Below are 71665 nucleotides of genomic sequence, written 5' to 3'. Positions count from 1 at the left end.
CTTTGTTTCTCCTGGCTTGGGTGGGAGCCTACATACACACACACACACACACACACACACACACACACACACACACACACACACACACACACACACACACACACACACACACACACACACACACACATCCTCTCCCTTCCCTTCCCTCTCCCCCTCTTCCCCTCCCTTTCTCTCTAAGCTATGAGGCCCCTTTGGAGCCCCTTTGTAAGGTAATTGGATTTCTCCCCTTGTTAGTTTGCAATGAAAATGTCATCTATTCTGGGCCACCGCCAGGGAGGGGCGAGCTCCATTCAGCGAGCCAGCCCAGAGCTGTGAAGCTATTCAGGCCTCCCAGCCTCCAGCCGGGCAGCTGCGGTTCCCTGACAATGCACCCCTTCGCCTCTGCCCCACCAGCGTGCCCAGCTCAGAAGCGGCCTCAACAGGGCCAGGGCTGGGGGACTGGATTCTGAGGCTCCAAGATCACCACCACCCGCCCCCAGCAAGTAGGCACTGCAGGAATTTGATGTCAAGAGTATTCCCCTCGGGCTTCCCTGGTGGCGCAGCGGTTGAGAATCTGCCTGCCGATGCAGGGGACGTGGGTTCGAGCCCTGGTCTGGGAAGATCCCACATGCCGCGGAGCAACTGGGCCCGTGAGCCACAATTACTGAGCCTGCGCGTCTGGAGCCTGTGCTCCGCAACAAGAGAGGCCGCGATAGTGAGAGGCCCGCGCACGGCGATGAAGAGTGGCCCCCGCCTGCCACAACTGGAGAGAGCCCTCGCACAGAAACGAAGACCCAACACAGCCATAAATAAATAAATAAATAAATTTAAAAAAAAAAGAAAGGAAGGGATCATCTCTTAAAAAAAAAAAAAAAGAGTATTCCCCTCACCTTGGCGGAGAGGTTCTGTAAGTTCTAAGGCTTTAGGGCCCTTACAAAGCAAACTGAGTGAGACTGCCAAGGGCAGATACTGGGACAGAAGGATGGGTACCTTGACCTTCCCTAGGAGATCACTGTATGTGGTGGAGCCCACCAAACCGGAAGCCATGGTGGAGTCTCGGAGCTACCCGACCTCAGCTGGAACCACGGACAAGCACAAACTGCTCATCCTCACGGCTCCTAGTTAGAAAGATGAGACGGGGCGGGGGGGGGGGGGAATGGATCACAATGTATTCGGAGATCCAGCAGAATACTCCCCTGGGACCATGCGAGCAAAGTGAAAGGTGGGGGGAAATGAGATGGAAAGGCAGTCACGTGAATCTATAGCCTTGAAAGGCTTTCCCCAAAGGGAGAGAGATAAATCCCCCCATCCTTACCCTCACTATTCAAATGTGGACACTGAACTCCAGACCGCGTTGAGTACTTGCTCAAAATTACACAGCTGACAAGTGGCCAAGAGGGGATTCTTGTGTGTCTGGATTGTTATGCTTACTGCTTCAAAGAGCAAACGCAACTCTGAATGGCATTAACATTCACACGAGGCCCAGGAGAGTGCCACAGCTGGTGCTCTGGTCACAGCCCAGCTGAACAGCAAGGATGCAAATCCCGTGCCTGCAGAACGGAGGGCTCTAGGGCACCTCCTCTCCATCTGGGGACACTGAGGGGCCACACTGGGCAGCTGGAGTCCAGTCCCCCAGGGCCTCAAGGAATAGCACAGAAGTTACCAGGAGACAGGTGAGGACTCGGATCAAGGAAGTACCTTCTGAGAAAAGACGGAACGGGTTGTTTTAGTGGGGAGCAGGGCTTGTGAATGGAGGCTGGACTACTACCAGCTGGGATTCAAAACCACTTTCGTCCAAAGTGCCATTTGGAACTCTGGAGCCAGGTAATCCCCCCTCCTGGTCCTCTCATCACCAGACACAACTGCAAGCTTCTCCATCCACTTGGCCTCTCCCATGATCTCCCTGCACGATTTACCCTCCTCCCTCCAAAGCCTTCCTGGATAGCCTCTCCACCCTGAACTGCCCCCAGTGAGGAGTCTGCCGGGTGGAAGGGGGCACTGGCTCCTCTGGGCCCTCAGGAGATTTCCAACCATCATTGCCCTTCCCCCTTTGTACGAAACCTTATCTTCCTTTGAGGCACACGGTCAGCGTCATGTCCATCATGGAATGTTCTGATGACCCCATAATTTCAAGGACATCGGCATCTGGATCACACTTCCTCCCCCAACTCAAGGTCTGCCATTATTCTGGGGAACTTCAGCACCCCTTGGAATCTTCACCTGGCACCTCTGTTCCTCAGCCCAGGATGGTCACCTTTGAATCACTTTGGCCGCCCACACCCTGGAGCTTGGCATCTCCAGAGCCATCCGACTCTGAAGTTGGAGACTCACTGGCTGTAGGCTCCTGGCCTCCCAGTGCTCCCCCTGAACTTGGGACACATTCCGGTTGACCTCCTCTCATCTTCTCCAAGACCCACCCCACTCCCTCCCTCCCTCCCAGTCACAGGGCAGAAAGCAGGGAAACTGCAGATCCCAGATCCCAAGGTCCATCACTTAACATCTTTTGCCACGTGCCTAGATCCCCAGACACTTGTCCTCAGCCCACCTCAGAGAGCCCTGACCTTGAGCCAGCCATGCCCTCCAGCATGTGAACGCTATAGGGGTAGACTCTCCACAGGCAGAGTGCTGCCCCTGTGGATACACGGAGCGCAGTCTCAGCCAGGCCTCCAGTGCCCCTTGGTAAGCCTCTCTCTGTCTCAAAGCAGCCTTGCTTCCCATTCCTCTTAGAAAAGTTTAAAACCTCAAGTCCCTTGTTCAACTCTCCCACCACGTTACATAACTGGGGACCTTGCCTCGTAATTCACGGAGAGAGAAGCCATCTGATTGAAATCTCCTCACTTTTATGCCCCCATGCCTATAACCAGTGGCAAAGATGACTAGCTATCCTCCCCCAAATCCATTCTCCTTTTTTCCATCTTAGGAGGATTATGAGCTATATATGTGGCCACCAGAATAAAGACTGCATTTTCTAGTCTCCCATGCAAGTAAGTGTGGCTGTATGCTAAGTTCTGGCCAATGGGAGATAAGTGAAAGTAATCCGTATGTTTCTGGGTCTCTTCCCTGGGGGTTTGACCTCTGATCCCTTCCCCTTTTTCTTACTAGCCAGAATGTGAACATGACGGCTGGAACAGAAGCAGCCATATTGGTCACGAGGTAAACTTGGGCCTGGAGGTCAGGTCATGCTGTAGATAGAAGAAATCTGGGTACCTGACCTCATTGAATCAGCCCAAAATTGATTCCCCCAGACTTCTTCAGCATGAGAGAGAGACTGTTTTGTTGAGCCCTGTTGCTTTGGATTTTTTATTATTTGATCCTGCAGTAGTGGCTGTGCCCTTCCTCTCCTTCACAGCTGTGTGCTCTGGGACATTTTCCTCCTCAAGGGTCCTCTTCTGCTGCTCATTTCTTCTCTCTCCTGTATCTTACACCCAGCTCCTTCTGGGAACAGATGCCCTTGTCTCATCCATCTTACAGGGGCTTTCAAGCTCTCCAGCCCGTGTCCCATTCTACCACCTGCCCTTCAGCTCCCTTCCTTTCAGAGCCTAGATTCAAAGAGCATCGTGCATCTTCTCCCCCCCATGCCCTCTTCAATCCACAGTGACAAGAATTTCTTGCTCACAACTCCTCCAGAAGGCTGAATTCACCAAGGTCACCAAGAACCTCTATTGGCTAAATTCGGGGGCCATGTTTCCGTCCTCATTTTCCTCCAAGTCTCTTCAATATTGGATGCTGTTACCCACTCCCTTCACTGGGAGTCTCTCCCCTTCTTTGTTCTTCTACTTTCTCAGACGAGTCGGCCTCAATCTTCTCACCGTGACTCATTTCTCTTTTCCTCCCACTGCACACTCCTGCTGGTGAGTTCATCTACTGCTGCGGCTTTAACTCTCAGGCTGACCATTCTCTCCAGAAGCAGAATTCCTTTCCTCCCAGCTGCCCATGGAGCCTCTCTTGCTGCATCATCGTAATGATGATGATGATTGACGCGACTGAGTGCTTCCCGTGGTCCAGGATGTCCTGGCCCTCTGCATGGGCGCTTGCCCTCCATGGAATCTCCACTCCTGTGACTGAGGTACCGTCACTTCCCAGGAGGCACCGACGAGTTAAGGGACCTGCCCAAGGTCACCACAGCTGGTAAGTGGGGGAGTCAGGATTCACACCCAGGCAGTCTGGCTGCACAGCCTGTGGCCAAAACCACTCAACGGCTTCAAAACAGACCTCCTGCTCCGCTGTCAGCCCTGAGCCTATTAAAGAGGCCACTATTCACCCCCTCAGAAAAGCCGGGGTCCTGGGAGTCATCCTCACCTCCCACTTCCTCCTCCTGCCCACATCCAGCCATCACCAACCCTGTCAAGCCCCCCCCCACCCCAGTACCTTTCAGATCCATTCTTGTTATGGACTGAATGTTCATGTCCCTCTGAAATTCATGTTGAAGTCCTAACCCCCAATAGGATGGTATTAGGAGCTGGGGCCTTTGGGAGGTAATCAGGTTTAGATGCGGTCAAGAGGGTGAGCCCTCATGATGGGATTAATGTCCTTTTAAGAAAAGGAAGGGACACCAGTGCTTCCTCTCTCAGCCATGTGAGGACACAGGGAAAAGGTGGCTTGCACTGGTGGTAGCAAGCCAGGAGGAGGGTTCCCACCAGACCTGGACCATGCTGACACCCTGCTCTCAGAGGTCCAGCCTCCAGAAATGTGAAAAATAAATCTCTATTGTTCAAGCCACCAGGTGTGAGACTTTGTTATGGCAGCCTGAGCTAAGACAATTTGCTTCCTCCACTCCCAGGGTCCACACACCACTTTCGTAGCCTGGGCCCTCATCAGGTCATGCCAGGATTACTGCCAGAGTTTCCTCTAGTGGGTTGAATCGTAACACCAACCCACAAAAAGAAATTCATATGTTGAAGTCCTAACCCCTCAGTACCTCAAAATGTGACTTTATTTGGAAATAGGGTTGTTGCAGATGCAATTAATTAAGATGAGGTTATACCGGAGCAGAGTGGGCCCCTAATCCAATATGAGTGGTATCCTTATAAAAAGGGCAGGCACGCGGGGAGGATGCATTGTGAAGATTAGAATTCTGTTGCCACAAGCCAGCGACTACTAGAAGCTGGGAGCGAGGCCTGGAATAGATCCTCTCCTAATGCCTTCAGAGGCAGCATGACTCCTGGATCTCAGACTTCTAGCCTCCATAACAGTGAGACAATAAACTTCTAATGTTCTAAGCCACCCATATTTGGCACTTTGTTACAGCAGCCCTGCCAAACTAATACACTTCCTAACTGGTTCCCCTGCCCACGCCTTGCTCCTACAGTCCACCTCCTCACAGCTGCCAGAGGGATGGGCAGCGACATAGACAACCCGGCATTGTCACCCTCCTGCTTGGAAACTCATCGGTGTTCCCATCACCCTCGAGTCCCAGTTCCGCAGTGTGACTTAGCCCGGCTTACTGCTCCAGCGCCATCCACTGCTGGCCCCTTCCTCGCATGCTGAGCCTCAGCCACCAGCTACGTCCTGCATGTGCTGTGGTGCTCTTCATACATCAGTGTCTGCAAGGCTACAGAGCTCCCCCACTGCTGCTGGCCACTTGTTCTCCTGAAAGACACCTGCTCCTTGGTCTAGTGGCCCTCCTTTGTGAAACTTGCCAAGACTTCCCTCTCTGGACCCCACAGCAGCGTGTCTGTGCCTTTATTCCATTTATTCTACTTTTCTCTATGTCTGTTTCCTTGTCTGTAAAGTGGGCTAATAGTCGCAATCACCGCCAAGGCATTGTTGGAGGAGCCAATGGATTGGTGGTAGCTGGTCTCCGAAGACGGCTGCCAACAATCCACAGTTCTGGACAGTCCCTCCGCAGTGCTGAACCTGGGCAGGCCTGGGACTAAGAGGATGTGGAAGGAGGGTTGCTGTGCTGGTCCCAATCCCAGTCTTTAAGAGGACCAGCAGCTTCTGCTTTCCCCTCTTGGAAGGCATGGCCCTGAGCTGCCATGGAAGAAGTCCTGCTGTCCTGCTGGAGGAGAGGCCACCTGCACAGGTCACTTGAAGAGAGGCCCTGAGACAACATGGAGAGGGAACGAGGACCAGCCATCCCAACATCTGAGTGTCCCAGTTGAGCCACCAATTGACCCCAGGTCCACCTGTTATTTGATTGCAACCGCACAAGACACTCCAAGGAAGACCAGAAGAACTGCCTAGCTGAACCCAGTCATCCTATGGAAGTGTATTAGGTAATTAAGCTACTAAATTTCCAGATGGTCTGTTATACAGCAAAGAATAATTAAAGCAGAGTTAAACAAGTAATATGCTTAGGACTGTACCACAGTAAACACTGAATTGCTGATTCATTGTCAATTGTCCTGGAATCCTTCTGGCTCCCACGTATGCCCAGCTCTCTGGGGTAGGGGCAGGAAGCCAGAGAGGAGAAATCTGGAATCAGGAAAGGCTCCCTGGTGGAAGCAGTTCTTGAATAGGCTTGATTGGTGGGTTGATGCCTTGGTACTGCATACCGTGCAGCTGGGGTTTACCCTCTTCTGAAGTGGGGTTGAGGCTGGTCTCAAGGTCTCTCCCAACCTCATTGGCCACCATGATGCCCCAATCCCCCCTCCCCAGTTGCATGCTCCTTTACTGACCCCAGCCCACCTTATCCACCAGATTTGAGACTTTCTCTCCTGGGGGCCATATTCTGGGTATCTCCAGGCCTGTGGATTCTGCAGGGCATGTGCCAGCCTCCCTCAAATGCTCTGGTACCTTGGACCCAGGGCTGGTTTCTGATGGAGGCATTTTGGTTACTGAGCAAGCTAATGGGAAAAATGTTTTGTGGGGAGGAGGCCCTCAAATCGCACCAGATATTCCATTTTATCAGCTGGAATAATTTTATAAAGCAATAACTCCTTTCATTTATTATTTGGTTACTCCATAGTACGAGTTATATAAGAAAAGCAGTATAAATGCTTATTTCCCTTTATTTATCAGGTTTTAAGATTGTTTCTCTGTCATCCAAAAGAGACAAATTAGTTGTGTGGAGTTTTTTCTTTTATTATCCTTATGAACTCATGCATTAAACACTTGATAGATTTGAATTCATTATCATTATTATCCTCATTGAAGCTCAAATTGTCCCACTTTGGCCAGTGGAAGCCTCTTTAAGTTGGCTCCTGGGTCCATATGACACAACTTTAGTAGCTTGATAACTTCCTCTCTATCTGGTATGAGAAGATATTCCAGATTAATCTTAGATGTTTCCTGTCCCAAACTGGAATCTTCTATTTTTCCAAAGCCCTGTTTTCCTTTCATGGGAAATGGCACTACAACATTTTAATAATCTGGGATTTTCTTAGCATTTCTCCTAGGAATACCCATTGCTGCTGGATCAGTCGTTGTTTCTAGGTCTTTTCAGTGGGCAGGGATAGAAAATATAAATAAAAATATATAAATATTTTAAGATGGAATACCTCAACAGTTCATTCTGGGTCTTCCAATTCAAGTCCAATATTACAGAGGGTTTTTTTTTAAAATTCTTTTTCTTCTTTTTTTGGCTGCACCACACGGCATGGGGGATCCTAGGCATGCGGGATCCTAGTTCCCTGACCAGGGATAGAACCTGTGCCCCCTGCAGTGGAAGCGCAGATTCTTAACGACTGGACGGCCAGGGAAGCCCCTACAGAGTTTTTATGTAACCTCTAGTATATTACATCTATACCTCCTTTCTTTCAAAATCGAGATTCCTGGTTACCAATACCAGGCTATGAAAAGATTAGAATACCCCATAAACACTCATTTGCTTTACCCCACTTTGTACACAAACAGTATCAGAATAACAATACTAATGCTACCACAACTGAGATAATTATTGAAAATGGTTACACTCTCCCATTCTCCTCCAGTCCCTGTTATTTTGGGGACTGCACTATAATTACCCTGTCAGATTATATAGCCATTGCATTCTACAGATAACTATGTATTTAACATTCACCATCAGTCCTAATGCTGATCTGATGCCTCTCTGGTCATTCTGCTTGTCTGAAGCTCATTCTCTAGCAGATTCCCAGGAAGAGGTCATGGGAACAATACTCTCTGAGTTCTTGCATGTTGTTAACAGTTTGTCTCTGCTTTAATGCTCTAAAGTCAACTTTGCTGGATATAAATCCTTGGCTCACATTTTCTTTCCTTGAGTATCTTAAATATGGTACGGAATTTTCTTCTGTCCTAAAGTTTTGCTGTCTAAAGATCTGACCATAATCTAATTTTCTTTCCCTTCTAACGCACTTGATTTTTTTGCCTAGTTGACCAGATCATTTTTCTTTTTCTGTAAATCCAGTCATTTTTTTAGAGTATGTTTTGGTATAGTTCATTCTGGGTTGACACTCAGATATGTGGTGTACTCTTTCCCACACATAGCTTCTAATCTTTTTTTATTTCAAGAAAGTTTTCTTGAGTAATCGTTTTAAGTATTCTGTACCCTTATTTTGGTTTTCTTCTTCAGGGATATGTTGGATCTTCTTTTTCTGTTTCAATATTTGTCATTTCTGTTTCTCTTAACACATTATCTGTTGTGTTTATTCATTATGTTCCTTCTGTTTTAGTCTTAATTTATGAAGTGATGTTTTTCCTTTTATTTCTAATTCTTTCCTGGAGTTCTGCCATCACATTTCAGATTTTCCTAATTCTTAAGTTACTCTTTCATGTTTTATATCAGTTTCTTAATGTATTTTTTACCACTGAGATAATAGGTTACAGTTTTATACTTTTGGTATAGGTTTGTCTTTCTGCTATGCTTTCATTGATGTAGCAACAGTATTCTGCTCCTTATTCTCTCTTTTTTTCTTAAAATAAATTTGAGTAAGATTTGACCTCAATATTTCTTGATTGTTTTTATGTGAACTTAGTTTTCCTGAACCTTATGAAGAAGGTATGGTTCAAGATGTTTTTTACTACTGCACAAATCTCTCTTCTATTGTTTTTACACAGTGTTAAAAATATGGTGGGTTGCTTACTCAGATTTCCTAGCTCTGTTTCCCTCACCCCATTTTCCCCTGGATCAGCTCTTTACTTCATCTCTATTGTTCCTGTCCTGAACAATTTTTATTCCACTCCAGGCCTTTATCATGTCTAGTGATAGTCTCTAACAAATGTTAGAGTTGTTATTAGGGATCACTATGGAATTTATCAGTAGTGTTTTTAGCAATTATTGATCAAATTATGTGATCTTTGTCTTTTAAATTATTCTTCACTTAAGTTGATAAATTTCCTAATTTTAAATTTTGTATACTCAGAATTTTTGCATCTATATTCTTAAGTGAAATTGGTCTATAGTTATTTGGTACCATATTCATCAAGTTTCATGATTAAGATCATGCTTGCTTACAAAGTGGATTGGAGGGGCTTTCGATCTTTTTCAATAATCTGGAATAGCTTGAGTAACAGAAACCTTCATTGTTTAAAAATTTGGTTAGCAAGACGGGAATAAAGACACAGACCTACTAGAGAATGGACTTGAGGATATGGGGAGGGGGAAGGGTAAGATGTGACAAAGAGAGAGAGTGGCATGGACATATATACACTACCAAACGTAAAATAGATAGCTAGTGGGAAGCAACCGCATAGCACAGGGAGATCAGCTCTGTGCTTTGTGACCACCTAGAGGTGTGGGATAGGGAGGGCGGGAGGGAGGGAGATGCAAGAGGGAAGAGATATGGGAACATATGTATATGTATAAGTGATTCATTTTGTTATAAAGCAGAAACTAACACACCACTGTAAAGCAATTATACTCCAATAAAGATGTTAAAAAAAAATACCGGTACTAAAATATCAAAAACAATACATTTGCTGAGTGAGGTTTAAGAGTTCTTTAAAGTTCTTTTTGTCCTTAGATTATGTCACATTAAGAAAAAAAAAAAAAATTTGGTTAGAACTCAACATTTCTTCCTCCTGGGCCCACACTAGACCACATTTCTCAGCTTCTCTTGTTGTTAGGGTACCATGTGACTAAGTTCTGGCTAATGGAATGGGGCAAAAGCAGACCCCTTCCAGTCCTGGGCCAGAAAAACCTCCAATTTTCCATCCTCCTTGTACCATCTTCTTTTGCAATGACCTCAGAAGCTATCTGTTGAAGATGGTGGAGACACAGGATGGAAGAAACATGGATTCCTGAATTACCACTGGGAAACAGCCAACAACCAATGAGGAACGCCTGTTTTGGTCTCTATGTGAGTAAAAGATAAACTTTTGTTGTGTTAAGCCCCTAAGATTTAAGGAGGGAAGTTATAGCAGTTAGTAATGCCTACTGATCAACTGTAAAATCATCTAGACCTGATGCGTTTGTAAGTCATAGTTTTTTGTTTGTTTGTTTTTTAATTAATTAATTTATTTATTTATTTTGGGCTGCAATGGGTCTTTGTTGCTGCGCGCAAGCTCTCTCTAGTTGTGGCGAGCGGGGGCTACTCTTCGTTGCGGTGCGTGGGCTTCTCCTTGCGGTGGCTTCTCTTGTTGTGGAGCACGGGCTCTAGGCGCGTGGGCTTCAGTAGTTGTGGCTCGCGGGCTCTAGAGCGCAGGCTCAGTAGTGGTGGCACACGGGCCTAGTTGCTCAGCGGCATGTGGGATCTTCCCGGACCAGGGCTCGAACCCGTGTCCCCTGCATTGGCAGGCGGATTCTTCACCACTGTGCCACCAGGGAAGTCCAGAGTCATAGTTTTTTAACAACTTTATTGAGATATAATTCATGGACCATACGAGTCATCCATTTAAAGTGCATGATTCAATGGTTTTTAGTATATTTACAGATATGTGCAACCATCATCACAGTCACTTTAAAACATTTTTGACACCCCAAAAAGAAACCCTGTACCCTTTAGCTATCACCCCCTAACTCAAGTACCACTACCCTTAATCTTATGCAATCACTTATCTGCTTTCTGTCTCTGTAGATTTTCCTATCCTGGACATTCCATATTAATCAAATCACATAATTGCATGGTCTTCTGGGACTGGCTTCTTTCATTTAACATACTGTTTTAAAGGTTTATCCATGCTGTAGCATGTATCAGAATTTATTACTTTTTTTGACCAAATAACATCCTATTGTATGAATATAATACGTTTTGTTTCTCCATTCATCTATTGATGGACATTTGGGTTGTTTCCACCTATTGGCTATTATGAATAATGCTGCCATAAATATTCATGTACAAGTTTTTGTATGGACATATGTTTTCATTTCTTCTGGGTATATACCTAGGAGTAAAATTACTGGGTCATATGGTAACTCTCTGTTCAATCATTTGAGGAATTGCCAAACTGTCTTCCAAACTGGCTGCACCATTTTACATTCCCACCAGCAGTGAATGAGGGTTCCATTCTCCATATCCTCACCAACGCTTGTTATTTTCTGACTTTTTGATTCTAGCCATCCTAGTGAGTGTGAAGTGGCATCTCATTGTGGTTTTGATTTGTATTTCCCTGATGACTAATGACATCGAGCATCTTTTCATATGCTTATTGGCCATTTATATATCTTCCCTTTGGATAAATGTCTGTTCAGATTCTTTGGTCATTTTTAAATTGGGTTGTCTTTGTATTATTGAGTTGTACTAAGTCATAGACTTTTTTTAAACATTTTTATTGGAGTATAATTGCTTTACAATGTTGTGTTAGTTTCTGATGTATAACAAAGTGAATCAGCTATCACACTTTAATCTTCACATGGTTATGGGTCTATCCAAGTTTTCTTTTCTTTTTGGATGAGTTGTGGTAATTTATACTCTTCTGAAAAATCATTCATTTCTCTAGTTCTTTAAATGTATTGCCATACAGCTACACATCATATTCATTTATAATTCTTTTCATCTCTTTCATATCTGTGGTTATATCATGTTTCTTGTTTAATGTACATTTCAGCTTCTTCTCGTCTACTCTCCCAATCTTATTCAGGCTTGTCAGAGGTTAACTCTTTTATCTTTTATAAAAGCTAAAGTTTGGTTTTGTTAATCTTTTTTTATCATTTTTTCTCTGTATTTATTTCAACTTTTGACTTCTTAGAAATTCCCTATGCTATCTTTTCTATTTTATTTCCTTTATTGTTCTTTATCCTAATGTAAGTTTTGATTCTGAAAAATAAAAACTTTAAGTCTATATGTTTTCTCTTGTGAAGAGTTTTAAATGTATCTGGTACGTTTTATATAATTTGTTCCCCTAGTGTTAATAACTTTAAATTTCCATTTTGATTTCCTCTTTGACTCAGTGGTTATTTTAAAAGTGTTTATTATTTTTTCAATTAGTTACAATCTTTTTAAAATAATCTTTTCACCATTCAATTATCATTCCAATGACTTATGATAAGTGAATATGGCCTATAAAATCTCTACTTTTTGAAATTTATTAAGTTTGTCTTTTGACCAAGTGAACAATAAATTTTTGTTAGTGTTTAATATAGTTTTATATAAGACAAAATAATGTGAGATGAATATATATGTACATATAAGATGCATTTACATATATAAGATACATCTATATATGATGTTATTATTTTAATTATTCAAATCCTCCACTTCTTTGCCTATTTTTGCCTATTGAATTGTCAAAACCTGAAAGCTTTCTATTTAGATCAACCATATGATTGTGGGAGGATTTTTTAGTTCTTTATTTTTTAAGTTTTGTTTGTATTTTTGGAAGTTTTTGCTGCTGTGTAGTTTGGCAAATAAAAGTTTATGACTGTTTTATGTTCTTTGTGAGGAAGAAGTTTTTCTTCTAGAGATGGGTATTGGATTTGATCTATTGACACAATATAACTAAATCTCCTAATACTGAACCATCAAGTGAAGCCACCCTGGCTTTGTTAATTTGTGGATAACCTTTATTTTTTACTTCTATTCTTAGAGAATTCTTTATGACTTGCTCTTAAAACCTCCACCAGGCTGTGGATTTCCTTCTTAAATTTTTGCCTAGTAAGGAGTAAATTCTGAGTCTACCCATCAGCCCTGCCCCTTTTCTTTTTTTTTTTTTTGGCCATGCTGGCATGTGGAATCATAGTTCCCAGTCCAGAGATCAAACCCGCATCCCTTGCAGTGGAAGCGTTAAGTCTTAACCACTGGACTGCCAGGGAAGTTCCCCTGTCCCTTTTCTTTTCATTCTTTCTTTCTTTTTTTTTTTTTAACATCTTTATTGGAGTATAATTGCTTTACAATGGTGTGTTAGTTTTTGCTGTGTAACAAAGCGAATCAGTTATACGTATACATATATCCCCATATCTCCTCCCTCTTGCGTCTCCCTCCCACCCTCCCTATCCCACCCCTCTAGGTGGTCACAAAGCACAGAGCTGATCTCCCTGGGCTATGCGGCTGCTTCCCACTAGCTATCTATTTTACATTTGGTAGTGTATATATGTCCGTGCCACTCTCTCACTTCGTCCCAGCTTACCCTTCCCCCCGCACACCGTGTCCTCAAGTCCATTCTCTACGTCTGAGTCTTTATTCCTGTCCTGTCCCTAGGTTCTTCAGAACCTTTTTTTTTTTTTTAGATTCCATATATATGTGTTAGCATACGGTATTTGTTTTTCTCTTTCTGACTTACTTCACTCTGTATGATAGTCTCTAGGTCCATCACCTCACTACAAATAACTCAATTTTGTTTCTTTTTATGGCTGAGTAATATTCCATTGTATACGTGTGCCACATCTTCTTTATCCATTTATCTTTCGATGGACACTTAGGTCACCTTATCTTTGATAAAGGAGGCAAGAATATACAATGGAGAAAAGACAGCCTCTTCAATAAGTGGTGCTGGGAAAACGGGACAGCTACATGTAAAGGAATGATATTAGAACACTCCCTAACACCATACACAAAAATAAACTCAAAATGGATTAAAGACCTAAATGTAAGGCCAGACACCATCAAACTCTTAGAGGAAAACATAGGCAGAACACTCTATGACATAAATCACAGCAAGATCCTTTTTGACCCACCTCCTAGAGAAATGGAAATAAAAACAAAAATAAACAAATGGGACCTAAGGAAACTTCAAAGCTTTTGCACAGCAAAGGAAACCATAAACAAGACGAAAAGACAACCCTCAGAATGGGAGAAAATATTTGCAAACGAATCAACGGACAAAGGATTAATCTCCAAAATATATAAACAGCTCATGCAGCTCAATATTAAAGAAACAAACAACCCAATCCAAAAATGGGCAGAAGACCTAAATAGACATTTCTCCAAAGAAGACATACAGATGGCCAAGAAGCACATGAAAAGCTGCTCAACATCACTAATTATTAGAGAAATGTAAATCAAAACTACAATGAGGTATCACCTCACACCAGTTAGAATGGGCATCATCAGAAAATCTACAAACAACAAATGCTGGAGAGGGTGTGGAGAAAAGGGAACCCTCTTGCACTGTTGGTGGGAATGTAAATTGATACAGCCACTATGGAGAACAGTATGGAGGTTCCTTACAAAACTAAAAATAGAATTACCATATGATCCAGCAATCCCACTACTGGGCATATACCCAGAGAAAACCATAATTCAAAAAGACACGTGCACCCCCATGATCATTGTAGCACTATTTACAACAGCCAGGTCATGGAAGCAACAACGTAAATGCCCATCAACAGACGAATGGATAAAGAAGAGGTGGTACATATATACAATGGAATATTACTCAGCCATAAAAAGGAACGAAATTGGGCCATTTGTTGAGACGTGGATGGATCTAGAGACTGTCATACAGAGTGAAGTAAGTCAGAAAGAGAAAAACAAATATCGTATATTAACACATGTGTGTGGAACCTAGAAAAATGGTACAGATGAACCAGTTTGCAGGGCAGAAGTTGAGACACAGATGTAGAGAACAAACGTATGGACACCAAGGGGGGAAAGCCGTGGTGTGGTGGGGTGGGGATGGTGGTGTGATGAATTGGGCGATTGGGATTGACATGTATACACTGAAGTGTATAAAATTGATGACTAATAAGAACCTACTGTATAAAAAAGTAAATTAAAAAAATACAATGACATCGTATTCTATGTATCATTATGCAGCTAGCTTTTCCATTCAACATTGCATTCTTAAGTTCTGATACGTAGAGCTTTGGTTCCTTCACTTGAAGTGCTGTATAATATTCCACTGGAAGAACATACCACCTGGTAGGGATTCGCTTCCTTTTGGCAAACACTCAGGCGGTTTCCCATTTTTCACTATTACAAACAGCACTGCAATGGACATCCTGGTCACCATTCCCAGCGCACCTACGTGCATGTCTAGGGCTCACCCATGTGCCATGGGTGGGCCACGGGCAGCGGAGATTCTGGTCTCCGAAGCCCAGGGCCTGGGTGCCTCCTCCCTTTACCTAGAGAACTCATAAATATTATCACTTTCTCTATAAGCACTGGAGAAAGTGAAAGAAGCACCATAATTGCACATTTTTAACTTTACTGCGTCTTTTTCTTTTTTCATCAAGAATTTACTTCCTTTATAACTTTACTGCCTCTTTCCTTGTGTGTGTGTGTCTGTCTGTCTGTCTGGTGCGAGGCAGAGAATGCCTGTCCCTCGGATGAGGCTTCTGTGGCCCTTGTCCCTGTTTGTTCTCATAATGCTTTGCCCTTACCCTTTTCCTTTGCATTCTGGGAATGCCTCTCCATCTGGTCCTTTGTACCTCTCATTTGATTTTTGCACTTTCAGGTCTACTATTTATTGCAACCAATGCAAATTGTAACTCAGCTCCTGTATTTTTTTGTTTACCATTGTCTCCTCCCATGAATTGCCCTCATTTAATAGAAGCTGTATTCTCTTGTACCTTATATAGAGCCTAAAGTACAAATATTCTAACTTTGCTGGTAAAATCTATTGCTGAGGAAGGTTATACTCTGAGTCACATATTCATTTGACATATTTATTGGCATCTGCGTGTGTTTTGTGAGGTGCTAGAGCTACAGTGATTATAAGATACAGCCCCTGTCCTCTCGTCCTCCTTTCCCCTTGGCTGCATCTTTTTCCATAGGCCCATTTTTTTTTCCCGGTGACTCTTCCTCTAATGAAGAGTTCTTTCTATGGGCCTTTGTTGGATGCATGGATTGTCCCAGATCCCACTTAGGGTCCCCAGACCCAGAAGGAATATTCCTCACAGATCTAAGGTGGAAGACGTTGGGCTAGGTGGTACCCAGCCAAGCCCTGGCCAATATTCTCCACGTGCTGGTGGCCCTTCTGGGTGTGAGACCCTGCTCTAGTTCTCCAGGCAACATGGCGCAGGAGGCTTCGGGTGGCTCTTCTCAAGCGAGTCAGTTTCTGAGACCCATCTTTGCTGCCAGCAGGGTCCAAATGATTCTAAAGGGGCCTCCACTGCCAGAGGCTCTCCAGCATCACCTTGGAGGCAGGACAGCAAAGGCTAGCCATAAAAACCCCATCCGGGCCCTCACTACTGGCGTCTTAGTCTGGGTCCTTGCTAGAAGCTGCTACAAGAGCTGCCTCAAGTACAGGCTTAGTTTCTTAAGTTGATGCAGACATTTTTCTATTTGCAGCGATTTCACTGGGGTTTTCCACTAGATACTGGAAGGGGGAGGGGCAGCCATGGCATGTTCACTTTGGCAGACGGAGGAAAGGAGCAGGGAGAAGGAGGGGGCGGTACAGCTATGACAGGGCAACAGGTGGCATTGCATGGCCACCCCCTGAGCCACCACACCTGGAAACCCTTAGATGCTCCTCTGGAGAGGAGGCGAGAGAGGCCCTTTGGGGGACAAAGACTTGACCAGGCTGACAGCCTGCAGAGCAGGGCAACACGCCAAGCCTGGCCCTCTGGGGTCCACATGTGGGTTACAAGGGGCCCACTGAATCCCGGAGCCCCGCCCAGCGCAGGCGCCCCGTGCTCCGGGCCACTTCCGTTCCCTCCGCCAGCACCTGCTCCCTGAGCACCCACCGCGCTCCCCCACCAGCGCCAAGTGCTGGGGAGACAGCAGTGCGCGGAGCAGGCAAAGTCCCGCCTGTCAGTGGGTCGGTGGGCGAGACTGGTAACAGCAAAACCAATCAGGAAAATATTATAGATAATACGTGAGGTGGCCACTATGTTACGGTGGTTGCTCGTCCACACGGCCTGCTCAGGCCTGCTCAGGGCCGGGGCAAGGGCTTGGGGCAGGGCTGGCTGCGGAGCCCTCACAGAGCAACAAGTGGACCTGCGTGGCTTCCTGTCAGCCCACAGCGACCCGCCGGGCAGAGGTGCTTAGCCTCCTTTCAGAGACAGACACTGCCCTCCAGGGCCCAGCTGCCCCCCTGCTCCGCCACCCTCCCAGCCTCATTCGAGGCCCCTCTGCGGCTGTCCGAAGGCCGAGGCCTCCCTCTGGTGGTCGCATGATGCCGGGGGCTGAGGCTGTGCTGGCTGAGCAGGGTAGGGGGGTTTCACCCCGGGCTCCCGCTTGAGGTGGGCGAGGAGGCGGCACTGGACCAACGGGTGATCCCGATAGGATGTGGGCAGAGCGCTTCAAATCCGGGTTCTTCCCTCTGTTCCACGAACCCACCTAAGCCCCAGTTTCCTCACCCGCAAAACGGGAATAAAGCACCTGCCTCACTGCTGTGACGACTAAAGAGGATGAAGACCAGAATGTGCTAAGCATGGTGTACCTCCGCCCCCCCCCCCCCACACGCACACGTAAACGCACACGCACACCACATAGCCACCTAGGGACAGTCAATAATAGTAACCTACTGTTAGTATCCAGCCTCCGTTTCCCAGTTAACGATCACTTATTGAGTGCCTACTATATGCAGATACCTATAGTATTTTAGACTCACCTTTTGGCCCGCTCCTTGGGGTACAGTCTGAAGGGCGCACTGCGGCGGCAGCCACAGCGCGAGCCCGGGCTCTGGTCGGGGTGGGGCGGGGCGGGGTGGAGTTTGCGTTCTGGGCGCCAAGCCGCGGGCCAGCAGCGCCACCTAGTGGCAATATGCAGCCATGCCGGGAGACGTGCTTTTTGCCTTCCTGGGCTCTCAGGATTGCAAATCAGGCTCCCTCCAAGGGCTCAGACTGTGGGAAGCCAGCGCTGGAACCAGCAGCCCCATATTACTGTGCACGTCCCAGGCCCCAGGCGGATGGTAGGCAGGGCAGGGGCTTGGAAAGAACCAGGTTCTGGGGTTGCTGGTGGAGCCACTTGCTATACAATTTACTAGTCTGGCCTCAGTTTTCTCCATCTGCAAAATAGGTAATCATAAAAATAAGTCTTTCCACACACAGAATTGAAGTGAAACTCAAAGGAGATGGGGAAAGGGAATGTGGAAGAGTTGAGAGCTGGATCTTTCTCATGAGATGCTAGGTAGAACCGTGCGAGCTAAGAATGAACTGGGTAAGCCCTGCTGACAGGAGCGAGGGTCACGGATGAGGCCAGAATGGTAGGTAGGACCTCCAATGCCAGGCTAGCACGTGGGGGAGCAAGGGCCTTGGAGTCAGACATGTTCTCAAATCCTGGCAGTACCACTTACTAGATGGGGGACCCTAGGCACGTTCCTCAACCCTTCTGATTCCAGTTCCCTTTTCTATAACATGGTCATTATGGACCATCATTATAGGTGAAAATAGATGAGCATGGAGCTGGTGGTGCACAACAAGCATGAAAAACGGGGGCAGCTGTTACCTGATTGACTCTGTGGAACAGTGGAGAGAGGTCACCCAAAGAAGGGGTCACCTTCTCAAAGACAGGGGTGGGGGAGGGATAAATTAGGAGGTTACGATTCACATACACACACTACTATATATAAAATAGATAACCAACAAGGAGCTACTGTACTGCACAGGAAACTCTACCCAATATTTTGTAATAACTTATAAGGGAAAAGAATCTGAAAAGAATATATTTATATTATATTATATTATATTACCAATATATTATCAGTTATAGATATGTAACTGTGGTGTATACCTGAAACACAACATTGTAAATCAACTATACTTCAATAAATAAATATATAGAGAGATATATAGATAGATATATACACACATAGGAAAAAAAGGAAATGCAAAGTAAAACCACAACGATTTATCACCACACACCCATTAGAATGACCAAAATTTAAGAGACTGGCCATACCAAATACTGGCAAGGATGTAGAGGAACAGGGACTCTACACTACTGGTCAGGATATAAAATCATGCAACCACTTTGGAAAATACTTTGGCAGTTTCTTATCATACAAACCTAAACATACACTTACCATATGACCCAGCTATTCCACTCCTAGATATTTACCCAAGGGAAATGAAACTATGTATCTATACAAAGACAGGTACATGGATGGTCATAGCAACTTTATTTGTATTAACAACAACCAAAAACCTGGAAGCAACACAAATGTCCATCAGTAGGTGAATGGATAAACTATGGCAAAGCCATACAAAGGAATACTACTCAGCAATACAAAAGAATGGACTACCGATCTGTGCTAGGAAATGAATGAAACTCAAAATAATTATGTTAAGCAAAAAACGGCAGACAAAAAGAAGAGTCCATGCTGTATGAATCCACTTACATAAAATTTTGGAAAATATAATATATATAGAAAGCAGATCCATGGTCACCTGGAGATGGGTTAGCGGGTGGTGAGAAGGGCTATAAAGAAGGAATCCCCGGGCTTCCCTGGTGGCGCAGTGGTTGAGAGTCTGCCTGCCAATGCAGGGGACACGGGTTCGAGCCCTGGTCTGGGAAGATCCCACATGCCGCAGAGCAGCTGGGCCCGTAAGCCACAGTTACTGAGCCTGCGCGTCTGGAGCCTGTGCTCCGCAACAAGTGAGGCCGCGGTGGTGAGAGGCCCGCGCACCGCGATGAAGAGTGGCCCCCGCTTGCCACAACTAGAGAAAGCCCTCACACAGAAACGAGGACCCAACACAGCCATAAATAAATAAGTAAAATTTAAAAAAAAAAACAACTTTAAAAAAAAAAAAAAGAAGGAATCCCCAAGGGGCAAGAGGAAATTTCTTTAGCATGGTGGGGTTGTTCATTGTCTCAATCGTGATGACGGTTTGACTAGTGATATATTTGTCACGTTAAATACGTGTGGTTTATTTTAGGTTGAATATACCTCAATATACTGTTAAAAAGAAGTCTGGAGAATACTATTTGGAACTTTTATACTAACCCAGTCTTCCTTAATGCATTTTATTGTTTTGTTTTTCTTATAATTAGAACCAAAAAAGTCCAAAATCAAAACCTACAAATCTCCCCCAGCTTCACAAATATTGTGGGCTGCACTGATATCATCATTTTCTGTGTGTGCCACGGTGAGGGAAAATGACTCACTTTGAGGGTCATTCTTCCATCCTTGTGTGACAAGGGGTCAGGATGATGTAACTGCTTTTGAAGCACAAAGGGTGCAAAGCAGGGGCATCCCAACCGCAGGACTGAGAAAGGCCTCTCCATGGGTTCCGTTTGTTTTCCGGAGAGGTGAGTGGCTGAGGTTTGGAAAAAAAAAAAAAAGAAGAGCTAAGTGTCCACGGCACTCAGCCACCTGTGGGCACCAACCTGTGATCCCTGGTGCACAGAAGCAGCAGTGGGAGGTAGAGGGGTGTTGGTGAGTGATGGTGAGAAGAGGGAGGACAAGGTGACCAGAGGTTTCCAGTTTCCAGGGTAATGTGACTTTGGATAAGCAGACTCAGTGCAGTCCCAACCCCTTCGGTGCCTCTGCCATCTTGCTGTCCCAAAGGCAGCTGCCACACCCTCTGAGCACAGAGAGAATCCTCAGAGAACAGCCAGAGCCAGAGTGCCACGAGGCCACCAGCCAGACACAGAGTTTGACCTGGCCTTGAATGCATTGGTCAAAATGGGGACCAGGCAGAGGCTCCAGCAGCGGCTTCAATGGCCACCCCATGGGGACAGCTACAGTAACAGCCATCCCAGGTTTTCACGCTTAGTATCATGTGTCCATACGAGGCAACAGAATCAGTAGAGCAGAGGGGCTGCATGCCAGGGAGATTCTACCCAGGTTCACATCATGGCTTTGTCACTTACCAGCCGTGTGCTTTGGGCAAGTTACTCAACCACAGTATGCCTCAGTTTCTCCATCAATAACATGGAGATAACAGGATTTACCACATACAGTTGTAAGGATTAAAGGAGTTAATATCTATGTTTAGACAAGTTCCTGAGACAGAGTGTGCTCACTGATGTGCCTGCTATTGTTGCATTATTCTATCCTTTAAAAAAAAAAAAAAAAATCCCTCTTCTGCCCTTTCCTACACATCAGACAATGCAGGCTTGTACATATGGCCAACCAGGCATCCTACCTCTTGTGGGTGTGATGGGCAGTTCCTTTAACACTCTTAAATTGAATTCTTCAGGTTTGGGGCTCATGCTGTTTATTTCTATTGCCCTGGCTACTAAGAACCTCACAGCAAATCTAGAACTCAAGTCTTGGGGCAGGAAGGCTTGGGTGGACTGATCCACGCAGGTCCTGCCGTCTCCAGCAGGGGGCGACCAGCACCAACCTTTGCTATGCAGTGAGCACCGTCCAGCCCCACCCCAGGCCCTGGAACAATGGGCTGTTTACAGTCCGAGAGTCACTCCAGTTCTATAGCCCAAAGGTCGAGGGTGGATCTGTGGGCACTGCTCCTTCCCGGACCCCTGACTTTCCTAGTTCCCATCTGCCCCACTTCCCCGAAGAGAAGACTCATGCCACTGTGGCTTGGCCTCAGTTTCCCAGTCTGTAAAACAGGTTGTCATCTCTGCCTCTTTCCCTGAGGTTTCCCGCAAGTGAATTCCTGGCAGGAAGGATGGGCACAGGAGGCTCCAGGCCCAGCCCACAAACCAAAGGATGAGAGAGGCCATTCCAAGCCGGGAACAGGCAGCCTCGGTTGATCCTCCTGGGCCTCAAGTGTCCCAAACTGTCCCAAATCTTGGCCTCAGGGTGCCTCCCCTTCGATCTTTGCACCAACAAGGGGTTTCCAAGCCCAACTGGAGGGCTTCCTCACTCTCAACCCAAACAGCACAAACAAAAAACCAGAAAAAAAAAAAAATCATGTCTTTATTGTCTGATTAATAAACTGGCTTGGTAGGGGAAGAGGAATGGGGGGAACAGCTAGCTTTGATTAGTCGGAAACTCCTGTTAACTGTGTACAAAATGAATGTTATAAAAATCAGGTACAAAACAGGATCAACAAAGCAGCAGCCCTGTGGAGGGCTCAAGGTACCCGGGAGGCTGAGAAACGGGCCCAACGTGGCCTCAGGGGTGAGGCCGAAGGACTGGGGCCTGGGGGCTGCACCCCTCCCCTCTGCTCCTTCACCTCGGGACACACAGGCTCTCCTCCCTCCCTGATTACAAATCACTACAAAACTGCCCTCAAAAGGGCACAAACACCAAGGCCAAGGCACTACCAGAAATGAAATGGGTCCGGAGCCCCGCGCCAAGCTCCCCCTTCCCCAGCAGCCGGAGCCTGGAGGAGGGGTGCCCTGTTCCCCACGCCCAGCAGGGTGGGCACGCACAGAATTCCGCCGCTGGGGAGGGGCTCCGCCCACCAGACAGGCGGCGGCCTGGGAGCCCTGAGCAAACACAGCCGGGGCTTTGGTCAGTGCCGAATGTGGAGAGAGGGGCCACAGTCCTATCCGGCCCGCACGACGTGGCCTGGGCAGAGCTGTCCTGTCACGGTCCTTCTGGAGCTGCCGCCCCAGGCCACGGCCCTAATTGGGGTAGCACATGCAGCACCCCGTGCCTGCTGCCTCCACGCTGGGTTTGGTGCCGGGGCCCAGGAGTCCATCGGTGACAGAGTGCTCCATGATGATGTCCTCCACCCGGGTGATGTACAGGAATGTCAGCAGCACCCCCAGGAACTGAGGAGAAAGGGCAGGGCGGGTGAGAGCCCGCTGGCCATCTGGGTGGCCCTCTCCGGCAGTCCCTAGCCCCCACTACCCCAATGGCCCCAGCCCGGGCCCTCCTCTGCCCCCGCCAGGAAATCCCAGGGACCCTCCATTCTGTGATTCCTATTTCCCCCCCCAGCGATGCCACTCACTTTCTAGGCCATTCACCCCCTCCTTCCAGCCCTCCAGCCATCCCAGGGTGAGCCCAGGTGGCTGGTCCAAGAGCCCTCTTCACCGCAGCCCTTTGTGCCTACTCTGCACTCTGCAATCACCAAGCCACACATCATCTGAAGCCACAGCCTGCCCACCCCATCCCCACCTCTAGCTCCCCTCCCTGGTGGAGGGGGGACCAGCACACCTGAGGCAGCAGGATGCCTAGCAGGAGGCCCGCCATGATGGTGTAGTTGTCCATGAACCAGATGAGCACGGCGTTGGTGCAGCCCCGCACGTAGATGACATTCTGCACGCTGAGGCGCTGCCGGGGAGGAGTCTGGCTGAGCACTCGCCTGGCAGCCCTGGTCCCAACTCTGCCACTCACCCCAGGTCCAGGCGAGTCCCTCAGCCTCTCTGGGCCTCAGTTTCTCGTACACAATGTGATGAGAAGGTGGCTCTAGATCACTGGGTCTCAGCAGGCGGTACCGTTCCCTAGAGAGCACTGCGGACGTTGTGGTGGCACTTCTGGGTATCACTGCGATTGGGGTTGGGGGCTGAGGGGCTGTAGAGCTCAGGGCAATCCTACTCCGTGGACAACTTCCCAGACTACCTGCCTCTTAGATGTCCCCTGGGCATCTGGATGGGTGAAAACCCATCCATAATTATCTGAGCCCGAAGCCTAACTCCAGGGACATAAAAACCAAAGTGTTTTCTGCATGTTTTTACTACGCACTGAATTCTGTAGAAAGAATATTAGATAAACTAAGGAATTATTATACTTTATTTTGTTTGCGACTTCATCAAGCATTGTTCACCGTTTTGAAAAACCATGTCAATGGCAAAAATACGCCCATGGTAATGCAAGTGGTCCACACAACACCCCTCCCAAGTATCAGAAGCCCCTGGCAGTGTAAACACCCAACCACTTCGCTTTTTCTGTCTAGTGCCTGAGCATGTACATGTTGAAACATGGTATATGGTTGTAAATTGTTTTATCTTACTTCTCCTTTTATCTCAAATCATTATGTTACTTGTTTTGGAATTACGTGTGTAGGTAGGTTATATTATCTGTGAATTTCATTTTGGAATAATAAATAGGGCATTACCAAGTGTTTAATATAAAAACTGGCCATTGGGTTTGATGGCTGGAGAACCACTGCTGGTCTGTGGCTCTGCATGTTAAACGTGTGTCAGAATCACCTGCTGGCGCCACCCCAAGAATGCCCGTTTCTAACGGGTTCCCGGGGCGGGGGGCTGGGGGGAAGGCGCTGCTGTTGCTGCTGGTCTGGGGACCTCACTTTGAGAACCACTGCTCAGAGGCATCTCAAGTCGCCATTATTTTTAGCTCCCTTCTCGGCACCACCCCAGCTTGTCTCCAAGTCCAGGAGAAATGCCCAGGAAGCTGAGCCAGGAGGGACCTTCCAGAGGCTCTCTTCCTCAAGGGACCCCTGGGTCCCAGGCTGAGGAAGCCAGTGTGTGTCGCCTGCAAAGGGGCAGCTCCAAGGGCAGAGGCAGGCTGCTGCTGAGCGCGGCCAGGCACAGGGACATGCTGGGGGCACTGGCAAGGGCACGGTGGCCTCGGTGGCCTCACACTTTAGGTGCTCGGCACACCCTGGCAGCCAGCCTTTCCCAGCCTGGGGGGATTCTTGGCTCCCCGAGTCCTCCTATTCTGGGTAGGGCAGAAAACCTGGGCACTCCCTGGCTCCTTTTCACAGCCAGGAATGTTGGGAAATCTCAGCAGCGAGGAGCCTCACCCCTGGTAGCCCCTCTGATCACCCTGGAGATGGGACAAGAAGGGCAACCTTTCTGGAGGAAAGAGATTTCAAAGACGTTACCTCCTTGTCAATAGTTCTGTAGCCACACATGGTGTTGACAACTTCTGTCTGAAACAGAAATGTGTATTAGCTAACACTTACATAGTGTTTACTGTAGAAGACATGTATTCCCCCGACCCCCATTTTATAGTGCGCAGAGAGTTGCACTGTCCAGTATGGATGGAGCTGAGATTCCCAGCCCGGCAGCCTGGCTCAAGTCTGCATCTTAACCTCCCGCCTCCAAGAAATGCACAGGGAGGACAGGCGGGGAGGCCAGTTCCGCGGCGCTTCGGTGGGAGGCTCACTGCCCCACCCGCGGCAGCCTAGGAACCCAGAGGAAAGGGCACTGCCCCAGGCTCCCCCACTGCAGCCGCCCCGGAGCTCAAGCTTTGCTGATATGATTATGCGTTGTCTGAGGTCAGGGCTGGGCCACTCCCACTACGCTGGCTCTTATGAAAGAAAATCCCAGACCACGGCCAGGGCCCCGGCCAGCTGGGGTTCACCTGAGGGCAAAGCCAGGCCTCTGACCACACTTCCCTGCTCCTGCAGACAGCCACCCACCAGTGGAAGGGCCGCCCAGCCTCCTTCCTGGGAAGAGAGCTGCTCTCAGGAACTCCCAGCGGCTGACTCATCTAGGTGCAGGGGAAGCTGTGGTCGGCCCTAGACCCATCAAATCTCTTCCCAGCAGACCTATATCACAGGACTGGCAGGGGCACTTCCCATCACTGCCTGAGCCCTTGTGTAGTTTCCTCTATTTTCTAGAAGGTGAGAGAAAGCTCGATGTCCCGGTCCCATCCCTTCACATCTAAGTGAAAGCTGCCGTGGGACCAGGGTGCCACAGGTTCCAGCAGTAATGCAGGACAGCAGAGTGGCCAGTGTGGTCTCTGGCATCACGTTACCTGGTCCAGGTCCTGCTCTGCCACTTAGGAGCTCTGTGACCAACCTTAGGTGGGCTGCTGAGGGACTGGCACATGCAGGCACTCAGTAAGGATTTGTTGAATGAATGAATGAATGAATGAATGAATGAATAGCTTCCCTGGTCTCTTTCATAAAGCAATGGTGATCTGAGAATGTACCCCACGGGGCTGTTTTGAATATAAAGTGAGATATACACATAAAGGGCTTATCCCAGGGCTGGGCACATGGCAGAACACAGACAAGGTGGCTGGAGTGACTTTGGACACGATCCCAGCCCCTGGAAGGCAAGGAGGGTTGTCTACTCTTTCCAAAAGAGTGGGTTGAACCTCAGACGTCATCTAGATCAGTCTAAATGTCAGGGCCTGATGTGTGGGCAAAATAACCTCCCTCAGTCTAGACTGTCCCCCAGGCGCCCTCAGACCCCAAAACACCGAGCATCCACTTCATGTCGGTTGGCATTCGTGGCCCCTCCAGGCCAAGAACATGACCCCCAGGGAGAAGGTCAGGCCTGGGGAGCAAGTGCTCGAGGGCATGATGGGAGCAGGTGCTTCCTACCCCATTTGTTCATTCATTCAGTCATTACTGAACAAATACTGAGCGCTCATTATGTACCATTCTCTGTTCTAGGCGTTGGGAATATAGAAGAACAAAAAAGGGTCCTTGCCTTCATGGAACTTTTATTCTAGGGAGGGAGATGGACAATGAACATAATAAATAAGTAAACTATATGGTATGTAAGAAGGTGACAAGAATAAACTTACTCTTCAGTGTGCTTCCAGCCCTGGAGGTAGAACCACAGCTCCTGCCCTCAGGGAACAGACATGCAGCAGCAGAGGCCTCCCTAACCCTAGAGCCCAGAACTCTTCTCTAGGCCCTGGGGTGACGCACCTAGATATCTATGCAAACATTAATTCTGGGTGGCTTTTTAATGAGATTAACATTTAAATCAGTAGCCTGAGTAAAGCAGATTGCCCTCCCTAACGTGGGTGGGCCTCATCCAACCAGTCAATGGCCTGAATAGAACAAAAGGGCTGCCCTTCCCCCGAGTAAGGGAGAACTCTTCCTGCCTGACTTCAGACCTGAACCGAAACATTGGGTCTTCCTGGGCCTTGAGCCTGCCAGCCTTAAAACAGGAACTACACCATCAGCTCTCCTGGTTCTCAGGCCTGTGCACTCAGACTGGAACTAAACCATTGGCTCTCGCTTGCCGACTCACCCTGCAGATCTTGGGACTTGCCTGCCTCCATAATTCTGTGAGTCAGTTTCCTATAATAAATCTCTTTACACACACACACACATCCTACTTGTTCTGTTTCTCTGCTGAACAAGCCAGTAAGTCCCTTCCGGGTGGGACACTCCTCATGTAATGCCTGGTGCATGTGGAGGTACGAAGACCTGTTCCCCTTGCCCCAGTATGGGACAACTCTGAAGGATCATCCCAGGACATTCCCGGAGAGGCAGCTGAGGCCCCCATTGAGCCTGCATCATTGCTCAGCCTCTCCCTCTGCCCAGCCCAGCTTCCGTCACATCCCTTACAGGTGTCAGTCCTGAGCGCACCTCCTACTAAGCCTCCTGCGCACTAACCAGCATGTCAGAGCCCACTTCCCGGACAGCCTTAGCTGTGACACCTGGACCACTGCACTAGCCCCTAACCAGACTCCCCACGTCACCTCTGCTCCCACAGCAGACAGGAGGGTGGTCCTGGTAAAGCCTAAGTAAGATCTGCTACTCAGCTACTAAAGCCCTGTCACTTGACTGCTTGTCATTCAAGGGAACCTAAGTCCTGACCATGGCCATCAGGGCACCCATGACCTCCCTGACTTTGTCTGCCACTCTCTTCCCCCACACTCACTCTGCTCCAGCCACACTGGTCTCTGCACTGTTTCTCAAACTCACCAGGGCAACTCCCACCTCAGGGCCTTTGCACTTGCTGTTCTGCCAGGAATCCCCATCCCCAGATACACATGGCTCACTCCCTCACTTCCTTCAGAGTTTTACTGAGAACCTACCTTCTCAGTATCTAAAATTGCAATCCTCCATGCCCCTGCTTTATTTTTCTCCTTAGCATTTATCATCTTCTAGCATACTATCTCTTTTACTTATTTATTTTGCTTGTCAGTTTTACCCACTAGAAAGAATGTCAGCTCCATGCAGGCAAAAGTTCTCTGTGTGTTTTCTGTATCCTCAGAATGTAGAACCACATCTGGCAGGTCCTCAATAAATACTTGTTGAATGAATGAATGAATACGAGTTGGGCTTCCACATCTCAGCCTGGACCTTCAGGTGCCACTGCCTTGGGTGATGAAGTTCAGGGTCACCCCCCGTAGGCCTCCCTAAAAAACCCGGGCTCTTCCCCAGCACTCCGCTTGCACAGCAAGCTACCCTAAAATGGCAGCTACAATTTCCAAACCAAGCCTCCCCTCCTGGCCCAGCCTTTTTAGGGCTAACGCACTTGGCACTGGCTCCCTGACTCACTGGGTGAGGCCCCCACCCCTACCAGCAGCTGCTCGGTTTACAGAATCTGGAAGTGGGCACAGAATGGTGGAGCATCAGAAGAGAAATTTTCCATGACTCTTCAGGGTGTAATTGCAAAGCTCTCTGCCTCATTCCAACCCAGAAACCATGCAGTTTTTGGACACATTAGTCAAACAGAGGATTGACCAAGCCTCTCATTTATTAGCAGTGACAGCACAGGGCAGCCTCCCAAGTGGCCAAGGAGGCAATAGAGCTGCGAGGATCCCACTGGGGAGAGGCGGAGGCTGACGATTACATCACCAGACCCCTTCCAAATGCCCTGTTGCTGATGGTCACCAGGACGTCAAGCCCAAAGTCCACCAGCAGTGCCCAAAGTTCAGGCCCTGCTCTGGTCCTCTCGCTACAGCTGTCAAGCCGGCCTCCCTGCTAAGCCCCCCGGCCTGGACCCTCTCCTACTCCTCGCCTGGCTTGCACAGGAGTCCAGGGTGCAGCTCTGACGATGGCTGCCTGAATTTCATCCCAGCCCCATCAACCTTGGGCAAAGCACCTAACCTTTTGGTTCCTCAATTTTCTCATCTGTACAGTGGGTGAAATAACGGTACCTACCTCACCGGGTTGTTGAAAAGACTAAATGAGTTAATACAACTAAAGAACCTAGAAAAGGCCAGCACATGGTAAGTGCTCAGTAGATGTTAACGACCGCTACTAATAAGACAAGACTTCCCCGCCCCCCCTCTCAGATTCACCCCCTTTAGTAGCCCTCGAGGCTCAGGAAGCCTCGACAATGACCACCACCTCCTGCCTGCCGCACCCAACCATCCCCACCACCCCTGTCCTGAAAGGTGAGAGAAGCGTTTGACCAGCCGGGAACCCCCAGGAGCAGTGGGTACCGTGTTTCTGAAGCAGCAGGTGTAGGGCACCCCGCAGGCCAGGGGTCCGGGGGCATTGCAGTCGTGGTACTGGTTTTTGCTCCAATCTCGGTAGTCTTCTCCGCCACAGCACTTAAACTGAGGGAGGAAGCAAGCGGGGAAGAGAGCTGCCATCACCGCCGGGGCCCCAGGCAGACGGCAGGGAGGGGCCCTGCCAGGGGATGGACGATGTGATTTATGATGGGGGTCACCCTGGTAGGGGGAGCTACAGGGAGCAAATGAGGCATCCGTTGTTGGGTCAGAGCTCGCCAAAAGCGGCATGGCTGCCCAGTAGGTACTGAGCACCCCGTCACTGGAGAGGCATGCAAAGCCAAGGCTGGGTAGCCTTTTGGTGGGATAGCGGGGTGGTGACTAAACACTGGAGGGAACATCCTTCCTTGACAACCAGACTCCATCTTCACATCCCCAGGGCAGGCGCTCAACCCGAGGAGCTGGCCTTTAAGGTCCCAGAGACTAGGATTCTAGGGAAGCCCCACAACCCAGGGGTCCCTGAACCACACTGACCTTCTCCTCACCTGCCCCAGCTCTGCCTGTCCTGCCCTTAGCAAAGGGGCACACACCTCACACCCTGGCCTGGGCTCAGGACTGAAGCGATGGCACAGCTGGCATCATTTTCCCCTTAGCTTAGCCCCTCCCTGCATCTCCCCCTATACAGATGCCAACGCCTGGGGGAAGCAGTTACTCCACTGAGATGCTGGTGTGTGCCGGGCATTGTTCTGTGTGCCAGAGAGACAAGGGGGAGCAAAAGCGCCACAGCCCTGCCCATATGGGACACATCTGCAGAGGGAGACAGAGAGGAATCACCGTTGTGAAAAGGGCAGTGAGGTAGTGCTGGGTACCGGGGATACGGCAAACAGGGGAAGGAGCAGGGAGCTCGGGAAAGGCCTGAGGAGATGTCATTTAATCTGAAACGTGAACAACAGGAAAAAGCCAGTCAAGACATGCAAAGTCCCCATGCAGAGACGAGGTAGTTATATTTCAGCAGCAGGCATGTCTGGAGCAGAGCCAGCAAGAATGGAGGACATGAGGCCAGACCATGAAAGCCTTGTCAGCCAGAACAAGCAGGGAGCTGGCATGATATTCTGAGTGATGGAAAGTCACTGCAGGGTTTAACCAGGGGAGTGATATGGTCCAAGGTCTTAGTAAAAACACAAAGCAGATACCCTTTCAGAGTCCTCATAGAGATTTTTAGGTTATCAGTTTGAGGGATCTGGAAGTGCCTCTTTGGGGTACAGTGCAAAGGGCATTTGCTTTGCCATCAGACAGGCCAGAGTCCAAATCCTCACACTACCACTCCATGCTGTGTGACTTTGGGCAAGTCAATGAGCCTCTCTGGGCCTCAGACCCTCAACTGTAAAGCAGGAAAAGCAATGCCAGCTTTGCACAGCTGAGCTGAGAATTACAAAGGGAAGCCATGCATGAGGCATTCAGCACCAAGCAGGGTGCCCAATGAGCATGAGTCATCCCGCCATTCCACCCTGGAAGAAATGAAAATTGCAAGCCAGCTGAAGATTGGTTCCAATAAAAGCATTTTGCTCCACTTGATGGCCAGAGCTGCCAGGCACATCCCTGGCAAAGAAGGGCCTCCCAGAGGCTGCACCCGTTGTGACTACATCGAAGGCCTGAGCCAAGGGTGTGGCCACTACGGGTGGCCCTGGGTGCGGTGAGATGTTGGTCCCCACTGAGGGCTAGCACGGGGATCAGGCCAGCTGACGCCCCCAAGGTCATGTCCAAAGAAGCGCTGCCAGGGCTGAGTGGGCCCTCGGCCCTCAAACTCTGCTTGTCCTCACCTAGTAGGACGTGAGGATGACGATCACTGCAGCTGACACTGACTTGAGTCTCATCACTTGCCTGGCACTGCTCTAAGCACCTCTGAAACAGGTCAAGGCAATCTCACAATGACGCCAAGAGGAAGGGACCATTAGTATCCCCTTGAGGCAGATGAGGAAGCTGAGGCTCAGGACTCAGTGAGATTGATGTGTAGAAGCCCCCGAGGGCAGCAGCTTGCCCTGCAACTGCTATTATTATTACACCCACAGATTTGGGTGGACCTTGGGAAGAGGGATGACATCCCCAAATGACAATCATCACATTCAAAGAAGTGTCATCGAGGAAAAGGAGAAGTCTTGTTCTGTTCCCCCCTGCAGGGGGAAATGGAATCGGGGAAGAGCTCTCTCCCCGTCGGGGCTGTCCTTGACTTGGCAAGGCAGTGAGCTCTCCGTCACTAAAGGGTCTTGGCAGAGGGAACTTTGGACTGGGTGGCTTGGAGGTCACTCCCACCTCAAAGAAGGAGGATCTTTACCCACTGGAGAGGTGCACCCTGAGACACTGCCAGGTCGCTTGTAGCTACCCCTGACCTTGTTCTTTTTTTTTTTCCAGGAGGGGAGGGTCCGTGTACCTGGAGAGGAACAGGTAGGGCAAGTATATTGTGGGCGAAGCACACGGGTAGAGAGCTGGTTGAGAAGGTCAGGCCCTGGCATCCCTACCCTTGGCGGCCGTCCATGGCCCACCCTTGCCTCCCAACTTGGCCAGCCACCTGCTTTGGGAATGGATAAGCCATGTGACCCTCACCCCCACCCTCTCGAGCAGGGTCCCCAGTAGGGGACAAAGGGCATGGGAGGCAGAGGTCTGACCCAAAGCGCCTGGCTCACCTCCTTCTGAACAAAGTCCATGATGTTTTTGAAGTCCAGATCGTCATAGTAGTTCTCGATTCCTCTTCGAATGTTGTCATTCAGAAAGTCGATGGTCTATTTAGACAGAGAAATTACAAAGGAAGAAGAGCACACATCCCCAGAGTCCCACCCGAGATTTCCCAAAAGTTGGGATTGAACCAGAGTGCCCACATGCCCAGCTGGCCCCTGCCCCTACCTGCACAAAGCACCCCTTCCATGCCCCCAGTGCCCATCGGATGCAGGAATGGTGCACCCCATTCCTTTACAGATCAAACAACCCACCCAGGCCAGGGCTGGGACTCAGCTGCCCAAGTTCCTGGCCTGGTGCTCCTTCTACTGCCAAAGACAGGCCTGTGCTGGAACCTTCCCTTTGCCCTCCAGGCCTCCTCTCCACTCTTCTCTCCTATCCAAGCTCTTGTTTTACAGATTAGGAGGCCCAGAGAGGGAGCTTGATTCTCCCCAGATCACCGAGCAGGTCTCAACTCTGGTTAGGGGCCCGGCCAGGACTGGAAACCAGGTCTCCTGACTCTCCTCCAGGCCCCTCTCTGTCACTGCAGGGAGATGACAGGGCCCACCTCCCTCTCGGGCTGGGACAATCCCCACCGGGAAGGGCGCTGGCAGGCCGCCCTCTCCCAGTCACACTGGGCCTTCTGGATCAACAGCCCGGCTGTTGTACTGGGATCCAGGAGCACAAAAGGCCCCACAGCAGGAAGGGATGGGGCGGGAGCGTGGGCAGCCCAGCTCCACACTCGCAGCGACAATCAGGGCTTTCAGAGCAGGGAGGCCCGTGTATCATCAGAGATTGTGCTGGCACAAAGGGTGCATTCTCAGCTCTGGAGCCGGACGATTCCCAGGGGAGGCGCCCTCAGGGTACACGGGGACAACAGGGCCCTGGGTTCCAGGCCCCAGCCTGGGACTGCAGGCCCCATCACAGCTACTCCTCCTCTCTGGGCCTCAGTTTCCCACTTGTGAACCAACCCCGCAGGCCTATGTTTAAGACACCTTCGAGCTCTGAAGCTCAAACACTAGGCTGCGAGGGGCTGTCAAGCCTCATGGTCAAGAACACTCCCTGCAGCCACGCAGGCCTCAGGCACTTCATTCAACTTCCGGGCCTCCATTTCTTCCTCTACAGAATGGGGGCTGGGGGTGGGGGAGAATCCTCTGCCTGGGAGGGGTTGGAGATTCAAATAAACTAAATCTACAAAAGTGCTCAGCAGGATGCCAGGCACATAGTAAGTCCTGCTGTTATTATGATAGGTCCTTCTTTTTCCAGGAGACACATACCCTATGGTACCACTTCATACCCATTACGTCATCAGTGGAAAATGGCTGATCCCAGAAGAAATTAAGGCCCTAAGTCTTGTCCAAGAGCTAGGCCCTAGCCTGGGGCCCCTCACAAACACCCTGCAGCCCAAAGAGGTGATGTGACGTGTCCAAGGTCACCCTGCTGATCACTGGCAGAGAGATGCTGGAACCAAAGCGTCAACTCCCGGCCTGATACACTTTAAGAAGCCAAGATAAGTTTATGTATAACTGATTCACTTTGCTTTACACCAGAAACTAACACAACATTGTAAATCAACTATATACTCCAATAAAAATTAAAAACAAAAACAAAAACTCTGTGTGGGGATAGGTTATCCAAGGTAACTCCTCTGTAAAATGAGAAACAATATTAACAATCTTAGACTCATAAAAGATCATGTGTTACCAGTTATTAAAGTTAATATGGAAAACAGAAAAAAAAAAAAAAAATAGAAGCCAAGATAAGAACCCAAGGTTCAGATTGCGGCCATCTCCCCAAACCATCTCCAGTATCAAAAAGAGAGGAATGAAGGATGTGACAGCCACCTTCTTCCTGAAATTCACACACTGCCTCAAAGCCAGGGTGACAAAGGAGACTGGCTCAGGGAAACCTATCTCTGTGGCCAGAAGGAAAACCCTCTGCTGATGATAATCAGCCGCTCAGGAGAAGACCTGGGAGCTGCAGGCCTCGGGAGGCACAGGGCCAGCCCCCTTCCCATGCTGGCTCTGCAGTCACCAGCCCTCAGCCCTGCCCAGGTCTGGCACTGGATCCCAGGGCAGGGGCTCAGTGGAAGAGCTGCTTGCTGGCCACTCGACCTGGGCAGAGCAGGAAGCTGCCTGGCCTCAGGCCACCCTTCCCAGAGGCCCCCAGGTCCTGCAGCCTTTCCGACCTTGGGTACCTGCTCCTCTGGGTGACGAAGGGACAGGCCAGCCAGCTGGAGCATGGTTGGGGGTGTCGAAGAAAACAGGACACCAGGCAGGATCAGTCTGTCACCCAGGGTAGGGCAAAGGAATGAGCTCGCAGCATTAAATGGCATGGTGTAAGGGGCCCTTGGCTGAACTGAGGTGCAGGGGCTGATGTCCAAGGTCAGGGACATGTCTAGGGCCACACTCATGGGAGGCGGGGTGGCTTCCTTCCACTCTCAAGGCACTGCAGACCGTCCAGGTCCACCTACCCCAGCCCACTGGCCACCTCCCAGCCCCTCCAGCGGCTCACCCCTCAGCCCTCCCACTGGGTCACATGCTGTTAGGAAACAGGGTGGGATGAGGGCAGGAGGCCCAGGGCAGGCAGGAAGACAGGCGGCAGAGGGGACGCTCAGTGGTCCAAAGGGGAAAGGCTCTCCCTCCCTCTTTGGTGAGCAGCCCTGACCTCTCTCCCCAAACCACCTCAGTCTCTGAGCATTTTCCAAAGGCACGGACTCCAAAAGAGCCCTCATTGTGCAAATCAGGCCTTCCATCTGGCTAGCTGAACCGGGGCCCTGTGGGGAAGGGAGGCCCCGCTGGAGGCCTCTCGGGATGGACAGGAGGAACAGATGGCCCCAGGCTCCACGGGCGGCAGCTGCCCCCAGTTCCCACCAGAGAGCTCTTTGGGTTGTGCTGGTTCTCACACGTGTGCACTGCCTTCGGCACCGTGCGTGTGCGTGTGCGTGCCCGCGCCAGGGAGACGTGTAGAATGCTTGGGTGGTTCCTGTGGGGGTGGAGGTCGTGCAGGTCATTAATTCACTCTAATTAACTGTAAAGCACGGTGCTATATCCCACGACGTTCTGAGGGACTGGGGGAGCCACTCAGAGGACGTGCCCTGTGGGAGCGTGGAAGGGAAAAGAGAATTCTGGCTTCCTCTGCTGCATCCAGAGGCCAAACGCACCCAGTGCCAGCCCCACCCTGCTCTAAACCAGGTCACACAGCAGGGGCAGCGCCAATGAGGACTAGAAAACCACCTTTCACAAATGGCTGGCATGGCCTCAGAGGCACGTGGCCCGGGCTAAATTAAGCAAAGAGTAAGCAAACATCAAAGGCCATGGGATTTTCAGAGCACATTGTTCAACCTACCAGACTCAAGCTACAAAGAACTGCCCTTTCTAGTTCTTTCTTTTAATCTAGTTTTAAAGATATCTGAAGCCTCTGCATCACTGCTCTCAGTGGAGGCACTTGGAGAGTTTTTAAATGAATGAGGAGAATAGCTAAGGGATGTCAGATTTCTTCTGGAGGTCATGAAAATGTTCTAAAATCGACAGAGGTGATGGTTGCACATATCTGAATGTACACTTTAAATGAGTGAATTGTATGGCATGTGAATTAAATATCAATAAAGCCTTTTTTTTTTAGCCTAAGTAAATGAGGAACTGGAGGGGTGGGGGGCGTGGGGCAGCAGCTCCCCCAGGACGGGAGGCCGAGGAGCAGAAAGGCAAGAGTGGAAGGGCTGGCAGCCGGAGCCTCCCACCAGGCCTCTGGGGACGGGGCTGTCCTAGTTTCCTACAGGCTGCCAGCCGGCTTCCATCGCTTCATGTCAGCTTCTGAGGCCCATGCTGGGGAGGCCCAATAGCTGGCAGCTCAGCTCTCATAACGCAGAGGCGGGTGCTCAGCCTAGGACTTCCCTCCTCCCTTAGTGCCTGGGCTGAGCCAGCATCTCTGGGCTCCCCTCAGTACCCCCAGAAGGTGGGGATTCATCCTCGTTGCCTCCAGACCCCAGCCTCTGCTCCAGCCCTGAGATGGGCCCCATCAGACAACCAAGGGTTGAGAGGAACCCAGGGAGTGAGAAAGAAAGAGGTGCAAACTCTGCAAGGTTCTCTGGAATACCCGGCTGGAGGTCACAGGATTAATCCCCATGGTGGGGGAGGGTTATGCTTTGGTCTCCCAGGTGTTTGGGGCTCCAGCTCTCACTCCCACAGTGGGAGGCACCAGCTGTGGGAATGTGTCCACATCAGTGCAGAACTTTCTCTACTTTCTTCTGGGTGGGAAGGATATATATATGCTCAGGTGCTCAGCCAAGCAGGCCATGCTATCTCCTTTCTCCCTGCCCTGACCTCATGGTCACACCCAGAGCCTGCTAGTGGCAGTGCCATGATAAACAGGCTGGGTGCTGCCCATCATTCCATGGCCTGGTGTTGGGTGTGACCACAGCACCCTCTGATCAAGGCCAGGAAAGTGGTCGCTCCCCTGACCTGGTGGTAGAGCGAAGGAGGTCGGGGATGGGTAAAGACGTACCAGCTACAGCCCAGTGCCCTCTGGCTGTCCCTGCTCAGCCCTGCCTGGCTGGGAACACACAGGCAGGAGCTGCCCACCTCCAAAACCCCCAACACCCTCCAGAGAGGCTCGGGACAAGCTGGGGTGATGGCAGGTCAAGAGCGGTGAGACCCAGACAGCTGTGGCGGTCATTCAGGTTCTCCGCCCCCCACTGGGTTCAAGGTGCTGCACTTCTCCTGCTTCTAATGCCCAGGCCCTTGGGGCCACCAGCTCTGCACCCAGCTCTCCAACGCACAGCCACTCGACCCTGCACAAGCAGAAAAGCTGCTTCAGTCCAACTACTGGGTCATGCCTGGCAGCAGAAACCTCACCCAGGGGCAGCGGTTGGTGGAGAGTTTCTTCCTTACACTCGGGTGTCTGTTTATCTTTCGCTGCCTGGCAGTGGCCATGGTCTGTGCACCTTCCTGAGAACCCTGTGTGAAGTTATTAGCCTGATGACTTGTCCTCATGTGTCACCACAAGTGGATTCTTAGAGTTAAGAGGTAGCCTGAAGGGCTGGAGACTGAACTTGTTACACTGTGATTCAGAGAAATCTGTCTTCTCCTCTTGGTGAAGAAAAACTGGAGCTGGGAACTCACCTCCTCCTGGAACCTGGCCTTGACTGTGCCTCACATCTTCCTCCATCGCACGCTGCCCCTTTCTGCCACCATCAACAGCCAGGCTGCTCCTTCCCTATCCTCACCATTGGCCCATTTCTCGTTTTACAAAATCGCATGGCATTACAGTTGGCAGGGACATTATTTTTCTTTATATGGTATTTTCCCCCTTGATTATAGAAAAAGAAAAAGAAAATTTGGGAGCTAGGGAAAAAAAGAGTCCCATCCCCCAGAGGAGATATGAATTAATATGTTAATATTTCTATTTCCTTCCAGATTTTTCCAGGCCTATTTTTTTCATTGTGGAGATCTTACTGCACTTAGTTTAGTATCTCATTTTTAAATTTTTTGAATTATGTATCATATGACAGCACAGCCCATCCTGAGCCTCCAAAGAGCTGGGAGCCCTGAAGGTGAAGGTCCTTCCTGGGTTGCACACTGAGACCTTCCCCTGACAGGGCCCCATGAAGGGGACAACCCATCCAAGGGGAAGGAACACACTTCACCCCGTGGTGCCCTCAGGGTTTGGGGATAATGGAAACTCTCACCCCTGACCTCAGGCCCACAGTATCCTCTGCTGTAAGGACTAAGGGTCCCTGGAGGTTTCGTCTTAGCTCAGTTCTCTCCCTGGCAAGGAGTGGTGTCACAGCCCCTGTTGACCTACCCGGCACTGGAACATAAGTCATCCGCCTTTGTGAAAGCACCTGGGAAACCAGAACTGCTGTTCACTTAGGGGATTGTTTATTAAACCACTGACGCTGCTAACCCTGGCCTGGACCTGGGCTCCAGTCAGTAAAGCACTCATAACTCTGGAAAGCTGTGGGCTGGCCAGGAGCCCTGCTGACTGCACAAAAAAGCATCTCCATTCGCAAATGGAATAAACATCTCTCTCCCCTCAAGGCTGCTGAAAAATGAACCAATACCCTGGAACTGCCAGCCCAGAGCAGATGGTCTGAAAAGTAGAAAAGAGAAAAAGGGAGGAACAGGTAGCAAAACTAGATTGGAAAGACAACCAATGGGACAAGGCAATCTACAGATTCAATGCAATCCCTATCAAAATTCAGATGGCATCTTTCACAGAAATAGAAAAAAAATCCTCAAATTCATATGGACCCACAACAAACCCCCAATAGCCAAAGCAATCTTGAGCAAGAAGAACAAAGCTGGAGGCATCACTCTTCATGATTTCAATATTGCAAAGCTATAGTTACCAAAACAGTATGGTGCTGACATAAAAATAGACACATAGGTCAATGGAACAGAATAGAGAGCCTGGAAATAAACCCACACATATATGGTCAACTAATTTCCAGCAAAGATGCCAAGAATATACAACAGGGAAAGGACAATCTCTTTAATAAATGGTGTTGAGAAAACTGGAAATCCACATGCTAAAGAATGAAATTAGACCCTTATCTTATACCATAGACATAGATCAACTCAAAACGAATGAAAGACTTAAATATAAGACCTGAAATTGTGGAACTCCTAGAAGAAAATATAGGGAAAAACTCCTTGACATTGGTCTTAGCAGTGATTTTTTGGATCTGACATCAAACATATAGGCAATGTCGCCTATAGCAAAAATAAATAAGTGGGACTACATCAAACAAAAAAGTTTCTGCACGGCAAAATAATCAAAAAAGTAAAAAGGCAAACTATGAAAATATTTGTAAACCATATATCTGATAAGAGGTTAATATTCAAAATATACAAGGAACCCTTACAACTGAATAGCAAAAAAAACAAATACAGTTGAACATTGCAGAGATTAGGGATGCCAACACCCAACACAGTTGAAAATCTGCATACTGCTATTTCTGCCTCAAAAACAAAGGAAATGATAAATAACTCACCCAAGGGCAGGAAGCTAAAACAGCTTAAACAGAATCAGGACTCAAACACTAGTTCTTTTGACTCCACATATTGTGATCTCTAACCGAACATAAACTTTTCCTCACAGTTAGTTAAAGATCTGTAAAATGAAATACGGGTACTATATTTATTGAAAAAAATCTGTGTATAAGTGGACATACACATTTCAAACCCATGTTGTTCAAGGGTCAACTGTAATCTGAGTAAAAACCAGGCAGAGAACCTGAATAGATATTTTTCCAGAGAAGACATACAAATGGCCAACAGGTATATGAAAAGATGCTCAACATCACTAAACATCAGGGAAATGCAAACTGAAACCACAATGAGATATTATCTCACTCCTGTTGGAATGTCTATTATCAAAAAACGAGACAAATGTTGGTGAGGAGAAAAGGGAACCTTTGTACACTGTTGATGGGAGTGTAAATTGGTACAATCATTATGGAAAACAGTATGATGATTCCTCAAAAAATTAAAAATAGAACTACCATATGTGGTACAATCCCACTTGCAGGTATATATCCAAAGGAAATGAAATTACTATCTCAAAGAGTTATCTGCCAGGAAAAGAACTCTCATGTTCATTGAAGTATGATTCACAATTGCCAAGATATGGAAACAACCTAAGTGTCTGTTGCCAGATGAATGGATAAAGATGTGAGATATATACATATATAGAGAGAGATACAGATATGTAGATATATAGATATACATATATTCTCCATTGTGTGTGTGTGTGTGTATATATATATATATATATATAAAATGTATATATAATGGAATATTATTCAGCCATAAAAAAGAAGGAAAACCTGCCACTTGTGGCAACATGGGTGAACCTTGAGGGTGTTATACTAGGTGAAATAAGTCAGACAGAGAAAGACAAACACTATATGGAGTGACTTATATGTGGAGTCTAAAAAAAAAAAAAAAAGTCAAACTCATAGAACCAGCGAGTAGAAAAGTGGTTGCCAGAGGATAGGAGGTGGGCGAAATACGGAGATGTAGGTCAACGGTACAAACTTCCAGTTATAAGATGAATAAGCTCTGAGGATCTAATGTACAGCATGCTGACTATAGTTAATAATACTGTATTATACATTTGAAATTTGCTAAGGGAACAGATCTTAAGTATTCTCACCAAAAAAAAAAAAAAAAAAAGTTAACTATTTGAGGTGATGGATGTATTAATTAACTTGATTGTGGTAATCCTTTCACAACGTATACATATATCAAATCATCACACTGTACAGTTTAAATACATCACAATTTTATTTGTCAATTATTCCCCATAAAGCTGGGGCAGGGGAGAAAAAAAAAACTGAAAAAAAGATTGGAAAGCATCCCTGAGCTGCCTCCATCTTCCTGTGCGCTCTTAGGAGGGCTTCTTAACCTCTCTGTGCCTCAATGACTCCATCAATATGATGGGAATCTCCCCTTCCATCATAAAACAGGAAGAAGACCCCTGGATTCCAAGGGTGTAGACATGCCTGTGGTTAAGGTCCACCCAGCTGGTCTCCCTACTGTCCACTCTCCATTCAGCAGCAAGTAAAATGTGAATCAGATCACATCACTTCCCAGCATAAAACTCTCCAAAGGCTTCCTACTGCCTTTAAAAAAAAAATCCAAGACCCTACCTGATCTGCCCTGGCCAGCCCTTCCAACTTCACCTTCTACCCCGTCCCTATCACTCACCTGTTTCAGCCAAGTGGCCTCCACACTGCGCACAGACCCGCCAAGCTCCCCTCTGCCTCAGTGGCTCCCTCCGCCTGGACCTCTGTTCCCTCTGAGCCTTAGCTGGTTGGCTCCTTTTCAGCAGCATCCTCCCTGCCTCCACCCCAGGCACTCTGCTATCAGCCTGTTTTGTTTTCTTGTTCTCCGGTTTACCTGTTCAGTGCCCGTCGCCCCAGCCCAATGGATGTTCCACGAGGGATTATCTGCCCAGCTCTCTGCTGCACCCCCAGTTTGCAGCCCTGGGCACACACACAGTGGGTGACTAGCATACACATGGCTAATAAACGCGCCAGAGGCCCACCTGGTTCCGGAAGATCAAGGCCACCACGCCACCAATGAGCTCGATTATGAGGCAAATCCCAAGGATGTACATAAACTGGAAAACAAAATTCAGAGATTCACCTAGAAGGGGAAGGAGAAGTGCCATCTGCTCCGAGGTCAAGCGCAATAAGGAGAATCATCTCTCTCGGAGCTCGTATCGGCTCCTGGGCCTTTCGCCCCTTCCTCCTGTGAGGACACAGGACGTGGACAGACATTCCCGGGAAAGCCTGTCGCTGGAGCTAGTGGTCAGGAAGAGTGACTTAGCTGTCCCAGCCAGACTGTTATCAAGGTTTGTCCCCGGGGTCCTCAGCAGGGTCTAGGTGGAGAAACGCGATCCCCTCCACCCACGCCCCACCACAAGCAGAGCTGGTCCTCGCTCTGGCTGACCCAGAGGGGACAGGCTGGGCAGCATTTCCAGCTCTGCCTGCAGAGGCTCTCCACAGTGGCTTCCTAGACCCCCAGGGTGGGCGAGGGGATGCCTGAGGCTTAGAGGATACACCCCCCTTTATCACAGAAACAGGCATTGTCCAAACTGATGTCAATAACTCCCAGGCTCAGGCAGCACCGAGACTATCCTCATAGGGGCTTTTAGGGGCTTCCCGTGTGAAGGGGACAATGAGGTCAAACACACACGTGGATGCAGAGAAAACAGATCCTCCTGCCCGGCACCCCCCACTTTGGGGAGCCATCCATCTCCCGCCAGTAAGGGGGGTAGGGGGGTTGACACCCCCCTGACCCCAGGGCAGGCACTTGGCCAAGCAGGCCCATCAGAGTCCTAGGACCTTGGCCAGAGTTACCAGGAAAGATTCCCTGGAATCAAGAACCATAAGGACTGTTGGCCTGAGGCTGCTGGCCACCACTGCAAAGAGAGCCTGAGAACAGCATCGGGCGTCCAGCTGGGAGGTGGCAAGAGAGAGAGCCCGAGGGCGGCGTCTAAACCCCTGACCCAGTAATGGGCCTGCTGGTTACGTGAGCTACTGACTCACCACCAACAACTTTTCTTGGGTTTGCTCGCTCTCATTTGAGTGTGCTTTCTCCCACCTCCAACCGACAGTCCAGATCAACACAGGGTTTAAGTAAGAAGAACAGTATTCAAATCAGCCTTTCTACGCAGAAGTGGAGGAGGCTGCGCGCCCTTGGGCCAACGTGCACAGACAGGCTGACCCAGGAAACCCTCTGAAAGAGCTGGTTTGAGGCAAGGACTGAATAACTGGGATGCCCAAGGGCCCAGGGGTGCTCTCCCCAGCTCTCCTGGGGACGCCAAGGACCCCACCACCAGCAGCGGCCGAGGGGTGCGTGGGGCGGACTCACCGCTTGGAGAAGGCACAGGTTGTCGCGAAGGGAAGCCAGCACGCCGATGAAGGACACGATGAACATGACAACCCCCAGGAGGATGAGGATGATGGCCGGGGCCAGAAACGCACTTTCCAGGGTTTTGTATTTCTGCCTCTCGACCTCTGCATAGACCCCCACTGACAGGACCAGGCCCCCGATCAGCTGCAGCAAGTAAACAAGGAGTGAGAGAGGAGAAAGACTGGCAGTCGTGTGATTTTCCTACAAAGGGCTCGTCCGAGGGCTGTGGTGTCAGCCGTTAGAGGGGCTCACCTCAGGGGACTGGACGTGAGGGAACCTGTTATGGGCTGAACTGTGTCCCCCCAAATTCACATGCTGAAGCCCTAACCCCCAGTACCTCAGAATGGGACTGTACTCGGAGACTGAGGCTTTAAAGAGGTAATTACGTTAAAATGAGGTCTTATGACTAGGCCTTGATCCAATACAAATGTTGTCCTTAGAAGAAGAGGAGATTAGGACGCAGACACACACAGAGAGAAGACCGTGTGAAGACCCAGGGAGAAGACAGCCATCTACAAACCCAAAGAGAGAGGCCTCAGAGAAAACCAACTCTGCCCACACCTTCATCTTGGACTTCTGGCCTCCAGAACTGCAAGACAACAAATCTCTGTTGTTTAAGCCACCCAGTCTGTGGCACTTTGTTACGGCAGCCCTAGCAAACTAATACAGACCCTATTTGGAAATGCTGCTTTAGAAGAAGGTACTGGTGAGTCAGGGAAAATGTCACTGGCTAGAGGGTCAGAGAACCTGGGTTCGAGTCCCAGCTGTGCCACTTGCTAACCCTGGGCGTTGGATAGGCATTGGACCACATGAGTCTGGGTTCTCATCTGAAAAATGGCTGAAGTTTATCATTTCTGCCCTGCTCACCCCACAGGTTTTTGCAAGGCTTTTGTGAGATAAGGAAACTGGAAACACTGTAAGTCTGAAAGCCTGGGGCCCCTGGGATGCGTATTACACAGGCAGGTCACCAAGGGAAATTTCAGAACTGCTCAGGGAGATGGGCATTTCACTCAGCACCATAAACACGGAATTTATCTTCAGAAAGACTATCGGGAAGGCCAAAAGTTGGAGCAGGAGAGCTTTTCCGGGGAATTCTTCATCATCAACTTTCCTAACGGTGGAAAGGTGACCACTGTAACAACCCATCAGAAAAAACCAGGCAAAAAAAAGCCCTTGGGGGACCCCTTTTTTTGCTCTCAGCCTGAAAACTCTCATACTAAATCTTCAGGGAGACTTATCAGCTGACATCACCCCGAACCCTCAGATGAGTCTGTGGCTGCACTGCCACATTGCACTGGGATCCGCAATAGTGTTCTAACTGGCCCCCTTCACCCCGTTCTCCACACCAGAGTGACAGGCGAAACCTAATCAGGGCAGGCTGGTACTCTGTGCGCCAAGAGTAAAAGCCACAACCCTAATCACAGCCTACACAGCCTGTCTGAGCTCACTTCTCACTCCCCCCACTTCCTCACTCTGCTTTAACTGCATGGGGCTCCTCACCGCTGGTCAAACACACGAAGTGTGCCACCCCAGGGCCTTTGCACAGGCTGTTCCCACTGCCTGCAATGGTCTTCCTCCTGATCTCCATATGGCTCTATGGCTCCCTCCCTCACCTCCTTCCCATCTTTGCTCAGTTGTTACCTGCTCAGTGAGGCCTTTGGGGTCATCTTGTTTAAATGTAGAAAATCCCTCTCCTTGAAACTCCCGATCCCATTTTCCTGTTTTATGTTTTTCCTTTGTAATTGCAAGTATTTAACATACTACATTTTTTGTTTTATTTTTTAATTGTTTGTCTTCCCCACAAGAACATAAGCTCCATGCTAGGAGGGATTTTCGACCATTTCGGGCATCGCCAGCACCCAGAACAGTCCTGACATTTAGGAAGTACAACAGGCATTTATAATCAATGTCTGTCGAATGGATGCAAGCCAGGCTTCCCAACAGATCCCCTTGGGTTTGAGTCTGCCGCTGTCTACCCAGCCTCCTTCCCGTCCAAGGATTCTGACTTTCCGGGCCACACATTCCCGAGAGCAGATACACTGGACTTCACAGAGCAGAAGGCAGTGTGGGAGAGGAGCTGGAAGCCATGGTGCTGTCAGCAAAGGTCTGAGTAAAGGAAATGAGGGATAATACAGACAAGATGTGGGCCAGATGTGCCATGAGCACAGCTACCCTAGAGTCAACATCCGGAACACTGAGGAGGTGTCGGCTCCTCGAGTTACTCCTGGTCTAACCCCCGCCTTAAATTGGCTACAATGTGCCCTCAAAGTAGATCCCCTTGACTGCCTTCTAAAGAGCACCAAGACTGTCCTGGGTAAAGGGAAGTGCCTGCTTCTCCTAAGCTTTGACAAGTGGCGGGGATGCCAAAAGTCAAACAGACCAAGCTTGCTTAGAAACACTGGGTAACAGAGGATTACTGGGAAGCCATCTCCCTCGGGTCCAGGGTTCTGCTGTATTTCACAGCTAAGTGCCATTCCCCTTAGTTTGAAAGGATAATCTGAGACTACTGAGACCCACTCCCCTGGTCTGGAAGGAATGCCTTCCCAACACACATGGGCCAAAAGGTGTGAAAGGCATTGACAAACTTGGCCGTGAGCCACTTATTAACAAGTTGGCCATATCAGGAAAACCGTGAGTGAAATGATGTCATCCAAATTACCCAGTTGGGTAAATTTTTAAATTTATAAGACAGGATACACACACACACACACACACACACACACACACACACACACACACACACACACACACACACACACACACACACACACACAGCCCTCTATAGGAAAATGGGGACCACAGGAAATAAAATCTGCCTTTGATAGAGAAAGATTAACCAGAGTTATTTGGTCAGTTCATGCTCCAAAACCCAGAACATGGTGAAATCATTGTTCAAGGCTGGCCTAAGCCCTGTGGGTCCCCTGAGAACAAGGGCAAGCAGCTTTAGAGAGCCAAATTCTCCCCTTCCGAATTAGTGCAATTACAAGAAATCACTCACTCAATCACTCACTCAACCCTAACCCTGAACCAGACACAGAAGCCCAGAGATCCTTCCACCCTGGAGCTGGGGATGACGGTTAAAGAAGAACCCCACAAAGAGGTGACATCTTCAGAGCCCAGGCAGGAGTGCAGCCAATACGCAAGGCCATGGGGGCAACAGAGGTGGGGCTTTACCCTCTATCTTGGTGGAAAGTACGATTCTCAGGTTGTCACTGAACCAACAAGATAACATCTTAATATTTTCAGGATTGATTCCATATACTTTTGAGAGTTCTATGTTTCCTGCTGTAAAAAAAAAAAAAAAAAAAGCTCTTCTTGGGCAGGATGGACACAGGCCCTGACATCTTCCCAGTGCCCTAGCCTGTCCCCCTCCCTCCTTCCCGCTTGAGGCTATGCTTTTAGATTAAAGTACTGTAAACCATCTCCAAAACACCAAAGCTGTCATTGGCCTCCATTCTGAGCAGAATTGACCCCAGCCCTCTTTGTAAAGGCAGTCAGTGGCTTCTTCTATTTTTATAAGCTCCCGGGACACTCCAGAACAGCCTTGCCGGGAGGAAACAAAATTTCCTTTGGTCTGATCTCCCTCCTGTTACAAAAGATCACATTTTCCTTGCTAGTCAGCCTTGCAAAATTTCCAGACCACTAAAGCCATAGGAAAGCTACTGTGGCAAACGCAGACCCAAACCTCTGGACTCCCGCACCACTGTGTACTGAGCCGTCACAGGCTCGTGTCTCCTGGTCCAGCCCGCCCAGCGGCCAGCAGGCAGTCCCCAAGGCGGCTTGGCACACAGCACACGCTGATCCGGGCTCCTCGTTCAAGGGTTCCAGGGGCAGTAGGCACGGGGAGAAGCCGGCATACCCTTCCCAGGCACTTCAAGATTTCCAAATGATATTTACATCTCCAAGGACATCAGTTTATGTTTCCATGTGAGTATAAAATTAACTGTTGATGCTAGCGTGCAATCCCATCCACTCTTCTCTGCTAATTATAGTCTCTCTTCGGGGGCCGGCCACTCCAGCTCCAGCGCAGGAAGTAAATGGCCCATTTGTCAAGCAGGACAGCTTCAGCTAAACATGGCTGGGGATGAGGGGCACACGGCCATGCCCATTTGGGGCCAAAGAGGCAAAGAACATGCTGCTGGTAGCCCACGGGCCAGGACCAGAGCCCCAGACTTTGCAAGCCACATGGCATCTTCAACAGGCCGCATGGGAGCCCTGTCGCCCATTGTGAACCAGGCCCAAAGGTCCCCTCTGAGCCCTGCAGCCTGGAACCGGCTTCTTCCTCTGCAGGCTGAGGCCCAGCTTCACGTAGCTGCTGGGAAGCAGGAGGCCGTGTGAGGCATTCCAGCACCTGCGTCGTCCCCTCCTTCAGGAAGCATCTGGTCTCAGCTGGCTTACCCCCAGCTGGGGCAGGTCTGTACTTCGAGGGGACCTGCAAGGCCTATTTTTACCCACAAAGGCACATGCCAGGCACCTATTGTGTTCCAGACCCTGGGGGTCACAAGGGGTCCCAAGACTAGACAATGGGCTAAGTCTGGAGGAGGGGAGATTAAGAGGCTAGAAATGATCTCTATGGCCTGATGGATGGAATTCAGGGGTCTCTGAACTGGGGATGGAGAAAAAAGTCAATCTTTACTTTCATTAGCCTTTAACTGAAATGTTCCTGTCACGAAAAAAGAGGAAGAACCTCAGGTCTACAGGAAGCATGCTGCAATCCCTCCCATGGGGAAGGCTCTGGGAATTTGAACAAAACTGAGGGGGAGAAAGGAAACATCAGAAAATCAAGGTGGGCTTCCTGGAGGAGCCAGTGTTTCCTGGAAGGCCCCAAGAACTGCTTCACTCTGAAACCATCTCATGGGTCACTCAAGGCTCCAGGGTTCTGTGTGGCCCAAACAAAGCACTTTTCTGAGTTTTGAGCTTGAAAGGATGTGGGGAGTAGCTAAACTCCAAGGCCTGAGAGAGATTTTAAATAAGATGGGGCTAGCAGGTCCCCTGCATCCGGCCAAGAAACCCCGGACTTCACATCCATCAGCTCTTCTGCCCCAGGACGAACCTGCCTGGCCCTAGGCCGAGCCCACCCTGCAGATAGCCACCTCCTACTCAGCACACTCTGTATCAGCTTCTCTCATGCACAGATTAGGGCTGGAAGGAGCAGTAGAGGCAGGATAAGAGATGGGAGTTGGCATTCTGGACCTTCATTTATTAGTTCGGTGCCCTTGGCCATGTCACTTCGCCTCTTTGACCCTCACCTTTCACCTGTAAAACAGTAAAGCCTGCCGCCAGGTACAGAGTGATTATGCTGTGCCAGCATCCTGCAAAGTGCTATACCAGCATGATCTCCCTTGACCATCACACATCCTTGCACATCTAAGAAACAGCCAATCACATTTTACAGACCAGTCTCAGTGAGGCTAAGTGTCACAGAACTTAACGAGAGGCAGAGCCAGGATGTGTGGGCAAAACCTGTCTGGCCTGCCACTAAGGCTACCAGATGGGCCTTTCACTTAGATCCGGGAGATAACTGGTCTGAAATGTCTCTGCAAAATACAAAGGTGCCAATAGCAGAGCAGTGCTCCCAAGAGAATGTTCTGTGATGACAGTAACGTCCAATATGGTAGCCACTAGCCATGTGTGGCTAGTAAGCTCTTGAAATGTGGCTTGTGTGCCTGGGGAGCCGAATTTTTAATTTTACTTCATTTAAAGTAGTTTAGATTTGATCATGTGTAGCTGGTGGCCACCGTATTGGACAGCACAGCTCCAGAGCAGCTCTCATTGGACGCTGCCCCTTACCATTCTCACCTTGCTCCTTTCTGATAGTACAGACCACCCTTATTAAAGAGTCAGGTGCCCTAACCATCCCGCCACTAGCTAGAGGAAGTTCAATTCATACACACTGACTTCATTCAGGAGAAAGCAACCGCTTTTCCCACTTTCCCCAAGAAAGCTCAGTTCCTATTATCCCATCCCTCTTGCCCCTAAGGAAAGCAGGACACACCAGATCCAGCGCCCCCAACCCAAACTGATATAGGGCCTATTCTGTCTCCTGGGAAGGTGCCAGACCCACCTCCAGGACTACAGGGCAGTATTCTAAGCTCTGGGGCCCTGGACCCCAGCACTAAGTCCAGGCAGCCTGTGCTTGAGGAAAGGGGTTCCTCCCAACCCCAAAGGAAAGCCAGCCCTGGAGGAAACAGCAGAGACTGCCTCCTACTGCCAGCAAAAAAGCCAGCCTCTGGTCTTTGTCACTGATACTCTGCTGTCAACTCTGCCTTGACCCTGGACTTCTTTCTTTTTAAAAAACTGGACTTCAATGCAGAGAACTTGGTTAACTGCAACACTTGGTCCATGACATCCTTTGACAGTCTGCTTTTGTTTGGAACGTAAGAAGCACCACATATTAACCAGTCCTCCTGTCCTCGCTGATGTGCTATATGACTCTGCTGTCACACACTGACTCTCCCATTGGTCACTCAGTCCCGAAACGAACCTCCCTAGTGTAGTGACTACAGTTTTATAACACACCATGGCATCTGCTAGGCCACATCCCTCCTTCCTGTCTTCTTCGGAAGTGTCCTGGATATTCTTAGACCTTGACTCTTGTGTAGATATTTTAGAATCATTGCATCACATTCCATGAAAAAACCTGCTAAGGTTTAACTAGAACCGCATTGAATCTATGGATCCCTTCGGGGAGAATTGACATCTTTATCAGGTCTTCCCGCCCAAAAGCATGATTTATTCCTTCTTTATTTACATCACCTTTATTATGACCTCTCTAATAACAGTGCTCTCCACCTCCCTCAAGCTTGTCTGTGGCTGTCTAGGCAGATCTGGGGAGAGACTTGTGGAAGTCTTTCCCAGGCTGCCCCTCCAGCTAGGCCCAGGGTGGGAAACATGGCCTTTGGAAAACAAATCTCTCTAAGAAGCAAAGTGGATACACCAGTCTGTTTTGCTACCCTCCTGTCACCAACAGTTACAGATACTTGATTTAAAAGACTCCCACACGATAAATTAGGAGTTTGGGATTAACATACACACATTACTATATACAAAATAGATAATCAACAAGGACTCACTGTATAGTACACAGAACTCTACTCAATATTCTGTAATAACCTATAATAGAAAAAAATCTGAAAAAGAATGGATATATGTATATGTATAGCTGAATCACTTTGCCATACACCTGAAACTAGCACAACTTTGTAAATCAACTATATTCCCAAATTAAAATAAAAATTAAATTAAAAAATAAAAATAACAAATAAAAGACTCCCACATGTTGTCTGTTCTCTATATTGTGAAGTTTTTTAGAGGTCTGCCTTGTCACTTTCCCTCAGCTGGAAAAAAAAAAAAAAAAAAAAAAGACTCCCACATGCACACAGCTCATTCCACGTTGTGAAAGAGCTAAGCTGGGAGGTTTGCAAGCCCCAGCTACTCAACCCAGCTGGGGCAGAGTGGAATTTCTAATCACAAACCAGCACAAACATATGAAACACTGTGGGTAAGAGTTGACAGAGCCTGGACTCTCTTTTTTTTTTTTTTTTTTTCTTCTTTTTAAACACTTGGAGCAACTGCTCCAGACAACATTTACAAATAACTTTGTATCTTTAAATTTTATTTATTTATTTATTTATTATTTTTGGCTGTGTTGGGTCTTCGTTTCTGTGCAAGGGCTTTCTCTAGTTGCGGCGAGTGGGGGCCACTCTTCATCGCAGTGCGCGGGCCTCTCACTGTCGCGGCCTCTCTTGTGCAGAGCACAGGCTCCAGACGCGCAGGCTCAGTAGTTGTGGCTCACGGGTCTAGTTGCTCCGCGGCATGTGGGATCTTCCCAGACCAGGGCTCGAACCCGTGTCCCCTGCATTGGCAGGCAGATTCTCAACCACTGCGCCACCAGGGAAGCCCCTGGACTCTCTTTAGGAAGAGTTTAGGGGCAGGCAAATGGGGAGTGGTGTCACAAACAAGTGGTAAAAATCTTCTGAGACAAGAGGCCTGGCAGTCACTTCCTCCTGGGAAATCAGAGCAGGCCCACTGGAACTGAGCCTTGGAGGATGCACGGGAGTTTGACTTCACACCACTGGACGCTCCGTCAGCACAGGGACTGGCCCGACAGATCTGTCGGAGGAATGAATCTGAGAAATGCTATTGCTTCAGATGCCTATGAGCCCAAAGAAGAAACTAGTGATGCCATTCCAGAGTAGAGCCCTCTGAGGCTTAAGGATAAGATGACTTATCTGGTTAATCTGAAAACCACAGAAACAGCCAAGGGGCAAAGGAGAGTCAAGAGCATATCACCTCCACCCAACACACTCTTCTCCCTGGTTTTCTTTTCCCTTCTGTTTCTGGACCCCTTTCCTTCTCTCCACCTTCCATGTGTCTGAACCAAGAGAGTCAGAGCCCACCTCCCAGGGCTGTTTTCCCACGGTGCCTGGGTGATTATCTTCTCAGATCTCAGCCCAGGTAGGGCGCCCCTTGCTGGGGTACACTCAGCAGTACACCCTGTGCCAAACCACTGCTGGTCTCCCCTCCCTTCTTTCTCTAGCCGGGCTGGCTAAGGCTCCCCTGCTCAGAGCTGCAGGCCACTGGCGGGAGTGAGTAAGATGGCCCAGGTCTCCCCTTCCCTCAGACCCTCTAAAAGCAGACACAGGCTCACAGAGGTGACAAGGGGGCTTTGTCCTAGACAGCCTCCAGTTCAGGTCCCAGCAGCCTTTCAAAACCCTCAGCTGCCCACCAGGAACTGGGCCAGGCATCCCCCATTCTTTCCAAAGTGGCGGCAAGAGGAATTTCAGGGAAGGGGGCAGGAAGGTGGAGTCCCCCATGATCTCAACTCTCCCTGACCCTCCGGGCTGCTGAGAGAAGCCACAATAAAGAAGGGAGCTGCACAGAAGGGAACAGGAGTTTGGGGAGTAGACATGGGGGGTGCGGGGGGAGATGCAGGAAATTCCAGCCACAGGTGCAGAAGGCAGTGAGGCCCCACAGCCAGGGCTGCCTTTTCCCGGGGGACACCTGGCTGCGCTGGGCAGATATAAACTAAGGGCTGTCTCCACACAATTTTGGCAATGACAGAGCTTACTGTTGTATGTTTCTTGTTTTTAATGTTAGATGTAGTTTTATAGCTAAGAAAAAATAAATAGAATTGCTATATATATATATATATATGGCCCTTGGTTCATTCTTTGCACAAAATCCCACATCTGAACAGAGCCCTTTGTCCCTGAACGAAGGCTGGAAGGCAGAGGAGGCAATCAGACCACAAGTGTCAATGCCTGGCATGACAAAGAATATAAATTGCCCCCACTCCAAAGGCTCGAGACTCCAAAGAGGTCAAAGGGCAAAAGGGAAAAGGAGGCAGCATGACACACTGGAAGGAGAACTGGGGGGCAGGGGGGGAGGATGAGAGGGGAGCCCTGAACTTTAATCCCAGTTCTGTCGCTAACTCCCATGCAACTTTGGGTAAGTCTCCCTTCCCCTCTCTGGGACTCAATTTCCCTGCTCCAAAAGGGAGATGTTTGGCCACAAGCCCTAGAATCCCTTCACTGCTCCGGGAGCCCATGGCAACTCAGGCCCAGACAGCCCTTGTTAGAACCCTGGCCATGAGCAGACCGTGGGTGGTCCAAAGTCCTCTCCTCTACTGAGCCCTTCTCCATGGGTCTACCCCTGCTTTCCCATCTGGCCAGGAGACATCACACTTCTGCATGAGAAAGGTCCTACAGGGGACAGAGATGCCCTTTCCGCCCTGATCAAGGCACACACCTCCCAGCCTCCCACAGCAGCCGTGGGAAGGAGACCAACTGTTTTTTGGAAATAACAAAGCTGAAAGAGGCTAATGCCCATCCCTCAAAGCTCAGCTCAAAGCCTCCTCCCCTGGAAAGCCTTCCTGGATCACCCCAGCTATAGAGATCTTTCTCCACTTGTGATCACCTATGAAATCACTAATGGGAAGCCCTCACTGGTACTGCTATTTACAATACTAACTATGCCCACTGAACAGATCATTCTGGGTATTTACTACCCAGTGCATGCAGGGCGTGGTGGCAGGACCCAGCAACACATATACCATACCATCTCTGATCTCAACAACTTCACAGTCTGCATACATGATGCAAATGCATTAGTCCCAAAAGTTCACAGGAAGTTTAGCTTAGCTCCCAGACCACATTCTCCCCACAGAAGCCATATGGAAAGTGGTTAGAGCCCAAGCCGGTTCACAGTGGCCTAATGAACCACAATGCCCCTGAAGCAAGATACCATGCAAAAGTTCCTGGCACCCAGCAGGTGCTCAATAAATGTTACTTCTCCTTTCCCAGTAAAGATGCAGTACTGTTGTAACCCTGACATTTCAAGACTCAAATCAGATGCCAGAAACCATTTCCCCTTTAGAGGCACTTTGGTCCAAGGATAAATCAGGGGAAAGAGAGTCCCTATTCTGAATTCTAAGGCAACACTCACTGATTCAACATATATTTAGTAAGTGCCTAGTATGTACCAGGCACTGGGAATAAAAAGGTAAGACCTAGTTCCTGCCCTCAAGAAGCTCAGTCTGGTAAGACACACCTGCACACCAACAAATGCAGTGGAGCTGGGGAAACACTGGGGTAGAGGTAATTGTGCAGAGGCACCAGAGAATAGGAAACGCTAAATCATGGGCAAGGAAGGCTTCCTGGAGGAGGTGAGTTTGAACTGAGTCCATTTGATGCACGTAATGGATAAGTAAGAATTTCTGAAATGGACAAGGGGTTTCAGATGCCCATGAAGGTGACATGGGGACAGCAGGTCAGCATAGCTAGAGCCAAGGACAGGCAGATGGGGGAGAGGAGGAGGCCAGGGAAGCTTGCAGAAGCCAGACCACCAAGGCGAGGTCTCTCAGGTTAAACCAAAAAGTTCATTCATTCCTTTGACATCTCTTTACTGAGAGGTTGTGTAAGCCAGTGGTTCTCCAAGTTTTTGGTCTCAGGATTCCTTTTCACTCTTAAAAACTTTTGAGGACCTTAGAGTTTTTGTTTTGGGGGATTATATCTATCAATTATTTACTACATAAGAAATTAAGACATATTTTAAATATTTATTAACTCATTTAGAAATAACAATAATAGATTTACATGTTAACATAAATATTTTTTGTTAAAAATTTTCCCCAAAAAATTGAGGGGGAAGAGTGGCATGGGCTTTACATTTTTGCAAATGTTAATGTCTGGCTGATGAGAAGAACTGGTGGATTCTTAAATTTATTTTATTTACTTATTTTTTTGGCTGCTTTGGGTCTTTGTTGCTGTGCATGGGCTTTCTCTAGTTGCTGTGAGCAGGGGATACTCTTTGTTGCGCTGCGTGGGCTTCTCGCTGTGGTGGCTTCTCTTGTTGCAGAGCACGGGCTCTAGGCACGCAGGTTTCAGTTAGTTGTGGCACCTCTGTCTCAGCAGTTGTGGCTCATGGGCTCTAGAGCGCAGGCTCAGCAGTTGTGGTGCACGGGCTTCGTTGCTCCACGGCATGTGGGATCTTCCCGGATCAGGGTTCGAACCCGTGTCCCCTGCATTGGCAGGCGGACTCTCAACTACTGCGCCACCAGGGAAGTCCCAAACTGGTGGATTCTTGAAGCTGCTCCTCACTCAATTTGCTGCCACATCACCATCACGTGCCCCTGAAATACTCCCTTGGGCACTCCTGACAGAATGAGAGCAGGAAAGCAAATAGTATCCTAGTATTATCATGAAAATGGTTTTGACTTCACAGACCCCTCAAAAGAGTCCCCCCCACCAAGGATCCCTGGAGCACACTTTGGGAGCAGCTGTTAGGAACGGGCTGCAGGGTGGTGAGTGGGGCCCAGCTAGCAGTGAACCAACCAAACACAAAAGTCTCAGCTTTGGTGGAGCTCACGTTCTAGTTGGGGAGAAACAAATAAATAAGAAAAGTATACGGTATGTCTTGGTTATAAGCGCTATGAAGACAAAAACAGAAAAGGAGGCCAGGGAGGCTGGTAGAGGGGGCTGTCATTTTAAATAGTACAGCCAGGGAAAGTGACACTGGAGTGAAGACTTGAAGTGGGGAGGGGTGGGCGTGGCTCTGTAGCATCCACGTGGATACACAGCTGAACATCCAAGCAGCTTCCAAGACCCTGGAATGTGCCCATGTGTTCAAGGAACAGCTGCTACAGCCTGATGGGGTGAGAGTGGAGGGGAGGAGGTGAGAGGGCAGGGGTGTGGGCTGCAGAGCAGGTGGACCCTTTGAAGCTATTGAGGGGGCTCTGACTTTTGCTCTGAGTGGAAGGCACTACAAGTTTGCAGAGGAGTGATCTGATATGACTTTGATTTTTAAATGAGTTACTCTGACTGCTGTGCTGAGAACTGGGGGATGGAGGCATGGAGATGGAATGGTCAGGAATCTACTGCAGTAACCTAGATCCTAGGTGAGAGTGGTCTGGATCAGGGTGGGCATGTGAGGGTAGCAAGAAGCAGGCAGACTGGATATATTTTGAAGTTGAAATTAGGAAAATCACTGAAATAATTTAAGCAGGGAGTCACATGCTCAGATTTGCTTTCAAAAGTTGTTTTACCAAACAGAATATGTACACAGCCCCAGCTGTCATCCACGGTCTACGCATTTGTTATCACAGGGAAATGCAGGCTTGCAATGGAGAGGGTTGGCGGTCAAGCTTGGCATGGTCAGCAGCTGGGAGGCCGGGCATCACGTGCCCCCTAAGGTGGCCTCCTGTACCCCCTCACCGCCTCCCCACACAGCGTTGGTGCAGGAAATGTGTGGCCTGAACTTAATTACAAGGAAACCATAAAGCAAATCCAGAACGCTGATGTTCTGCAGATCAAAGGCCTGGAGGCTTCAAAGGAATCAAAAGCAGTGAGGATAGTCTAGGTTAGAGGAGATGAAAGAGCCATGTCACAGTGAAAGCAATGGATGGACCTTGATTGGATAAAATATCCACTACAAAGGACATTTGGGAAACAACTGGTGAAATCTGGATATGGACAGCATAGATGATGCTCTGTTTAATGGTGATTTGTTTTCAGATGGACGACGGCAGCCTGTGGGAGAACACCCTTTTCGGAAAGCTGGATGCTGGGGTATGTAAGGGTGAGGCCACCATGGCTACAGAAAAAAAAAAAAAAGAGTGTTGTATTTATTGAGAGAGAAGGGCTCGGAGGAAGAAAGAGAGATTAAGGGAGAGAGATGTTAAAAAACAAGATGTTAACAACTGGTAACTCAAAGGCATGCAGGCGTTCTTTGAACTCTTCTTTCAACTTTTCTGTGGGTTTAAAAAATATTTTTTTAAGTTCATTTCCCCATCACAGCTTGATTAGGCACTACTTATTTAGGGCTCCCTGTCTTGCGTGAAAGAAGGGCCTCTCCCGCCCCACCCTTCCCCAAGGAACAAAGAGGCTCCGCCCCACACATCCCGACAAGCTGGTTGTCTGCAAACAGAGCATCTTTGAACAGGTAACACCAGGGCGTGCTGGGTGTCCCCAAGCAGACCGTGGGCGGCGGGCCCTGGGTCTCGAAGCTCTTTAGAGCATCTCCCCCCAGTGCCTAGCACAGGGCCCAGCACGTGCCGTTGGTGACTGACAGTGGGCACTCAGGGAGTCCTGGGTCTGGCTTCCGGCCACTGAGCAGTTCTCCTTCCAATGGGAAGAGGGCTCATGCAGGGTGGGAGCTCAGCAGCTCCACATGGATATGCAGGCCCAGCAAGCCTCTCCCTCTCTGCTTTCTGAATTTTCCTAAGCAACTAGAGGGCAAGACCCCAGTAGGTCTTGGTGGATCAGACAAATGCAGGCAAGTAACACATGACTGTCTTCCCTGGGACTCCAGAACCTATAACATTCAAGGCCTCAGAGGTCACCCCTCATGTTTCAGATGCACTGGGACCTTTTTTGTCAAAATGAGATCCACTGTAATGCATGAACTGTAATTCTGGATCCTGATTTTTTTTTTTTTTTTAATGCACTATGAGAAATATCTTAAGGATAACTGGAGAAGTTTTAACATGGACTTGGTATATAGTGGTGTTGTGGTTGTATCCAAGGACAATTTTTGTTTAAGGAGATGCATCTGAGGATATTTGGGGTGAATTGTCATGATGTCTGCAACTTACTCTGACATGGCCAAATGTTAAAATTACTGATGCTGGTTAGTGGGCATATGGGTGTTCACTGCATCATTCTTTAACCTTTTTTATGTTTTATTTTTTATTTTTTAACAATAAAAACGTTGAAGCAGCAAGCAAGATCCAAGTTCCATTTCTTCTGAGAGGAGAGCTGTTCACACTCTGAGTCTCCCTTTGGCCTGGGAAGTCTCAGTGGCCACAGCCAGGGGCTGGCTCACCAGAGGCTCAGGGCAGGCTGCCTCCTGTGGCCTGGAATTAATGCCCCCACCAGATGTTTCACTAACTGCCAACTGGGGCTAAATATCGGCTGTGACGGGAACCTACCTATTATCCATCCAGTGAGCTCACTAGAAAACCGCACCCCGGGGGGGCTGTAGGACACGCTTCTCCTTGTGCACGGGTTAGGGGCCTGGAGGAAGGGACAGAGAGGGTCACTCGTCACCTTCAATCCCATCCTTCTCTGCTTTAAGGAAATTAGGACAAGAGAAGATGCATACGACAAACCAACAATATGATGACAGCCGGTGCCAGCTGTGGGAGGAGGTAAGGCCGAGTGACCCACCGCTCCCTGAGGCTGGGCTGGTGGGACTGGCAAAGAGCACGTGCCAGCTGAGGCCCTCTGCACTTAGGAGCTGTGTGACCTTGGACAGATCACTTCCCTCTCTGAGGGTCGGCCGCCTCTGCTGTTAAACAGGAATGATAACACCCGCCTAATGGTCACTCAAAGGACCTGGGGAGATGGGGAAACTCCTTTGTAAACTGTAAGGTGCTGTAACACATAATGAGAATCCCCATTCTTTTTTTAAAAGTCAGCAGATACAAAGACTGTTAAGTGCCTACACCTGACCGGGAGGTGCCACTATTTTTCTTTAAATTGACTGACTTTTCTTACTAAAATAAATATGGTCCTGGCCTAACCTAATCAACATCTATGAAATCATAGATCTGAGGTATTAGTTATTTTCTTTAATACACATTACACCTAATGCACACGTATTAAATTTTAAAATGTTCCCCCAGGAACCACCTAAAATCGTCTTGTGGACCACCAGGACTAGGGAGATGGATGCTGTTCTGGCCCCACCCCCTTATTTTGCAGATGGGACTCTGAGGCCCAGAGAGAGGCAGTCACTCCCATAAGGTCACACAGTCCAGTGCTCTCTCCACTGCAAGCTGCCCTCCCTCATCGGGAACAAAGAGTTCTCACGCCCTGGCATATCCTCTCATAAAAGAAAAATAAAAAAACCTACTTCTGAAGGACGGTGATGCAGGCTCCATTTCTGCCTTCCTGCAGCCTCAGAGAGCCATCTGGGGACCTGGCCCAGGTGCCTTGTGCCACTTCAGGTCTGCTCCCACCCTTCCCACAGAGTATGGCAGTCAGCCCACCTCCCTGGGGCCCTGGCCCCAGGAAGCTGGTCCCCACTCCAGGGCCCCTGCTTCTCTAGCAGCACCTCAGGGAGAACCAGAGGGCCCCCGTATGCCTGGGAAATGTTAGATGAGTGACTAAAGGACCGAACCAATGAACAAACAACCCATCCCCAAACAGCCCACCTCCCTTAAAAGCGTCCTTCTCTTAAGGACAAACACCTGGGATAGGAAGGCATCGAGAAGTCTGCCAGGAGAGGGGATAAGGCTTTGCATTTATTTGCAAGTTCCCTAACCTCTCTGAGCCTCCCTTTACCTCAGTGTAGAATGGGGCAATAACCCTAAAACTGCCTCTGGAGGTTGCTGGAGGATTAAAGGAGAGAATGTCTAGGAGACAACTCAGTCCAGCACTAGGAAGGGCTCATTAATTGTTAGCTTTAAAAAGACAAAGAGTCCAGTTATAAGGTAAATTAATGCTAGAGATGTACTATATGATAAATATAATTAACACTGCTGTATGTTATATATGAAAGTTCTTTTTTAAAATATTTATTTATATTTTTGGTTGCATCGGGTCTTAGTTGCAGCAGCCGGGCTCCTTAGTTGTGCCTCGAGGGCTTAGTTGTGGCTCGAGGGCTCCTTAGTTGTGGCATGCGAACTCTTAGTTGCGGCATGCACATGGGATCTAGTTCCCCGACTGGGGATCAAACCCGAGCCCCCTGCATTGGGAGTGCAGAGTCTCAACCACTGCACCACCAGGGAAGTCCCTGAGAGTTCTTAAAAGAGTAAATCCTAAGAGCTCTCATGACAAAGAAAACTTTTTCTTTTCTATTTCTTTAATGTTATAGCTGTATGAGATGATGGATGTTCACTAAACTTATTGTGATAATCATTTCAGGATGTAAGTCAAATCACTATGCTGTACACCTTAAGTGTATACAGGGCTGTATGTCCATTATAGCTCAATAAAACTGAAAGAAAAAAAACAAAAAGACAAAAGAGGAGGAAGCAGAAGGCACAACCAGGCTAGACAGAGGGCAGCCAGAGGAGATTTTCTCACTGCAAAGGGGAACGTTTAATTCTAAGTGAGGTGAGCACCACAGGAGACTGCAGTGGAGAACCAAGACACAAACAAACAGGGCCGCTCCTGTCTCAGGACTGTGGGTCCCTGAACAATTCCTGTCCTCGTCTTCTTTCTGCTCTGATCCTGAGTCCACCCCCCCTTGAAGATGGAAAGAGTTAAGTGGCTGCTGCCACCCCTGTGGGGAGCCCAGAGCCCAGGTCTCCACTGCTGACTAAGCGTCCCCACCCACTGGAGCCTCCTGGGAGCCGCTAGCCCACCCCACTCCAATCACAGAACATCTGCAGCTGTCCTGAGCACACTGCTAGGACTCAGTGAGTGCCAGCTGCTCAAGAGATGGGGCTGGCTCATCTGTCCCCACCAACCCAGCATAGGGCCAGGCAAACAGTGCTCCCCGGTGGCATGCACAAGCGTTCCCGCTGCCTGAGTTCTTTCTGCCTCTGCAGAGAAGGCCAGTCTGTGATAAGTCACACATCAGGCCTCTGTCCCCAGGTGCAGCAGCAGGCCCGTTTACAGTAGGGACACCAATAATCCCAGCTGGAGAGCATGCCACTGGGGTGAAATCACTGAGCAGTGCCCACTGTCCCCTCTGAACGATGGAGGTATTAGAACCAGGGGCACTTGCCATGTGGTCTGGTCTCAGTTTCCTCCCCTCTGAGAGGAAGGCATTGCTGCACCAGATGCCCTCCACGGCCCTCTGAAGTTCGCCCAACTGTAACCCCACCCAACTAACTGCCCCAAGTGATGGGTGATACTCCTGTTCAGAAAGGTTGTAAGGGAATCACAGATATTTTACAGCCCCACTTAGAAAGCGGTTTCAATTTAACTCTTTTCAGAATAAGGAAGTCCTTCCTGAGAGCTAACTTATATTCCCTTCTCATGCTTTAACCTCTTTCTATCAGGCTTTCCTTGCAGAAACCATTTGTAGAGCACAGCCTTTGACCTGTGTGGGCAGACAGTTGCTGGGAAGGGGCGGGGCCTGTGTGGGGCAGGCCGCTTGGGGGTGGGGCTGCAGGAGGGGCGGGGCCACCAGCAGGGGTGGGACTATGGGCCTTACCCTCTGCCAGCCAGGCTCCTCTCCCCAACCCCACCCCTTCTCCTCTGTCTTCAGCACCCGCAGAAAGGAAAGGGATATTCAGGGACCTGCTCAATTGGACCCCTCCCTAGCGAGGCAACCCGGTGAAGCAGAAAGGACTTGCATTGGTTTTCTGGGCTGCTGCAACAAATGACCACAAATGGCTTAAAACAACAGAAACGTATTCTCTCAAAATTCTGGAGGCCAGAAGTCTGAAACCAAGGTGTCGCTGGGCCATGCTTCTTCCAGAGGCTCTAGGGGAAAATCCTTCCTCGCCTCTTCCAGCTTCTGGTGGCTCCAGGCATTCCTTGGTTCGTCTGCCTTTCCATTCACACGGCTTTCCCCTAGGTGTGTTTGTGTCTTCTCTTCTGTCTCAAAGCTCCCTCTGCCTTTCTCTTACAAGAATACTTGTCATTCAATTTAAGGCACGCTCAGGCGATCCAGGATGATTTCATCTCAAGATTCTGAACCTAATTATATCTGCAAAGACCCTTTTTCCAAATAAGGCCACATTCACAGGTTCTGGGACATGAACACATCTTTTTGTGGGGGCGGGGGGCACCATCCAACACAATACAGAGCTCACTGGTCAGAGTCAGAAGTCAAGTCCCCATCCTTCCACGAACTGGCCACTAGCTCATCACTGTGACCCCAAGCAAGTTCATCACACCTACCTGGAACTCTGCTTCCCCACCACCTGCTGTACCTCCCCTACAGAGTCAGAACTGCAGGTTGCTGACACTCAATAGATCACAACCAGCTTTCCAACATGATGCCTACACATCAGCAGTTCTCAAACTGGAGACATAATTTCAGGGGGGGAAATTGTCACAGCTCACCCCCTAAGTGCGTGAATCCCTGACTCAAGAAGCTCAAGTCTGGTTCTATAGAAACTTCTTCAAGTTACAAAGTTAACTACAGAGACGTGTTGCCTTTAGAGCAGATTAAAGGATGTTATAAAGATAACCAAAAGGAAAACAAACTTCTAGAACCATGGACACCCCCCAACCCCGATACATCTGGGTCCCCGGAAGAAGCCCAGCCTCCCACATGGTCACCCCCATCCCCGGGCTGGTGGTCTCCACACACCTCCGCCAGTCTAGACTAGCCCCGCCAATACCCCACCCAACACCCCCGCTCCTCCACCCCTGGCTAGCGCACCCTCCCCTTCCAGGACGGCTCCCTCACGGTGAGCTTCTCCCAAATGTGCACAGTGACTTTCCAGCCCACGGAGACTGTCCAGATTGTCAGCGAGGTTGGGAAAAGGTTCAACAAGGCAGTCAGGATTCAGGTAGAGAGAAAGTCAGCTTGGAAACCGGGCCACTCCCATCAGAATTCCCTCACAGACACCACCATGAGCTGCAGTTTCTACTCCAGCTGCACGTTAGATAGAATCACCTGGGGAAGTTTAAAAATTATAGGATCCTGGGTCCCACCCTAGACCCATGCAATCAGCTCTGAAGATGGGGCTTGGACACGTGCACTTGTGAAATCCTCAAGATGGGAGGCCTCAGAGGCCCAAGGCCCAGAAGGTCCTGTCTTTTGACCTCAGGAAGTGACCCAGTCTCCAAATTCGGTGCCAGCCTCAGAAGCCAGCACCCCACTCCACTCCAGCCGGGCGACTTGGCCCCGATCTGTGACGGGGCGGGCTGGGGGCTGCGCGCATCTCTGGGCCCAGCGCCCAGCCCACAGAGGGTGCACAGGAACTGACCGCCTGACCCCAAGCACCTCTGCGGACCCCCCACACTGCACCCAGCACAGCCCGTCCTCTGGTAGGGACGGGAAACAGCCCAAGGAGCCTTGTGACTTGTCCAAGGCCACGCTGCATCCTGGGAGGGGCTCTCCAGCAGGAAGGGGTAGGGCTCTGAGAATGACCAGGCCAAGGCTGTTTTCCTTCTACCCTCTGGGCAAATATTTACTTCCCTGCAGGCCAAGATGCAAACGCCTCCACTGGTGCGAAAGTCTACTCTGGAAAGAATTAAACAAAACACAACAGGTACCACTTTCACAGTGAAACAGCTCTGGTCTCAGCGATGGATGCAAATGGTGGGTTGTGCCAGTCATGTCCCCCTCTCTAGGCCTCAGTCTCCTCAGCTGTGAAAGGGGAAAGTGCCCAGCTCACAGGGTTGTTCTGAGGACCCAGAGAAGTGACGCGATGTATGGTGATGCAAGTGCAAAGTGGAGGCTCCTCCCACCCTCCAGCCCTTCTCACCAACACCCAGCGAGCTGCCACCGGGCCCGCCCAGCGATGCTTCTCCTCCCGGCATCCGCGCTGATGCTTACCGCACAAGACACCCCGCTAAGAGCCCTGGAGGCATCACCCCAACCAAGCCTGGCCCCCTGTGAGGGACAACGATTACCCCATTTCCACAGACAAGGAAACTGAGGCACAGAGAGTTGTCCGTGACTTGTCACGTTGCCAATCAGACCTGCTCCTCAACCATCAACCAAGAAGTGCTCGTTCTCCTAACTTGCTGCGTGGTAGAGCTGGGCCTCCAGGCCTGGTCCTCTCAAAGGGTGTTTCTGACCTCAACATCCAGGCCCAACAAATATCCCATTCTGCAGTGACCCACCCTCCTCTCCCAAAGCTCATCTCCACTCCTCTCAGCCTGGCCTCCACGCCCTTCAAGCCCGGCTCCCACCTCCTGGAAGTCCTCCCCAGGGCTCCTCTGCAGTCACGGCCAGGCAGCCCCGCAGGAAACCACACGCTGCCTCCAACTGGCTGCTGCTGCCTGATTTCACCTTCCATCTCCCTCGTGGGCTGACCTCTTAGTCTTCTCTGTCTCCCCTCCCACAGGCCCGGGTGGGAAGGCCCAGCCCGGAGCTGAACAGTACACCTGTCTGACATTCCCTGGCAAGGGCAGACCCTGCCCCTGGGCTCCCAGAAGTGCTTCTCCCATCCCTCCTTCTCCAGGTGCTCTCAGAGCATTGAGGATACTTCTAGTTTGGCCTCCCTAGACCCACGTGCCCATCATGTGGCACACAGCCTCTGCTGGTACACCACTAAAGCCTAGGAACTAAAGGGTGGGAAGAACTCAGGCCCCAGAAGAGGCTGAATGCACTCCCAAGGGGTCAGACTTCTCCGCCCAAGGGCAAGGCCACAGCCATCTGCTCTAAGCAGGCAGAGAATCCCCAGCAGAAAGCAGCTTCCTCTGATAAGACAAATTCCAGAACTTCTCATCACATCTTATGTCCCAGCTTCCCCTGAGCTCTGTAAGGCTCCCCAGATAAGTCTCCATCCCCCCATGGACACCGGGCCTACAGTGTGCTGGGTGCTTCCACATCTCTCATCTTGCAGGGTCCTCCCCACAGCCCTCCGGGGTATCCGCAGAGAATCAGAGAGTTGGTCCTTCACCCAGCGTCACAGCAGAACCAGCACTTGATCCATGTCTCCAAATGGCACTACCATCAGGTCCTGACAATTAAACCTCCCCTCTGGGCCACTCAGACCCCAAACTCCTAATATGACCAGAGTCTCTCCACCCACAATCTGGCCCTTAGGCTTCATCTGCTGCAGCCATACCTGCCTACCTCGGGCCTGTGCACTTACTGCTCCCTCCGTCTGAGATGCTCTCTACAGGCCTTTTTTGTGGCTGGGTCCTTCTCAGTCTTTGACCTCATCATAAAGGCCTTCTTTGACCACCCCATTTAAAGTAGGAACTCCCATCCCTTTCTTCCCACTTCCTCCCGAATTTCCTCCTTAGCACCTCTCACAACTAGGTTTATTTCCTGGTTTGTCTGTCTTCCAGGGCTTGGACTAACCTGTCTCATTCATAGTTGTTTCCTGGTAACTATCACAGTGCCTGATATACACAACAGGCATTAAATAACTATTCTGTTGACTGAATAAGCAAACGGTCCCCACCCTGGAGGGAATGGCAGGTCAAGACTGCAATCTCCTGCCTTCCACGAAGATGTCGATTCCAACCCACTCACATCCAGAGGTGGTCTCTGGGAAAGGTTTATCTTCTCAATCCCCTGTGTCCGGGCTTACCCAGAAGACATCTTTCCCCTGTATATGGAGCCAACTGGTATGGAAATTGCATTATCAGTCCCTAATCTGGTTGGCTCTAAGCCCCACCCCAGGTTGGCATTGTGAGTCACCGAGAGAGAAGAGGCACGGGGCAGGGGAAAGGAGAAGGGCAGGTAGTTACTCCTGCTTCTCAGGAACGAACAACCAAAGGCAGCGAGGTCCCAACCCACTCCTACAACTTAAAACAACCCCTCTCTTACAGGAGGGGGCGGGTTCATGCACAGAAGCCTCGACTAAGCACAAAGAAACTTTCTCTGGGCCTTACTTGCTCATATGGAAAATGAGTGCATTAGAAGGTTCTCCAAATCCCTTCCGGGACTGCCTTCCTGATTCTCTGGATTTTAAAGGTCCCATGACCAAGCTGGGGGAAGGGAGGACCTCTCTGGACCTGAGGCCTGAGCCCAGCCCCAGATCATCTCTGACAGCCCATGGGGCATGGTAACCGCTTCTCCAGTGTGAAGGCTGCCTCACTTTCTGCTTGAGTTTCACTATTTTCTCTTTGAAATGCTTGCCTAGAACAAGAGGGAAACAGACCTGCCCAATCAATCAAACACAATTAAAAAATGTTAAATATGTACATATATGTACAAGGAGATGTCCAAATGGGTATTAACCCCAACAATGGTTCTCTCTCAGTGGTAGAATCAAAGGTAACTTTTATTTTCGTCTGTGTACTTACCTGAATTGCTTGGAATTCTTTTTTAACTATGTGCACATATTATTTTCACACAAACAAAGCTCTTTTCAAAACTTAGGAATTCCTGCTATGGACTTCCCTGGTGGCGCAGTGGTTAAGAATCCGCCTGCCAATGCAGGGGACACAGGTTTGATCACTGGTCCGGGAAGATCCCACATGCCATGCAGCAACTAAGCCCATGTGCCACAACTACTGAGCCTGCGCTCTGGAGCCCGCGAGCCCCAACTACTGGAGCCCATGCACCCTAGAGCCCGCGTGCCGCAACTACTGAGCCCACGTGCTGCTACTACTGAAGCCCACGCACCTAGAGCCCGTGCTCCTCAACAAGAGAAGCCACCGCAATGAGAAGCCCGCGCACCGCAACAAAGAGTAGCCTCTGCTCGCCACAATTAGAGAAAGCCCGCACACAGCAACGAAGACCCAATGCAGCCAAAAAAAAAAAAAAAAAAAAGGAAATTCCTTCTATGCTTAAGTGAGAGGCCAGGTATTTGGCTCCTTCCAGAAATGCTGTCCTCCACCTACACCTTGAGCCCTGACATGTGGAGGGACTACCACGGGGTAGGGGCTGGGGGTACAATGGCTGGTAAAGGTCACAGTGACCCCATGAAGAAACTGAAGTCAGGCAACCGGGTCCTGGTCTGGGTCTGTCACTAACTTGCTGTGGGGTCTCAGATACTTGCTTCCTCTCTCCAGGCCTGTTTTCTCCTCAGTAAAACAAAAAGGTCACACTAGAGGTTCCTTCAAGGGCCCTTCTAATTCTCAGTGAGTACCAAGAAGAATAGAGAGGAAGGTTGGGAAAGAACAGCTAATCCTTAAGTAGCTGGTGTAGTGTTTATCATGTGCTAGGCATTGCTCTAAGCTCTTCCTATAATTAATCCATTTAATGGTCTCAGCAACTCTCAGGTAGGTTCTGGTGTCACCCACTTTACAGATAAGACAACTGAGGCAGATGGAAGTTAGTGCCTATGTCACTCAACCTGTAAGTGTCAGAGTTGGGATTTGAACCCAGATAGCTTGGTACAGAGTCCACACTCTTAACCATGAAACGTTAGGGAAAAATAAAGCATCACAGATCAAACTATGATAACGGGGCCCATCCTTGGAGAGGGCAAGAAGAGTTAATATTGCCTCTGGCATTTATAACCTTCATCACCTAACCACACCCACTTCCTTCTCAATCATCAACACCCCTCAGCCCTGACACCATTACCCAATTGAAAACCCTACCTCATTGTCAAGACAACAGGTGCTTTCTAGAGAGCCAGTGTCTCCATGACCAGTAAAGCCCACTTTGCAAATTCAAGCCGTCAGCAAACCTGACCACTGCTGGCTACACACCCAGCTCAGCCTCTGATCCAGGTATCCATATCTCCAATCCTTGCTTCCAAGATGCAGGTTGGGACTCAACTGCCCCAATGCAACAAGCCTTCCCTGAGCACCTACTGTGTTCCCGGCCCCAAGACCAGCATTTGGAAGAGGATATGAATGAGCTACACCCCTGACCTCCAGGAGCCCACAGTCCAGTGAGGAAAAACAGTCATGTAAACGGATCTCTAGGATACCCTGTGGTTGGTGCTATAATTAGAGGTGTGTCCCCAGTGGGCAAAGGGCACATGTGTCAGAGTGATTCACCCATGTGGTGGGAAGAGGAGGCTCCAAGAGCCCCTGGGTGAGCTCATTTCTCACTGAACTGGGAATGAGGAGACGTGGGGGCTAGTGCCAGCTCTGCTCAGTGACCGTGAGACACACCCCCTCTGAGCCCCGAGGTGGCCCTCTAAAAATGTGAGGGCCCCCAAGTGTGGGACAAGAGATCACTGTAAGGGGTTCAAGGTCATATTCATATTGACTCACAGACTGAGAAGTTTTCATTGCTCATTTCCCTTCTGATCCTTCCAATCTCATCAAGGAGCAAATCTCAGCTTTGGTGTCGGTTTGTCTTTACGCCTCTCAAACACTTGCCAAACTGCTTTTGAACAACCAGGGCAAGCCTCAGGTTTGTAGCCTACAGCACCCACAGTATCAGGCTAGGATTAAATAACTTGTTTTGTCTTCCCTGCACTATATTTACTGTCGTATTTACCTGCTATTTTTTTTAACATCTTTATTGGAGTATAACTGCTTTACAAAGTTTTGTTAGTTTCTGCTGTATAACAAAGTGAATCAGCTATATGTGTATATATATATCCCCATATCCCCTCCCTCTTGCATCTCCCTCCCACCCTCCCTATCCCACCCCTCTAGGTGGTCACAAAGCACCCAGCTGATCTCCCTGTGCAATGCAGCTGCTTCCCACTAGCTAACTATTTTACATTTGGTAGTGTATATATGTCAATGCTACTCTCTCACTTCGTCCCAGCTTACCCTTCCCCCTCCCTGTGTCCTCAAGTCCATTCTCTATGTCTGCATCTTTATTCCTGTCCCGCCCCTAGGTTCGTCAGAACAATTTTTTTTTTAGATTCCATATATATGTGTTAGCATACGGTATTTGTTTTTCTCTTTCTGACTTACTTCATTCTGTATGACAAGACTCTAGGTCCATCCACCTCACTACAAATAACTCACTTTTGTTTCTTTTTATGGCTGAGTAATATTCCATTGTATATATGTGTCACATCTTCTTTATCCATTCATCTGTCGATGGACACTTAGGTTGCTTCCATGTCCTGGCTATTGTAAATAGTGCTGCAATGAACATTGTGGTACATGACTCTTTTTGAATTATGGTTTTCTCAGGGTATATGCCCAGTAGTGGGATTGCTAGGTCATATGGTAGTTCTAGTATTAGTTTTTTAAGGAACCTCCATACTGTTCTCCATAGTGGCTGTATCAGTTTACATTCCCACCAACAGTGCAAGAGGGTTCCCTTTTCTCCACACCCTCTCCGGCATTTATTGTTTGTAGATTTTTTTTTAAGTTTGTTTGTTTATTTATTTATGGCTGTGTTGCGTCTTCATTGCTTCACGCAGGCTTTCTCTAGTTGTGGTGAGTGGGGGCTACTCTTTGTTGCGGTGCCCAGGGTTCTCATTGCGGTGGCTTCTCTTGTTGTGGAGCACAGGCTCTAGGCGTGCGGGCTTCGGTAGTTGCAGCGCGTGGGCTCAGTAGTTGTGGCTCGCGGGCTCTAGAGCGCAGGCTCAGTAGTTGTGGTGCACAGGCTTAGTTGCTCCACAGCATGTGGGATCTTCCCGGACCAGGGCTCGAACCCGTGTCCCCTAAATTAGCAGGCGGATCCTTAACCACTGTGCCACCAGGGAAGTCCCTGTTTGTAGATTTTTTGATGATGGCCATTCTGACCGGTATTAGGTGATACCTCATTGTAGGTTTGATCTGCATTTCTACCTGCTATTTTTGATGAGGAATATTGGTTCCCCATTGGCAGTGGTGATATAAAGCCTCCTTTTAAAAAGAAACTTACGTTTAAAAAGTGAATCAGCTTAAAGTAATATAATAGTACATGTAAATAATATTATAATAGTTATTACAGCCTCTATGTATGGCTATTTTAACAACATCTATCAAAATTTTTAATGCACATACAAAAACAGGCGAAGCTGTTCTGTGCTATTAGACATCCCAATAGTGATTACTACTGGCGAGAAGGGGTAGCGACTGGCAGTGGACACAATGGGAGTTTCTGGCTTCTTCTGTCCATTCTGCTGGTTGACCTGGGGGCTGATTATACAGTGGTGTTCACTTTGTAAAAATTAATCAAGTTGTACACACTTACGGTGAGTGTATTCCTGTATGTATATTATATATTCATATACCCTTTAACCCAGCAATTCCACTTTTAGAAATTACCCTGAAGACACACACACATATGTGCAAAATGACACGTTCGAAGATGCTCACTGCGGCACTGTTTGCGGTAACGAAAAATTGGAAACACCCTGAGTTCCCCAGCTGGAGACTGATTAAGTATATTTTGGCTTAGCCTACAGTGAATTCTATGCAGCCATCAAACAGAATGAGGCAGCCCCTAGCAAAGCTCCAAATTTTACACAGATTTAAATTTAAGTGAAAAGGTAAGGGCAGAGCTGTGTATAGTATGCTACTTTATGCAGGGGGAACAAAAAAGAATATATAACATGTGCACATGTTTGTGCCTAGGATAGCGTCTCAGAAAAGAATCATAAGGAACTCATAACAGAGGTCTCCTCTGGACAGGGCAGGCCAGGAGAGAGGGATAGGAGGAAGGCTTATCACTGATGACGACTCTTCTATACCTTTAAATTTTGTACAGTGTCCTTGCATTTCCTATTTGATAGTAAGTTTTAAAGCAAAAAGCCCTACAGAAGGTGCATGGCTATGGTAAAACTTATGGCTCCTTAAATACTGAGATGAAAGTGTTGGCACTTTGGGCTTATAAAGCAAGTATATGGCCCTACTCCTCCTCCCAAGGGACGGAGATTATAGGCTCTCCTGTAATGGCTTCCAATTAACAGCAAACCCAGTCTAGGACAAATTACTTAAACTGGGCCTCCACCCTGCAGTCAAATTCTGGCACCTGGAGTTGCCCTGGCAGGTGGCTGAGCTCTTGGCATGCATAGGGAGATTTTTAAGCACAAATACCTGCAAGGATGGGAAGTTAACGATTTGCTAAGGCAATCTCAGGTGGCTGGAAAGGAAAGATTCTGAGTTCTTGCAGATTCTGAGCACCCTGCTCCAAGAGAGACACAGCAAAGGCCACACAGTGGTCTTTTCTCAGGGCTGCAGGGGACAGTGACAGGACAAGGCCTTGAAAATTCGAGTTCCGTTTTAACTGTGCAACCTTCTTTTTTATAGCACTTGGTTTCCCCGCATGTCACTGTTTCTCCACATCACTAACCCCAAAAACAATCCAATGAAGTGTGGGGCAGGGTATCAGTTATCCATTTTACAGATGGAAAAATGGAGGTGCGAAGAGGTTAAGAGACTGGTCAGTGATTATATATCAAGAGAAGGGGTGAAGCCAAAAAAGTAACCCCCACCTTCTGACTCCTGGTCTTCCCCTACTTTCCCACCTCCCCACCCATCAACCTTAGCCTGCTTTCTTTCAACTCTGACCTACAGAGAATGAGCTTCTGAGGCCAGACAAACAAGGAGAAGGCAAAAAAAAAAAACCCAGAATCAGAATCAAAGAGCCTACGAGACCATCTAACTCAGCCGTTTTTAACCCTGACCACACACTAGAATTACCTGGGGAGCTTAAATAAGTTTAAATAAATACATATGCCAGGGCCTAGGTATCTGTAGTGTTTTTAAAATTCTGTAGTTGATTCCGATGCAAATCACCCCCATCCCAGTTCCACATAAAACCTTCTGCCTCCCTGGAGCCTCCATCAGTGGGTCTGTGCTCCATCCTCCGGCCCCCACACATACTGCTCTTCTCTCTTCCACGTTACATAGAGTCAGAGAATTGGACTGGGAGCTGGGCAAGTCAATTAACAGCTCCGAGGCCCCAAACATGGAAATGACTTGCCTAAGCTCTCCCAGTGATTCAAAACAGAACAAGACTAGAATCTGGATCTCTTGACTACCAGGTAAGGTCACATCCACAGAGGGGTCACAAGGAAAGCCAGGCTTGATGGCAGATCTAACAGTTCCTGCCAGCAGAATAGACCCAATGAGGGCTGAGGAGAAGACCAGGAGTGTGCATGTGTTTTGAGGGGGAGGGGTGTCAGGTACCTGGGCAAGTCTGCCCTGTGGCATACTGGGGGTAGGGGGCTATTCTAGAGTGGCAGGGCTGGCACTGGCCTGTAGAAAGATGTCCTCATTTCTACGAGGGGGCCCAGCCTAGTCTGAAATCTCCATAAAGAAATCCAGTCTATTGGGTCAGCTTACCAGGAGGGCCCAGCTCCCTTGCCCATAATAATAATAATAAGCAATGTACCTGACCTGTTTCATTTAATCTCCACAACCATTCTGAAAGTTGAGTATAATTACTGTCTCCATTTGCAGACGGGGAAACTATGGCCTAGAGAGTTGAAGTAACTTCCCCAAGATCACTCAGCTGGAAAGTGGTAGTGGCAGGATTCGAAGCCTGGTTCATGTCCAGCCACTACCACCCTGCCCCCAACAAGAGAGAGCGAAGGTTAAGTGCAGGGGCTTTTTTAAGTTACTGAGCACCTGGGAGCAGCCGGAGACCACACGTCTGGTGGAATCCTCCTTTCACCACAGAGGAAATCAAGGCACCTGTAAAAGCATCTTGCTCAGGGGCATCGGCAAGTAAATAGTGGGGACAGCATAAGGAGTTCAGGTCTCCCGACTCCGGACCACAAAGCCTGACCACTTCTCCGCAGACGGATGGAGAGACGAACTCAGTAATACCCGGCAGGTGGGGTGAACGCGGCCAAACGTGGTAACCACAGCCTACGGCACCAGCGGAAGCGCAGCGGACTCGCAGAACCAAACTGCTGGTCAGGTGCACACAGGTGAGCCAGGCGGAGCTCCTTCGTCGGAGCCGTTGCCACCAACCTCTAAGGCTCCGCACCGGGCGGCTGAAATTCAGGCTGAGCTAGAGCAACCATAATTTCCTAGTTCGCAGAGAGTGGGACGAGAATCCAGGAGTGCGCTTCTGCCCCTCCCTGGAGCAGACAAGCCTGGACCCAGCCCACCCCCACCGCCGGCTCAGCGTGTGGGTGAACAAGGGAGTGCCGACTCCCCCTCCCATGCCGGGGCCCGACTGGGGTCACTCACCCAGAACACCGTGGAGTAGATGACGAGCGAGAACTTGAGCCAGAGATAGGAGAGGCGCGCGCAGTAGCGCACCTGCTCCGAGTCTCCGCGGGGCATCCTGGGGGGCTCCCGGGCTGGGTCCCTCGCTGCCAGCAGCCCCACCTGAGGCTGCCTGCCCGGCTTCCCGCCCCGCCACCGGCGCTCACTCGGGGACTGACACCGGCGAGCCGCAATCACAGCCCCGGCCCGGGTCCACCCAGCCCCAGGGCCAATGGGCGCTCTGGGAGGGGGCGGGCCTGGGGCGGGGCAGCGGCCTGGACCCAGAGGAGGCCGAGGGAGGGGCGGGGGCGAGGGTTTTGAGAACGAGGTCGCGTGCAGCTCTGGAAGCGCCTGTGCTCAGGCACGTCGGCGGACGTGGGAGAGTGTGTGCAGAGGGGCGCTAGGGAGACAGCTAGAGTGCTTCTTCAT

At 49.2% G+C, this 71665-nt stretch overlaps 1 protein-coding gene across 1 annotated transcript; it reads right to left on the bottom strand.

The window, feature by feature from the left end:
* Positions 1-21954: 21954 nt before the first annotated feature.
* Positions 21955-71394, bottom strand: TSPAN15 (tetraspanin 15). The gene is made up of 8 exons (XM_068547722.1): positions 71219-71394; positions 42147-42332; positions 40816-40890; positions 31737-31832; positions 29047-29163; positions 24785-24832; positions 23155-23271; positions 21955-22769 (listed from the first exon to the last, which is right to left on the bottom strand). The coding sequence occupies exons 1-8, from the start codon at positions 71312-71314 to the stop codon at positions 22620-22622; spliced, it is 885 nt and encodes a 294-aa protein (XP_068403823.1). The 5' UTR covers positions 71315-71394; the 3' UTR covers positions 21955-22619.
* Between the last annotated feature and the right edge of the window lie 271 nt (positions 71395-71665).

The sequence above is a fragment of the Eschrichtius robustus genome, chromosome 7 (assembly GCF_028021215.1).
Source record: "Eschrichtius robustus isolate mEscRob2 chromosome 7, mEscRob2.pri, whole genome shotgun sequence".
Lineage (NCBI taxonomy): Eukaryota > Metazoa > Chordata > Mammalia > Artiodactyla > Eschrichtiidae > Eschrichtius > Eschrichtius robustus.
Note: the sequence above shows the minus strand (reverse complement) of the source record. Positions and strands in the feature narration are given on the sequence as shown.

Excerpts from the sequence above, each read along its gene's own strand:
- TSPAN15 (XM_068547722.1), bottom strand. The coding sequence starts at position 71,314 with ATGCCCCGCGGAGACTCGGAGCAGGTGCGCTACTGCGCGCGCCTCTCC. Across the intron at positions 31,833-40,815 it reads CCTTGATCTTCCGGAACCAG|ACCATCGACTTTCTGAATGA; the intron begins GTGGGCCTCTGG and ends CTGTCTAAATAG. Across the intron at positions 29,164-31,736 it reads TGGACTTTGTTCAGAAGGAG|TTTAAGTGCTGTGGCGGAGA; the intron begins GTGAGCCAGGCG and ends TTCCTCCCTCAG.